The sequence below is a fragment of the Cajanus cajan genome, chromosome 4 (assembly GCF_000230855.2).
Source record: "Cajanus cajan strain Asha chromosome 4, NIPB_CcT2T_4, whole genome shotgun sequence".
In the NCBI taxonomy this organism is placed as follows: Eukaryota; Viridiplantae; Streptophyta; class Magnoliopsida; order Fabales; family Fabaceae; genus Cajanus; species Cajanus cajan.
In genome coordinates this window covers 13,606,707-13,678,795 of record NC_138520.1, presented here as the reverse complement: position 1 = coordinate 13,678,795, position 72,089 = coordinate 13,606,707, and the positions used below count along the sequence as shown (strand labels likewise).

General features: G+C 31.9%; 4 protein-coding genes and 1 long non-coding RNA gene across 7 annotated transcripts in view; 2 read left to right on the top strand and 3 right to left on the bottom strand.

Annotated features, from left to right (window-relative positions):
- LOC109802306 (zinc finger protein CONSTANS-LIKE 14) overlaps window positions 1–204 on the bottom strand; it is a 3,507-nt gene extending 3,303 nt beyond the window's left edge. The window contains exon 1 of the mRNA XM_020363617.3: window positions 1–204. This exon is cut by the window's left edge and continues 483 nt beyond it. The gene's annotated coding sequence lies outside the window, so the exon portion shown is untranslated.
- Window positions 205–15,001: 14,797 nt separating this feature from the next.
- LOC109801763 (translocon-associated protein beta (TRAPB) family protein) lies at window positions 15,002–17,795 on the top strand. 2 transcript variants are annotated; one of them, XM_020362888.3, is made up of 6 exons: window positions 15,002–15,311; window positions 16,459–16,557; window positions 16,666–16,774; window positions 16,856–16,927; window positions 17,047–17,052; window positions 17,433–17,795. In XM_020362888.3, exons 1-6 carry the CDS (start codon window positions 15,130–15,132, stop codon window positions 17,547–17,549), a joined length of 585 nt encoding a protein of 194 aa, XP_020218477.1. In that variant the 5' UTR covers window positions 15,002–15,129; the 3' UTR covers window positions 17,550–17,795. The 2 variants fall into 2 exon arrangements, 1 of the variants encoding a protein (XP_020218477.1); XR_014432957.1 differs by having other exon boundaries at window positions 15,004–15,311; window positions 16,856–17,114.
- Window positions 17,796–20,025: 2,230 nt separating this feature from the next.
- Window positions 20,026–22,520, bottom strand: LOC109803058 (GRAM domain family protein). Its single transcript, XM_020364523.3, has 3 exons — window positions 22,068–22,520; window positions 20,893–21,167; window positions 20,026–20,417 (listed from the first exon to the last, which is right to left on the bottom strand). Exons 1-3 carry the CDS (start codon window positions 22,378–22,380, stop codon window positions 20,184–20,186), a joined length of 822 nt encoding a protein of 273 aa, XP_020220112.1. The 5' UTR covers window positions 22,381–22,520; the 3' UTR covers window positions 20,026–20,183.
- Window positions 22,521–32,320: 9,800 nt separating this feature from the next.
- On the top strand, window positions 32,321–37,184 carry LOC109802600 (uncharacterized). Of its 2 annotated transcripts, none has more exons than XR_014432956.1 (3): window positions 32,321–32,480; window positions 32,577–32,741; window positions 36,855–37,184. It is a non-coding gene; the product is annotated as an uncharacterized LOC109802600 (long non-coding RNA). The 2 variants fall into 2 exon arrangements; XR_014432955.1 differs by having other exon boundaries at window positions 32,577–32,775.
- A 2,836-nt stretch (window positions 37,185–40,020) lies between these two features.
- On the bottom strand, window positions 40,021–43,184 carry LOC109808190 (protein AUXIN SIGNALING F-BOX 2). Its single transcript, XM_020371081.3, has 3 exons — window positions 42,066–43,184; window positions 40,978–41,473; window positions 40,021–40,891 (listed from the first exon to the last, which is right to left on the bottom strand). Exons 1-3 carry the CDS (start codon window positions 42,518–42,520, stop codon window positions 40,124–40,126), a joined length of 1,719 nt encoding a protein of 572 aa, XP_020226670.1. The 5' UTR covers window positions 42,521–43,184; the 3' UTR covers window positions 40,021–40,123.
- Window positions 43,185–72,089: the final 28,905 nt, after the last annotated feature.

Genomic DNA, 72,089 nt, shown 5'->3' with positions numbered 1-72,089 from the left:
GGTTTGGGGTAGAGAGTAGAGAGTAGAGAGTAGAGACTAGAGATGGGTTTAGTGTTGGAAAGTGAAAGTGAAAGAGCACATGATAAGCATGGGGAAAGGTGGAAGAGATATTTGGGGGAAGAAGAAGACACTGCCTGTGCGCTGTGCCTCTCTCTGCTTACTGCATGTGCGCTCTCTCTTTTCCTGTGCAAATTTCATGCTCTTTTGCTTACCAGGATCGGTACCTGTCAGATATTTTCCACTTGGGCCTCATCCCAACAAACCAGCCCATTTATTTTCTTTCATCAATATGCAAATCTTTTTCTGAAATATTATTTTTAAACAAAATTATAGAAATGGACCCCCATAATTTATTTACCAAAGTACAACCTTTCATTGTGCAGGTTTAGAATTTGGTCCCCGGAAAACCGAATTCTGACCTACTGGTGGTGTTCCGGTTTCGTTTTTTGACTACCTAGGAAAGTCGTATTCCGAGCAGCCTTTACCTTTTTTTCATTTTTATTAAATTGATTTTTTTAAAAAGAATTTATAGTTTTACAAATTAATTTGACTCAACATGGTCGAGAGCCTTAGAGACTTATAACTCATTTGGCGTAATATAAGAACTTGCTTACTTATTCAGCATCCCTCGCCTACTCTTTTTAGCCTCAGTCTTATATTAGACAAATTAGTCATAAATCCTAAGGATCGAAAATACTGGATCAATGGATCATAGCGTTCTGTTGTACAAGATCCTCTCAAGGAGGCGAGTACAGAGCATACTTGCTTCCAGCATAACACTGAGACCATAATGCTATCATAGATTCAAGGGCTTTCGAAAGAGAGAAAGAGAAAAGTTTAGAAATCCATGAGTAGAGAAATACACAAGGGTTTTATTGCAAACTCGACTTGGTTACAAACTGAGAAATTTCCTCCTTATATAGACTCGAAGGGGATCTCATGTGACTTACCAAACGAAAAACATTTTACACATGGGCCAATTCTAATTGGCTGACTAAAAGATAAATACAGTAAAGGACCCTCGTGGGGTGTGACTCAAACAACCAGACAAACTATTATGACTCAGTCGATAAGAACGAGTACAAACAAAGGACTATCTTACACACTTATTACAGACATGGTGGCAGACAGTACGTAAAATAAATCCCTATTATTAGCCTCTTTTGATGATGGGCTCGTGACTTGGAGAGAGATTCGGATCTGATGCATCTGAATCGGAACAGCTGTCTATCATTAATTCAGCATAGTAACGATCTTCGTCGTTTTCTCCTAGATCATCAGCTGTCTGGAACTGTTCATCAGGCATGTAGTATTCAGTCTTGCTCATAAAAGTATTGATACCCTGATGGCTTGTCTGAGAAGGGATTAGACGACTGTGTGATGAGCTGGCTACATCTTGGCTCCTTTTTTGGATCTTCACTTCCTTGAGATGGTTGATCAATTGTGTCCTATAACTTTGATCTGGAGGATATGTTTCAAAGGTTCCCCAGAAATAAGCTTCATTCTTGGACCACAGTTGTCCTGTTGGTTTCTAGAAATAAGGACGACTGATAATGGCTATGGAAGTTAAAAACTCGCACTGTTTTTTGGTCTTTCTCATTTGATTCCTTTGAAAATCAAGAACCTTTTTTAACTCACTTCTCCACCATGGGAGAGGCGAAAACCATTCTAATAAAGTCCAGAATAAAAATTCTGCCTTATCTGGATTTATCAGAATATTATAAGCTGATTGTGTCTTCAGGGAAATTGCAATTGGATTTTGGACAGTTTTACACCATATAGCCCAAAGAGTTGGTTCACACAAATCCCACCCAATTTCACAGAATAACTCAAAGATTCCAGGATGGTCTTCTGTAGGATCAAACATGGATGGAGGGACGATTTTAAACTTTAAAGTCTCATGAAGATAATAAAAATATTGGGATTTAGAAAATTGGATAATCTCTTTAGGACTTTTTGGTTCTAAACCAGGGGGGTATAGCTTTCTTGTTTTTGCAGTATCAGAAAGTGGTTTTACCATGAAGATTAGTGGAAAGTTATAGGTAGATGATATGATTAGAACTGGGTTCTGAGGTCTCGAAAGAAAATCAGGAATGAGGTTGTGCTTTCCTTTAATATGTTTAACAGTGAAATCATACCTGGAAAACCAATCTTTTAACCTTAGGATCTGAGGTTCAGGTGGTAGTTTGTTCTTGAAATCCAAGATTTTTGGAAATGAGGAATTGTCCATCTGGACTTCAAAATGATGTCCTCACAAATGAAAATCAAACTTCTTGATCCCATTTTTCACAGCCAAAGCTTCCTTGTAGGTCGTGTGATAATGCTTTTCTGCTTCTTTGAATTGTCCACTAGCATGTCCACAATAAAATTTCTTTCCTTGTACTTTTTCAATGAAGACGGCACCCCAGTAATGATCACTTGCGTCTGTTTGGAGAATTCTTTTTCCATCTCCTAGGATTTTTAATGCCAGAGGATCCTGTGCGATCTTTTTTATTTCTTTGACAGCCTGGGTTTGTTCTGGTCCCCATGGAGGGGGATCTTTCTTCAGCATTGTTGAGAGAGGACTAGTATATCTAGCAACCTTGGGAATGAAATCCCGAATGTAGTTTATGATTCCAAGGAATTGTTGAATTTGTTTGACAGTCAGATTTTCTTCAGGAAAATTGAGTAACTCTTCAGCAATGTGGGGTTGAGGCTGGTAAGTCGTTTGAGAGAACTTCATCCCCAAGAAGTCAATTTCCTATTGGGCTAGTTGTATCTTCTTTTCTGAGAACATGATTCCATATAGATTTGCTCTTTCCAGGAATTGGTTCAGAAGCTTTTCGTGGCTCTCCATATCTTTGGAAAATAAGAGAATATCATCTATGTAGATGATAGCATTGTCTAGGGGAGGTTCAAGTATTTTTGTTATTGCCTTTTGAAACAGCGAAGGTGCTACCTTCAAGCCGAAAGGTAGAACTTTCCATTGATACTGTGCATTGGGTATGCAAAAAGTTGTCTTGTGTCTTTCACTGGGTTCAACTCCTAACTGCCAGAATCCCGATTTGAGATCAAATTTAGAGAAGATTTGATGGAGTTGTTCCTTCCATGGGTGATGACAAAGGTTGAAATGAGACTCCTTGCCCTTGATCTAGGCTCACCAAAGGGTAGAGAAAAGGATGACTTTGATGGGAAGGGAAGATAGGCGTGAGGTATAGATAGTTGCCGGAAGTGTTTAGGGTTAAGGTGTTTGGTGCTCACAAGGTTGGCTCACTCCAAAGGTAAATGGAGGCCACTCTAGGGTTCTCACTCTCCAAGGGTGGAGATAGGAGAAGGTTAGCCAAAGTTAACCTAGTGACTAAGGAGAAGATTTGAGGCACAAAAAGGCTCACTCAAATTCATATATTCCAAAGTATTTACAAGTGGTGGGGTGTTGGGTATTTATAGGAGGGGAGACATCTAGGGTTTCATTTGGGACATGCATGGCCGAAATTCATAAGGCAAATGCACTCCAAATGACATGCCAAATGAACCCTAGATGCTACTTGGTGACCAAGTTTGGAATCTATGGGTCTAGATTGGCTACATCAAGGTGCATGATAAGACCATGCAACCTTTGCCCTCCACTTGGGCCTAAGCCTTTCTATCACCAAAAATAGATCCAAAGCTCACCAATAATGCGTCATCCTTCTAGTGTAATACCCTAGCCCAAATTAAAAACCTAATCATCTAAAGCACCCCATAATACAAGGGTAAAATGGGAAATACAAGAAAAATAAATCCTATGACTAAAATTCCCCAAAATATAAGGGTAAAATTGGCAACTAAAATAAACCCTATATTAATGAGGCTTAGGAGAGAACTAATACTCTATGATCATGAGGAGAGTATCCCTTGGTGTGTGAACACCCTCCTCCTCTTCAACTCTCCTAGCCATGGACCTAGTGATGGGGCCCACATGTGTCTTCAAGGATGGTCCTCCATCAAGATTTTGGACTCCTTTAGTAAGATAGGCAGGGAGGATGTCTTGGGTAGAGGAAACTTGTCATCCTTCAAGAAATGATTGAGGGGTTTGTAGTCGATGACCAATCTTTTCTTTCCTCTAAGTACTTCTGATCTTTTTTTAACATAGAAGGCTTGGCATGCCCAGTTTGATTTTGTGTGCTCTATGAGACCTTGTCTAAGCAATTCCTGGCATTCATGCCTGGCTAACCTGAGATCAGATGGAGACATTCCTAGATAGGTTTCTTTTGTAGGGTTTACATCTTCATTCAGCTTCAATGGCAATTGTATGAAGAAATCAGGATTTTTCCAGAGTGGATTTGGATGAGAGAAATTCTCATGACTATCAGAACACAAGGATCTTAACTGTATCTTGATTTCTTCCAATTCTGGTGGAACTTCTAAGAGAGAATACAGCTTGCTGGTTGGCACAAAAGGTTTAAATTCTCCTTTGAATTTGATCCCAGTTGGTTGAATTAAGAGTTTGTGCGCTTGACTGAAGACATCCATTCCAATTAGGATATCTTTGTTGGGCAACTTGGTCCCAACAACTTTGGACCAAATTATGCATTCTTTAAAGAGCCGAATACCTACTGGTGCTCGTGAAATGACTTTTGTTTTGAAGGTCTTTCCATCAGCCGCTATGAAGTAGGTATCTTCTTTTCTCCAACAATGAGGTGGCAAGATTTTTGGGTTCATCATAGTCTTATGTGCCTCTGTGTCAAGAAAACCTATGACTTTGATAGGCTTCTCATACTTGGATGGCAGGATTTCAATCTCCAAGTTGGGGTGTGAAGGAACAACAGTTGTCATATTATCAAATTGATCAACAGCGAAGATCGAAACTAGTTCTTCCTCTTGACTATCTGAATCACTACTAGAATCTTCTGAGAAAGAATCTTGTAATGCGAATGTAGTATCTTCATCTGCAGGGCTTTGTTCTGAGTAGAGGGATTCTACTTCATCCCTGTCATTTAGGTGTAGAGATGTAATCATCTTTATGTCTTTTTGAGCTTTGTTTGGACAGGATTTAGCAAAATGTCCCTTTTTGCCACAGATGTAACATCTTTGACTTGGGTTTTTCCCTCGAGTTTCTTTCTTCCTAAAAAACCTATAAGGTTTTTTATGCTTCTTCTTCTTAAAGTGAGATTTGAATTTCTTGCCTTTGAATGTTTTCTTTGAACAGTGGCATCTATCTTTGTCTTTGCATTTAATCTCCAAGAAGGGTTTTCTACAAGCTTTGGCATACTTCCCTTTATCTTTCAGCATGTTTGAGAAGTATTCATGTTGTCGGCAAAGCTTGTCTACAGCTTCTTGCGTCAACTGGTGGATTCGACCCATTGTTAAAGCTGTAAAGTCTTTATTCATGGCAGAAGCCATTATGGCTAACTCTGGCTGAATTTCTGTAGGAAGTGAGCTTACATAAGTGTTTTTCAAACTCGGATCATTAAGACCATTAAGAAGATAGAATCTTTTAAGCATCCTTAAATAATGCTTATCAAGATCCTTCATTTTAATAGAATCTGCTATTAGAACAGAGAGATATGCTAACTGTGCTTCTGATGAAGCTGTAGTAATAGAATCTTCGTTTAATAGATCTGTGAGAAGATTTTCCTCTGATCTAGAGCTTTCAGAAGATTCTGAAATGGCAAGTTGTTTATTCTTTTTTATCATCAACTAGGAATAAGGGTCTTGAGAGTCTTGGAAGTAATGACCATTTCCTGTGTCATGTCTTTTTGGAGATGACGTTGGGGTAGAATGAGAAGATTTAGAGTCTTCTTCTATTGATTTGGAGATTTTTCTCGAATTGGATTCTGCCTTTCGCCATTGCCAATTTGTTGAGGTAGTGGGTATGTTATAATATGGTTTTTCGAGTTTTGACCATGAGACAGATGGTGTTTTGAATAGAGAATGAGACACAGGTGTAGGAGGGTGCAAGAATGCGTAAGGATCAACAGAAACTGGCTGAGGCTGCAAAGCCTTCTTCTTTTGTTCTATTTGCTCTTCTAGTTGAAATAGTTGAGCTTTTAGGCTCCTTATTTCTCGATCCTTTTCGTTTATCGCTGCACCAAAAGGAGTGTTTCTTATTTCGTTCTCTAACCTGGAGATGTCAGCAGTTAACTTCTGGTAATATGTTTTCATCTTGGATGAGAGATAATCCAGCTTGCCTTCTGACTTTTGTATACTGCTTGACATTTTGGTAACGTTGTCATCAATCCTTTTCAGCAGGAAGTTCTGTGCCTGGGCGTTTTCTGTTTGCCAGTTGAGAACTTCTTCTGCTTGACTTAGTGTTTTTGGGTTTCCGTCAGTACCAATCTTCGAAGGAATGATGGTCGGTTTGGTAGAGTATCTTGTACTGGGATTTGTTTTCCTTTCCAAAGGAGGAAACTCTACATCTTTGTTTGCTTCAGAGAACATGAAGCATGGTGTTGGTCTAGGTGTTGGTGGGGAAAATCTTTTCACCTTGTCTGAACACCTAGGAGATATCATGTTGAAAGAAGATCTGTTCTGTTGACTGGGCCGTCTGTTGAAAAAAGGCCTATTTTGTGAATCTGACCTTTTATTAGGTCGAGGTGGTGACTTACAAGGTGTATCCCATCGTTCATCATCACTATCACTGTCTGATTCACTATCTTCTTCTTCACTAGTGTCTCCTGAGTGCATCTAGCAATCGCATTCAGGATCACACATTTCTGGGTTGACATCCCAGATAAAGTGGCCATTGATGCGGTCTGTATAGATTTCCCTTCCATCTGCATGTACTGCATAGATGGGAATTCTTTTTTCTTTGACAAAGGGTTCCAGCATCATGGTCTGGAAAATTGGACCTGAGGGTTTCTCAGGTTGTTGGAAGATCATTCTAACCGTTCCGTCAGTGGATCTTCTGAAGGTTGCCTGGTTAGTCTGTATTGGCTTTCCATGATGCTTATGGAGATTCTCATAATTTGTCACCCATTGTAATGGAATGAGCTCCTTCAATTGTTCCCTAGAAATATTTCTAGGAAACTGGACGATCGAAGGGCTTTCTTCTGCCTGATTTCCAAGAACAAACAAGGCACTGTCATTACTGCTGGGTAAAGCCAAGTTGACAACATGAGTCTGTAATCTGTATATGATTTGATAGTGGAGAGTAGCACAAACAACATCGGAGGTCTGGGCAGCTCCGGTTATCTGGACTTGGACCTTCAGTCTTTCTAGTACAGTGGGATCTCTTAAACTAACATTGTAATTGGGAAACAATGTTAGGACGACACTTCCAACATGAAGTGTAGTCAAGACCGTACCTATCACAGCATTCTCGTAGTGAAGGTAGCTGGTGTCTAGCAAGGAAATCCTTGCAGAGACAGGAAGTCCGCGTCTCCCGTGAAGGGTGAGCATCAACCTGATGGCCCCATAATGAAGATGGGTGTAGCCATCATTTCTCCAATGTCGGATGAGTTCTCTAGGAATCTCAATAGTAACATACTGCTTTTCAGAGGTGGCCATTAAAGAACATTGTTCCATCTTAGAAGATTGAACATATTCCTTTTCATGTGGACGAGTGGTTCGGACCAACTGCCTAATAGATCTAAGGGTGGATCTTTGGCGTTTGAAGATATTATATGGACTTAAAATGGGAGCGGTGCTCTTAGAAATCTGAGCATCCTCAGGGATATAAGAAAATTCGACTAGATTTTCAATCTTTGGTGCTAAGGTTCTAGAGACATGGTTGGGTAAAGATAAGGAGGTATTTAGGAAAGCGGGTAGAGTTTCTAAGACAGGATTTTCCATGGTAGTAAAGTCTCTCTTCTACTCACTCTTTCCTCTATAATATTATTATTTCCTCTATAATAATACCATTGAATTCATCGATATGAAAACTATTGAAATAAGTTAATTTCGTAAAAAAATTCAACATTTTTTTACATAGAATATCGTCCCGAAAGTGGTACATTGTTAAGATTTAGGGTAAACCTTTTTAGTTTAAGCCTAACTAACTTATTTTTAGGGGTTAGGGTTACACGTGTGGTTAGGGTTATGTCAAGTGTTATTGGTAGGGGTATGTGGAGGGTTAGTGTTAGGGTTAGGGTTATTGTGGCAATGATGTGTGGGGCCCAGGGAATCAATTCCCTCTTTGCACATCGTGCATTGACGCGTCGAGCCCATGGAATCAATTCCCTCTAATGCGTGGGACTCGGGGAATCAATTCTCTCTGCGAGCGCGCACATACACACACACACACACACATATATATATATATATATATATATATATATATATATATATATATATATTTCATACATACCAACTTATTAAACTTATAATTTATATTACTAACTTATTATATATTTAATTTATTATAATTATAACATATTAAACTAATTTTATTTAAATATTACATTTATTCTTAATTTTTTAAATATTTTAAATTTTTATTTAAAAAATTAATTTAATACAAACGAAAAACATAAGAAATAAAAAACAGGGCTGCCCGAAATTCGGTTCCCTAGAAACCGAATTCCGGCAACCACTAACATGCACCAGAGGAGCACCAACAGGTCAGAATTCGATTCTTCGGGGACTGAATTCTGAACCTGAACAGGAAACAGTTCTATTCGGGTAAATAATGTGCAAGGGGATCCATTTCTATAAAAAAAAATTTAAAAAAATAATATTCCAGTAAAAAAAAATTTCAATATGGAACTCTTTCTTTAAACTTCTTTCGTGCCTTCGATTGAAAACAAAATCAAACCTCTTGCACGAATTTCTCTCCTCTCAACCATTACTATCTTGTATTCGAATGAGGCTTTCCGTGTTCTTATATATTTAATTTTAAAAATTTTGAAATTTGAAAAACTAAAATAAAATGGAGAAAAAGAAATTACGTAAAATATTACTTCTCTCATCCTTATTTTTTTTAAGATACAATTTAGAAGAAAATTGTAATTTTTTTAAAGACATTTCATGATTTCTATAAAACATTAATTTTTTTTAATCTTTTACTCCTATTAAAAATTAGAAAAATATATGTTTTTATTTTTGTTGGATAATGAGAAGAGAATTTGATAAATAAAAAAAATTAACTTGTAAATTCTCTAATTGTCATTTATCTAATATTAATGTATAAGTTTTGATATAGAATAATATCTTTATATTTTATGAAATTTAATAATAAATAAGAAAAGTATTTTGAATTGTTTACACTTTTTTTTTCATTTTTTCCTTAAACTCATACATCTGAGAAAGGGGAATTTTATATAAGTAAAGGACAAAAAACATAAGAAATAATGAAAAAAAAATCAAAACCAAGAAAAAGTATCTTTTTGTCTATCGTTTATACATTCTTTTTAGAGATATACAAATGCTTTCTATGAATGTATAACAAAGTATATCACTTTTTCATGTACTTATTTTATGTCTAATTTTACTATTGTAATTAGTCTTTTCCAAAAAAATTATTTAATTATTTATTTACTGTAATTTTATTTCAAAAATTATTCAACTCTTTAATTAGTTATATTATATAATTTTTAACATGTTTTTATTAAAAAAAAATCACATAATAAATACTCGCCCCAAAAACCTATCTCTACAGTAAAATCCTTCTCTATTGCATAACACAAAATCAAAAGTTCCTAAACATTTTCCACTTTTGTTGTTGACACTCAAAGCAGCCTTGGTTGGCTCCCATGCTTATATTTGTAGAACCTATGTATTTTCTACAACATAAGCATGTTAAAGAATTCTTAGAGGAAGAAAAAAAGTTATGGGGATCATAAATTTGATCTTTCTTAGATGAGGAATATGTGAAACTAGCTCAATTTTTTTTAGCATATTCTATGATTGACACACTATTTTTTTAAAAAAATTCACAAGCACAAAAGTACATTTGTTGCATATGATGGTATTTCATAAATTACATCCTATAATTGTATGACAATGAATGCAATTGTTTATATAATTTTTCAAAGGTAACAATAAGAAGTAACCATTTGATAGTATTAATGACAATACTACCATATGCATGGTGGTAATCATTCAAATGACAAATGTGTCCAAAAATCAATGGAGGATACTAAAGAATAGGTAACTAAATTTGAGCAATAAAATCGTCAAGAAACAATGAAAAAACAACCACGAAGTTGCAATTAAAGTGAAAATGCTAAAAGGAAAACATAAACATGTGCAAACCTTCTCATTTTTACTACGTACTATGTTGTCGAGTTCCTTATCCACGTAAAGCCTCTTTTGGTCCTTGTTTTGGCAATTGTAGATATTACTTTGTTCACTTATAAATATTAAGAGTCCTCTTATACTCGACATTGCCATCGCTTGTGACACTCGCATATCCATCTATTCTCTTTAGATCCCCAAACACAATTGGATTGTGAATTCAAATCCAAAGAGAATTTGAATGGACAATGATCTTCAATTTTGAATTGTAATAACTCAAATGAAAACAATAAAGGAAAATCTAGTTGCGTTATGGTTGATGTGGAGTGAAAAATAATGAAAACCAAACTTCTAGTGTCAACAACAAAAACAAAGAGCATTTGAGGAACAAGTTTAGGTTTAACATTTTGTAGTGAGACAGTAAAGGAGGATGCTTCCACTATAGAGATAAGATTTTGAGACCATGAGCTTCCATTTTGCAATTCTAGATCCATACCATGAATTTTGCCTTTTATTTTAATTAACAACTAACACATGGCTTTAATTAGTAATGACAATCATGATTTGAACAATTCATAACACACCAGAATTTATGCTGGAAAGAAAGATACACACTAGAAAAGGGGGTTGAATAAAATATATCAAAAACTCGCATTTTTGCAGTAAGGCAATGAAAACACAAACAGATGAAATACTAGAAGGTGATCAATTGATGTACTAAAAATAGATGAAATGGCACAAGTGTTTTATACTGGTTCGTCTCTAACCTAGAGACTATGTCTAATTCTCAATCCAATCAGATTGAGTTTCATTATTTTCAACAAGATACAAGTATTCTTTCACAAGCCACTTCTGGCTCAAACCGAGTATTCTTTCAACAAGTCTCTCTAAGCTTAAACCCAAGTATTCTTCCAAATAAACCTCTTCAAGTTTAACTACTAAGTATTCTTTTTACACAAGCCTCTCCAAGCTCAAACACTAAGTATTCTTTGCACCAGCCTTTCCAAGCTCAACCCTTACAAATACAATGGATAAGAGTTACAAATATAGATTTGTCTCTTCTAAACGTGATGCTATACAAATTAGGTACAAGTAGTTTACAAAGAACTCTATACAAGATTTGCTATGAAGATCTTCTTCGTAGAGCTTCAACTTTGTATTTCTCATGGTGTGAGTTTTTCTCTATATATGATGCTTTTTTATTTTCAACGCTTTCTTTTGTTTTGCTTGCACACTCTTCTTATTTCATCATTCATATTATGCTCATCCTTATTCATATTGTGCATTCTCTCTATTTTTGTTTGAGGGCTTGACCCTTATACAATAACTTCAAAGAAGATGATCGTTGCAACAACGTTTAAATTTAAACATTCATATTTCTTCATGTGTTATTTTGTTTGTATTCTTGGCTGATCATAGGGATTATTGTTGATGCTTAGGGTTTAGGGTTTAGGATTTAGGATTTAAGGTTTTAGGGATTATTGTTAAACGCTTATCAGAGATGCATGTATCTCTTATCTGATCTAGACAACTACTTATCATCTTTTTCTCTTTATTTTGAGTGTGGCAGAGTGTTAATGTAGAGTAGTTGAGCTAGTGCAAAGCAGTCTCTTTTAGGTCTTATCCATGATATCTAGGATTTTCTCTTTCTATCCTAACACAATGATTTGACATCCCCTTTTTGAAAGCTTTCATTTTCTTCAAGGAAGCTTTCTAGTCGATCTATTAATGAATAAAATATTAATACTTCTTAAAGTATAATCTAACTCTTTAACGAGAAATAAATATAACATTAATCCAAATCATGCACTTCATCTAGTATACTTCGTCTTATAGACGAAATATAACATCTACTTCATCTGATTGTTTCTTTCACAGAAACTTATGACTTCTTGTTGTTGTCATAAAAGGTGTTTTATAAAACTCTAATCTATATAAAAAATTTGTTTATTATCATAAAAACCTATAACACCTCAAGGGATTTAAAAATTGTCTTTTGATTCTTCAGACTTTCTTTTGATCTTACACTTTACATGATCTTTTATTGGTATCGATCATTCATTTTTTTTTATGAAGCTTAATTTTGTATCAAACGATCCTTAAAATTTATCAATTTACAAATAAACACTTTAATGGCAATTTCATCTCCATTATTCTTTATTTGTTTGTTTGGGTAAGAAGAGAAGTAAGAGAGAAAAAAGTATAATAGAAAAAAGTAGGAGAAAAGAGAGAATGAGTGGAAAATAAATACAATTTTAAGGTGTTTGGATTAAAAAAAGTAGGAGAGATATTAAGGAAAAAAGGTTAAAAACCTCTTTTGTCCCTGATAATACTTTTTTGTTTCAATTTAGTCCCACTTTAATTTTAGGTCTCAATTTGGTCCCAAATAATTTAAATCATTGCAATTTGGGACTTCCGTCCAAATGATTTAAACGGGGTTAACTCCTGCTGATGTGGATGCTAGGTGGATGCCACGTAGATGCATAGGTGGATGCCAAATGACACGAATACACCTGGAACCAGAACGGGCCGTTCTGAAACCAGAACGGCCCGTTCTGCATGCACATTTATGTGTTAATTTTGCAACTAGAATGGGTCGTTCCAAATACAAATTTAACACAACATGAGTGAAGCAGAACAGGCCGTTCTGAAACCAGAACGGGCCGTTCTGAATTTAGAACGGCCTGTTCTAGAACGCCAACTTCATGCTTTTTATTGTATTTTTTATATCTATATTAATAAAAATATAATAAATAAAAAATACAATAAACTAATATTCATTTATGAATAAAACTATAAAAAAATCAAATAAAATAAGACCTTTCAAAATCCTTCTTTGATTTGAACTTATCCAGTTCAAAATCTTGACTGAAATGCTGCAATGTGATTCAAATTGAAAATAAAAATTCATAATATATCATAAATTCAAAGACAAAAACATGGTTCAGAAACTGAAAATAAAAATTCAGAACATAACATATACTAAAAAGTTAAAAGAAATTATTGAGAAAGGAAATCATCTGGGTAACGCTGAAGAGATTATTAGATGACATTTTATGGTCCTAGTTTAGTAATGGTGGTAGACATTACAATCTGGTGATTGCCTTTTGTATGGATTACGTTGGATTTTGTTTAAGTAACTTTGTATTTTTTAATGGGTTTGGGTACCCCTTGTACTCTCGTTAATTTATTTTGCTTATAAAAAAACGCTGAAGGGAAACCCTAAACCACAAAAATTCAGGTTGTACCTCCTCAAGAACAGGTTGTTATTGTTGGGGTACATCGTCAATGACTTCAAGGGAAAACACCGTTTCTTGACTGTATAGTGTCAATTTGGTAGTAAGTGGTTCACTCTAGTTTGACTAACAATGAAATAAAACTTGTTACCGTTGTTCTTAGTGATACACTGCATCGTCCTTAATGGTACACTATATAGCCCAAATGTTTAGCAATTGAAGTTATCAATCCCCATTAACAATATTACCAAATCTAGTGTTTGAAATACTTTGCACTTGGATTTTTTTGCATGAAATTCTAGAACCAGAACGGGCCGTTCTGGTTACACTGTTGGTGTGTTAATTTTGCATCTGGAACGACCCGTTCCAGGTACAAAATTTACACACCAATAGTGTAACTAGAATGGACCGTTCTGGTTCCAGGTGTATTCAAGTATTTTGGGATCCACCTACGTGGCATCTACGTGGCATCTACGTGGCATCCACCTGGCATCCACGTGGCTACCAATTAACTCTGTTTAAATCATTTAGACGAAAGTCCCAAATTGCAATGATTTAAATTATTGAGGACCAAATTGACACCTAAAATTAAAGTGAGATTAAATTGAAACAAAAAATATTATAAGGGATCAAAAGAGGGTTTTAACCAAGAAAAAAAAAACATAAACATTCTTTGCATTTTTTTTAGTTTATTAAAGAGGTATAATTCATCAAGTGTATGTGCAATTCCATGTCTAAGCCAAGAAACGAATCTCAATCCTCGATTAAGAATTATAAGTGTCGTATTACTTGAACAAATAACTTTTGATATTCTTTCTACTTATTTGACTTAAAAAAAGTGAAGAAAAGTAAAATATATTTTTAAAAACATATTTATCTTTAATATATAATATAATGCAATTAAAATATTTGTAATATAATATTTTTTTAGAAAAGCCAAAACAAATAAAATATTTACCCAAAAACTATAAACCATCACGATGGAACAAATTTCTTTTCTCAACAATTATTAAGTTTGCAAAGTAAAAAATAAGAGGTCAATTTTGTAACTTCATGCAATATTTCCTTCTTTGGCCTCTTTTCTCTCCATAAAAAAAGAAGATTTTGTTTTTAAGCGGGATCGACAATTAATTTTCTTTATTTTCTAATTTTTTTTCTCTATCCAAACAATATCAAATTACTACTCTTCTTATACTTCCTCTTTTCCTAAAACTTGTCAAACCAAACAATGCGTGAAATCTACCTCTTTTATAATGGTCTTTTATATCAATTTTGGATTAAACTACAGAAAAATCTCAGAAATTTTAACGAATAAATGAAAAATTAATAAATAATTGTTATTTAAAATAAACAAGTTAATTCCATTCTAATAGAAAAACTATTTATAAAACAGAAAACTTTTAAGAATTAATTAAAATCCAACGTGTATATTTTCACTAATAAAATAATTTAAAAATTAATTAAAACAAAATTAGAGTGATACATGTATTTGTTACCGCGATAAAGTTAAAAGATGAATTAAGATAAAATTAAAATTTAAGATTTTATTAGCAAAAATTGGAAAATGTAAAGTTTAAAGGATTAGGTATTTTTCATCCCTAGTTTAAAAGAATGACAAAAAATAAGATGGGGAGTATTTGTTTGCATCGAACCCTAGTGTTGGGAATTGGCACAGATCACAAAACCACATAAACAAAGAGTCCCACGTTCTCTTCGCATTGACTCTCTCTCTCTCTCTCTCTTCCTCTTCACAGTGCCAATGGCGGATCCAATCTTGAAGGCTCTGATTGCGTTTGCGCTCTTAGCTTCTCTCTTCCTTTCCTCGCACGCTTCCTCCGATGTTCCTTTCATCGTCGTTCACAAGAAGGCCACCCTCAACAGGATCAAGTCCGGTGCTGAAAGGGTTTCCGTCACCGTCGACATCTACAACCAAGGAACCTCGTACGCTTCGATCTACCTTCTAAAGTTTCGTTTTTTATTTGTTGGTTTTGGTTTGCTTTGGCTGAGATCCCAATTCCCCTTTGCATGCATGCATGCCCTCCTTCCACTTGTTTAATTTAAATGCTTCAATTTGGGCTTTTGGGTGTTTTTGATTTCGTGAATGTTTGTACTGTTGTGTCTGTGTGTGCTATAGATGAAGAAATTGAATCTGGATCTCGTTTTTTTTTTCCCGGATTTTATCGAGTGGTATGGGAAATTAAAGAAAAGAGTGATTTTTAATTAGCTTAGATGAAGATAGGGATTAGAATAATCAACTTTATGGAGCCTCCAGTGGAGGATACTTGTTGTGGTCTATAAAAAAAAAAAAAACTTTTTAAGCATGTGGGGCATGTTCCTTTTGGTTTTTAGGAGTTTGGTGAGTTGAAGGAAAAGTGATTTTGCTCTATTGGTTTTGATCTGATTGTTGGGTAATGCAGAGTTTCTGTCCTGTATGGTCTGATGATGCTTAATTTGATGTGAAAAGATTGAATTTGGTGGTGTGCTTGGGGTTTTGAGGGTGTTTTACTGGTGCCACTTGTAACATGTGAGTTACTGTTTTCAAAGAATGGATAAGTGGATTGCAAGTTGTATTGTTTGATGTGTGTTTGGAGATGCGTTAGATATGCATGTTGTTACCATTCAATTTCATGCTGAAACGGAAAAATAGTTGCTTTTGATCTGACACACGTCTTCTAAGAAATACGTGAAACCAAATATGCTAGTAGTTTGCTGCCTTACTTGTTAAGGATTGGTCGGAGGGCAGTACCAAAATGCATGATATCTTACTGTATTTTTATAGGATTGGGTTTAATGTCTGTCATGAACGATGATAGGGTAGTAGAAGAGGGTGTCAATCAATAAAACAAGACTTTGTGTGCTTTTACTGCTGTTGAATCATGGTTTCATTTTCAAATCTTACCTTTGAGTTCCTGTTATAAATGAGCCTCAAATATTGTAATTCGTTGTCCACTTGAAACTTGTTGAATTGTTCAATTTTGAATTTTCTGTTATCCTTAAAAGAACTTCATATTGTATCTATTTCTGTTTTGTAGCATATGCTAGTATGCTTGCTACTATTTTTTACTTATCCATTTTCTTGTTTTTTAAGGACGGCTTATGATGTAAGTTTAGCAGACGATAACTGGCCAAGTGATGCTTTTGATGTAATCAGTGGAAGCACTTCTAAGTCATGGGAAAGGCTTGATGCGTGAGTTTCCTGTTATAACCTTTTTGCTACTTTGGGTTACCTCATCTTGTTTCTGCCCTGCTGCATTTTAGTTCATCTCTTTTTACAAATAAATCATTCTGTTTTCAGTGGTGGCATCCTTTCTCACACATTTGAGCTGGATGCAAAAACCAAAGGGGTATTTTCTAGTGATCCAGCTGTTGTAAAGTTCCGTGTTCCCACAAAGTCTGCTTTACAGGTTAGTATTTGTTGGAATTGTTGTCGATTTTATTTTTTGGTGAACAACTTGTTTCTTATTTAAATAGTATTTTGCTATTAGGAAGCATATTCAACTCCCATAATTCCTTTGGATGTTCTTGCTGATAGACCTCCTGAGAAGAAGTTTGAATGGGTATGTCTCCCGTATGCTTGAACATGACAGTTAGATGAATAAAAATCAATTGCTTGTGTCAACTGACGAGTTGCTTTTTGTTTTCATGTATTCTTACTTGGTTGGACCCGATATCTCAGGCTAAGGTATGGACAACTATTTTATGTTCTCTGTAGTTGCAAATTTCAAAATTATGAAAATGGCTTAAGTATGAATTAGCATGAGCGTTGTATATTTTGGTAGTTTATTTTGCATGTCATTGGTTAAGCATGATGATATGGACTAAGTGGGTCTCATTGACCCATTCTTAATAAATGGATGATTTCATAAGTTGTGTATGGCGACTAAACAGAAAATAAAGTTTATCTGTTTTGGCTTAGTTTTGTACTTTTCTCCCTAGACACGTGATTCATCAAGATAATAATGCTGTCTTTAGTATCTTTTCAATGAAATTCTTTGCAACAACTTTTTAGATGTATCATGGTGTAAACTCATTACCTTAATTTCAAACTATTCTTATCCACAGAGGTTGCTGGCTAAGTACGGATCTCTAATCTCAGTGATCTCCATTGTGGTCCTGTTCGTTTACTTGGTAGCCACACCATCAAAATCCAGTGCAAAAGGAAGCAAGAAGAAGCGTTAATCATCAGCAAATTAGTGCATTTGCATTCAGGGGCATTTTGGAGGCTAGATGGTGATATTCTGTCGACTGTCGTTGGTCAGTTTTTACCTGGTTGTTGGACTTTTTTGAATGAATGGTTAAATGAGTTAGTGAGAGAACAAATTAATTTCTTTACGGCGTAGCCTGAACAGTTGTTTTCAGTTCTCACTGGACCCATGTATCTTAGTTAGTGAAAGTATATTTAATGGTTACATGATTTCATAGCTACTTTAGATTCAATAGCATATATTATGATGATCTTTAAGTTCGATTCCATGGTAATTATTGGCCACGTTATCAAATCAGTTATTTCCGAGCATGTACCATGGCCATGGTAAAACTTCAGGGGCCTTCATCCTTCCTCTGTCTGTTTTCACAGTTCATTACCATTTTCTTCCTTTTGAAGCATTATTTAGAAGTACCTTTTTGCCATAAGAACTAAGAATTACCTGAAGTGAATTCAAAATGTGTGTTGTGCATCGCATGTGACATTTAATCAATATATTAAATTCAATAAAGTATGTTTAGATGATGGGCAGGAATAAGTCAACGTAGTCAATATCTCAACAAATTTGTTGAAATTATGAATGAAACTAGATTGGTGGTATTCAAGAAAAATAATTAAAGTGTTTTTTTTTTAACATATGATATATGATATCTATAAAGAACAGATAATCTCAATACAAAGATCAATAGCAATAGCATTTGGAAAAAAATTTGCTAATGACATTGAAAAAAAAAAGGACTAAAGACCAATAAATAATCTTTCAAAGGGATTAACAAATGACCAACACCGTTGTTCATTAAAGAAACTCCTCGAGTATTCCAGTTCCCGAAGGCTCATTGATAGAAGAAATTCATGCCTAAAATTTATGATGGGAAATTCTTTATAATTATTCAAAAGATCAAATAGTTGGGTATATTTTCTGAGTTTTTAACATAAGACTCAACAAAAGCTTTATACTATAAAAATGTTATCAATACTTTTTGTATGACCACATTATAATTATTTATTCAACATATATTTTTTTTAATTAAAAACAGGTTGTAAAGCAATTCCCAACTATCCTAAAATAGATGTTAAAACTATGGTTTCAATTGTACCGTTTTGCAAAATGGAAAGCTTTATTTTCCTACTTTGATTTTGATATAATACATATGAAAGGAGAGAAAAATTTATCACCAAATTTTTTAACGAGTTTTTGCAAGAAAAAATGAATTACAAATCAAGAGTAAAGACAAAAGATCCATATGCTCTATAACAACAAATAAACAATTCTCAATAATGTAAAGAAAATAACACCTAAACTCAACTTGTTACAACGTAAGGCCACTCATTCCTATTCAAAATCCTTTAATCACAACTCCCAATAAATATACAACTCCACAATAACTCAATATCTTTATTAAATTATTTATATTATTCTTTATTAAATTATATGGTATTATTAAGGAAGTTTAACTCAGTCGATTGAATGTGTAAGCCAACTCAACATGTAAGTGTTATACATTTGTTTTTAAATGGTGTTTGAAACCCATAGGAAGAAAAAACTTAATTTCGGGACTTGTTTCAACACCTTATGAGTTAGAAGAAATTCCTTAGCAATAAACATTAGACTATCTTACGATTTTCATCATAGAAAAATATAATGAATCGGAAGATACTATTAGACGAATTGCTCATAATATTCTACCTTTGAAATGATAAAATCCGTGTCAAGACCAGTTAAGAATAAGAACCAATGAACCATGTCACATGGCCAAAACAGTTAGTGTATAAAAAAAAAGAAGACCAAGACAGTTATTCAAGATCATACATGCAAGATAATCCGTGCAATGAAGGACAATATTAACTGGATAGCCCACATCCAATGATGAGGACAATAATACTCTAAAAAGGACAACGTGTGACCTCCATGTCTTCCTTGAATGTATATATTCTGAAGTATAGAGCTTGGTGAAACTCTTTAAGAAAAGCATTAAATTCCAAAAATTGTTTTCAAGCTTGTATCAGTATTTTCCTCAATGTTAAATGTGCAATTCATTATCTTATAATATCAACTAATGATGAATTTGATAGCCTCATCATTAAAAGCAAACTGTTATATGACATAATCCTACAATTATACTTCATGTAGGTAAAACTTTACAACGATTTAAGTCTCACTGTCAGCACCTTGAGACTAGGGTCAGGACAACCATATTTAAATTACTTTATCATAGGAGCAATCAAATTTTATGCCCACACAATAAGGGAAACTCTAGATGAAATACGATGGAAACGGAAAAAGTGGTCATAATCGATGATTGAGGTCAATTTAAGTAAAAATCACAAAATTGAAAAAATCAGCCTTTTACGATTATTAGAATGATGAAACCTTGGAAAGAAAACTGGCTACTCCGTCCCAAATAAGAGCGTATTTAACTAAAATTGCAAGAACATATCAGAGGAAAAAAAGATGCACAACAGACATGACATTTTATTTATGTATTACGAAATTTAACATCCACTCCTCAAAATTTTGACAATAAAGTAATGATCCGATGCACAAACCATAAAGTAAAAATATTAACAAAATTATACATAGAACAGCATAATAATCCAAAAACTAGAAATCACTGGAGTTTCTGGTCATTAGCTCCGGAACTAGTGGATGGCACAGCTATTCCTGGTGCTACGAAGTGTGAGATACCTTCTGAGAGGTTCTTAACTGCTTTGTCAAAATTGACAAAACCCATGAACCAAAAATCATGTCCTTCCACTGTTACAATTTGAATGTACTTTTCTGATGGGTTTTCCCTCATGATCACTGGGTTGACCACTCCAACCTTCCCCAAAGGCACCATTACCTGTTGCACAACACAATTTCCAAGTCATTTTTTTTTTCACACACCAAATTTAACTAACTAATATCTTCTCTAATAATTCATAAGAGAGTAAATGTTTCAAGTCTCTTGGTCAAAATTGGTTTTAGTCTACATTATTTTATTTTTGGCATAAACCATAAATAGGTATCCTTTGTTGGAGGCAATCCTATTCGAACAAAGATATACCAACATAAGCAACAAAACTTTTCTTTTGAATATTTAAAATTACTGTATATTCAAGACAACTCGAAACTTTTTTTCTGAGTATTTAAGATCACTGCATATTCAAGACTTGAATTCGATACCATTAGTTAAGCTAGAACAACTCAACATACAAGTTGATCCTCATCAAGTTTTGGTTCTTGAATTTTTTAAAATGTGATGGATTTTGTCGCTCGTCAAGTCTATGCAAAAAAGGAACTAAACTTTAATACGGTATTTTTACTAAAATAAGTACCTTGTAGTAGCTCCAAGTTTCCTGGCCAGAGGGTGCAGTGAAACACAATGGGCGATCACTGCAAAACGCTACATGAATATTGGACAGGTAAAGGGTTCCTGCAACTGGACCTGTTGATGTTGAAAGGTAACAAGCAAAGCTCTTCTTGAGCTTCTCGTTTGGATAGGTTGTGAATGTTTGCTTGTAAAGGGACTCAAATCCACCCTCTGATATCGCTTTTGCCGTTAGATTCATCTTCCCAAACGCAGCTGAAGATACTGAAGGACCTGTTTTAACTGCAAATAACAGTAAAAACTAACAATCAAAACATTTGAAAACAAAAATACTAGGAAAACATAGCTAACTTTTCTTAAGGCCAAGTTCTCTATATAGTTTCCTAAAACATTAAGTTAGGTTTGTTCTATTTTAAAGTTAGATAACATTAAGTTTGAAATATTAATCTCAATCACAAATTTATACTAGAACGTCTACTATTTTTTTTTATTTATTGGAAGATGTGATTATTGATTTTCTAGTTTCTTATAAAACAAAACTTACAGGACAGTTATCATTAGTGTTGTTCTGTTCTCAAGTTAAAATTCAAATTTTACTTTGATAATCAGCATTTACATTTAATGAATTTTTTTTATGTAACTGATGTGAAACTAAAATTTGAAACTCTAATTGTTAATGAAGAACAACACTCATAGTACTTATCAAAATTCACAACATGACATTTATACTATCAAAATTGGTGTTTTGTATAAAGGTTAGTACAAGTAGCTGAAATAAAACTCTAATTTGAATTGAATAACACTAAAATACTTTAACAAACTACAACTAAATTGGTCTTTCTTGAAAACATTAAAGAGTATGTGATGTACAATTGACTCATATTATCTAATTTATATCGATGAGTTGTTGGTTTGAGTAATTTAAATAAAGGTAATCAACCAGATTACTTTTTAAGTGAGAATTAGTCATCAACAAATTCATTAAACCAATTACATCATTACCAAAACAAAAAGAAAAATCTAATTCATGATATTATTCGAAAAACGAAGATCCAAGTTCAAATTCTCATATTTAAGAATTTTTTGCTGAGATACTAAATTTGAAGAGCAAATTAAATTGATGTTTCATTGGCAGTTTGAACTTGGAAATTTGAAACATTTAGAAAAGGGGTAGGAACTTACGGTTGTGCCAAACGTTGTGAGCGGTGGCTTCAGCTTTCTTGGTCCAAGAATCAAACATGTTGAGGATTGACTCCATGGGACTGTTGCTTGGTTTCTCAACGGGGCTGTGTTGGACATAAGGGTGTTGGAAGTACTGCACTTGCTGAGGTTGTTCGCTTTGTAAAGCTGCTTTTTTGTTATCTGGGTGGCTGCTTGGAACAGCAGGGGTACCCATCATGTGAGTTCCCCAATTAACGTTGTTTGATGATGAAGGACAAGGTGCTGCATCTTGTGCTTCAGAAGGTGATTGGTTCTTTTGGGTGTTGGTGTTCATCTTGAGAGCAAGAGAAAGAGATTGAGGTAAAAGTTATGAGAAATGAGGTGTTTTGATTGTTTGGTTTGGCTGAGATTGATGCAAGTTATAAGTAGTTGAATTTGGAAGGAAAAGTTGTACGCGCTTACAGGCCAAAATGTCCCACACCGACTACCGTTTTGCTTAACCGTGTATTGGGAAAAAGAAAGCTTAAGAAGTAAGATGTTGAATTTGGAATATATCATCATCCAAATTTATTTTAATTATTTTTTTCAAAAAATTTAAAATAGGACACGACATGTGTTATGTAAGAATCAACCACCAACATTTTCTTTGAAAATTTTTAATGAGAATATAAACCACTATTTCATTCTTAAGAAAACTCTGCATAAAAAGCATAAAAAATATAAAATATCAGAGAAATTAAATTTATTTCTAATTTTAATTAATAAAAACAAATAGAATTAATCAATTATATTCTATGTTTAAGGAAGGTCAGGAAGTTCGAATTTGAATCCTGTCTCGTATATAGTAGCCGCGTTAAATTTCTTGGGTAAAATGGAAAAGATGTGTAAGTCAAAGGTTGAGGGTGGACTAGGAATCAAAGATGTCAAATTGTTCAATTGGGCACTACTAGGGAAATGGATGTGGAGGTGCATGCTCTCTCCGGGTATGTTGTGGGCTAAAGTTCTTCATGATAGGTATGGTCGTATTGAGTCCTTTTCAAATTGCTCAAATGTGGATAGGAGGGCCTCTTGGTGGTGGAAGGATATAGTGGGGGTGCTACAACAAGGGAATTTTTGGTTGGACGAAAAGACTGAGCGTTGTATTGGTGATGGCACTATGACCCGATTTTGGGAGGATAAGTGGATAGGTGGTGTGTGCTTGTTGGATGTCTTTCCTCGTTTGTACTCCTTTGCCTTGGACCCGTTGTCAGTGGTGGCAGATAATGGAACTTGGGAGGGATCTACGTGGGTGTGGCATGTTAATTGGAGAAGAGAACCTTTTGTTCATGAAGGTAGGAGTGTGAATACCTTGTTGGATATGCTTCAGGGCTTGCAGGTTATCTCTTCAAGGCAAGACTATTGGAGATGGATTTATGATAAGGACGGTGTATTCTGGTGAAAAGTGCGTACCTTTGGCTACAACGCTTGGTAGGTGGAGAACTCAGATACTCTTCGAATTTTCAACTAGTTATAAAAAGTCTTTGGAAATGTAAGGCTCCGATCAAGTGCTTGGTGTTTTGTTGGCAGGTGTTATTGAATGCGTTCCCGTGCAAATCATTGTTACAAGTACGTGGTGTGGGTTTGGATAACAATTTTTGTTCTTTTTGCTCTCTGTTTGTTGAAGACCCTCTTCATCTTTTCTAATGTGCCCGATGACATTTAATACTTGGTTAGCTGTTGCTAATTGGTTGGAGGTTGCGGTGGTCTTTCCCAATTCTTTAATTTCTCTTTATTTATATTGAACGAATCTTGGTATATATAAAAAACATTCTCACTTTTTGCGGGTAGTTTGGGTTTCTATTATCTGGTCACTATGGCTTCATCGAAATGTCATTATCTTTCAGCAAGGTACTACAAATTGCAAGGAAGTGTTGGATAATATTAAATTGCGTTCATGGAAGTGGATTAATAGTTCTGTCCGTGGTTGTTCTTTTAGTTACACAAGTTGGTATTATAACCCGAGTTTGTATTTCTCATAGTTTCTTTCTAGCTTTGATTCTAATTATGTCTATGTGTCTCTTGTAACGGGTTGGAGTACCTCTTGTACTCCCTTTAATTTAAATTTCTTTTGTTTATCAAAAAAAAAAAAAGTAGCCACGTTAAATCTTGGGACTAGCTTTTCCACCCTTTAAAATACCTCCAATATAGTGAAGAGATTAGTTACTATTGTCGATAGTAGATACCCCAAAAATGAACAAAAAAAATACTTCACTTTGAGAGTCAAATTTATTTGAATTGAATACTTGTTATAAGACGTAATTAATGTTGTGCATGCCAAATGTAAAAATTATAAAGTAATTTTAAATTACATGATTTTTATTTTATTTTTATATAATAAGTAATTAAAGATGTTAATAAATTTTTGGTAAATGTCATGTAATAATTAATTAAAAACATAATTTCTATAGTATAAGAGTTTTAAGTTCTTTTTGATTAATATTATATATAACTAAAATTTAAAATAAATTATGCATATAAATAAATATTATGTTTGAATATATAAATTATGTTTAAATTTTTTTAAAAAATATTTTAAATATATGTATATATATTTATAATAAATTTTATATTTTATTACAAATTTTAATTTTTTAATAATTTATTTTAAAATATTAAAATTTAATTTACAAATAATTATTATAAAAAAAATTAAAATAGTCTTTAAAAATCTTCTCGTAAAAATATTCTTGCATAAAATATCTGGTTTTCTTTACATATAAAGATGGATAATTTTATATTGCTCATTATAATTTCTTTTTTAAAGTTATTTTTTATACTAATTTTGAATATTATTTTATATTTTTTTAATTCTTACAGTTAAAAACATTCTATTTAATTCATGTATATATTTTTTATTTTTTTTATTCATTGTCATTTATTATGATAAAAATTATAAAGAAAGTTTATAAAAAAATGTATAGAATTAAAATAAAATATTTTTAATTACAAAATTAAAAGATAAAATTTATAAAATTATAAAGTATAAAATATTGTAATTAAATTCATTTTTAAATATTTAATTGTTACTGCGGTCAAAAAAAGTATTAATTTTCACTTTTTAATAGTTAATGGTATACTAGTATTTTTAACATGGATGACATATTTATTTCACCCAGATTTCCTCAGCACTTACGAAACGGTGAGAGCGGTTCTGACTATGTGCGATCGAGATTCTTCTACGCTAAAATGGTGTAATACTTTTATATTAATAATTTAATGTCTTCTACAATGAATTAGGTGACATCTGAAGAATTTTTTTTTTTTTTTTATTGTTTCTAGAATAATTAAATGAATTAAGTTTAAGAAATGTCAATACAATTTTTATTAATTGATTGAAATAAAATAAAAATTATACTTGTTCAGTAGGAAGTGAGATTTATGTAGTATTGGTTTAGAAATTCCAATAGATTAATATTAGGGATGACAAAGTGGGCCATGGCTCGCGGGCTGGCCCGTTGGTCCGCCAAAAATTGGCGGGCCGGGCCAATCATTTCAATCCGCCAAGTCCGTCCAACCAAGCCCGTTAACCTGCCGGGTCAAATAGCGGGCCGGGTCGCCACAACCCGCCGGCCCGCATATTTTTTTCTTTAATTTAATTATTTTTATGTTTATTTTATTTTGATGTAGAAGATGAGGATGAAGATGATTAGGAAAAAAAGTAGAGATAACTTCTTTCAAGAGAGCTTCTAATATTCTTAAAATAAAAATTTAAAGTTAATTAATTGTATTTAAATTTGTTTTGTGGACTATCAAAAAATTTAGTTTATAAATAATTTGTAAGTTTATAATTTAGTTTTGATTTTGGTGTAAATGGATTAATTTCTATTTGATTTTGTTTTAAGTTTGTAATTTGTTTTTGTTGAACATATATTAAGTACAATATGTATGCATTTTTAATTTCATATGATTATATTTATTTATTTGTAGCAATTTTTTTTTATTTGACCATAAAATATTTTTTTTTCCATTTTTTTTATTTTTTATTTTTATAAGCGGGCTGGCCCGCCAGCCCGCCCTTAGGCGGGGCGGGCCAGCATCTCCAGCCTGTTTTACATTGGCGGGCCGGGCCGGCCCGCCCCGTTTTTGGCGAGCCAATGGCGGGCCAAGCCAAAACGGGCCGAGCTGGCCCGTTTTGCCATCCCTAATTAATATTACTTAGTGTTGACAAGTATATCAACTTTATCATGGTTACAATTCAACGAGAAAAATTGAGTCAATCCCATTAGGATAAAAGGAAGAGATAAATATGGAGAAAAAATAATAGATTGTGAAATGGATAAGTGCTATTTTGCACGGAGATAGCATAGGAGGATGGTGTTTTTGAGTTTGACACTCTTTAAAAACAGTTATATTGTGGACGTATCTTAGATATTTTAATAGATCGTGTCTATATAAATTGGATATGTCTCCATAACAGATATCTACAAAATTGACGTGTTTCTATTCTGAACATTTATAAAATTGACGTGTTTTTATCATGGACACTTTTAAATGAACATGTCTCTATTTTGATGACCTGTTTGATATGTGGATTCGAGTTTTTTTTTATATATATAAATAAATCTTGATAAAAACATAAACAAAGAAAGAATTTTTTTTTTAAATGATGAAGAATAAATCTCAATAAAAAAATAAATAAATAAGGGAAATTTTGAGATTTAAAAAAATAATTTTTTTTGATAAAAATAGAAACAAAGAAGATAAGATTTGAGATTTTAAAAAGAGAAAAAAAAATTGATAAAAATATAAACAACGAAGATAATTGTTTTGTTTATCCTTACTTAACTTTCACGTAATAAATTTTCTTTTTTAATAAAAATAAAAATAATGAAGGAGGATTCGAGATTTTTTTTAAAAAAAATATTGTAAAATATGATGTCTCTTAATAATTTATTTTTAAGCCTTACTAGGTTATTGTTATATTAATATATGATATTTTTATCATATTATTTATATTATATATTATATATGTCATGTCCACGTCTCTTATGTTTTTTGATTTTGTCGTATCTTCATATCTTTATCTGTGTCGTGTCTATATATCATGTCCGAATTCGTGCTACATAATATATGTGACATATAATATAAATAAAAAATATAGAGAGATAAAAAAAGACAGAATAAGAGTAATAAGTTTTAAATATGTAACATATATGTTCATAAAAAAATCTTTTAGCAACATGAAACATTACCGTGAGAAGAAACTTAAGTACCATTACTAACTACTACAATAAGATGATAGGATACCTTAATAATTTACGTATTCTAAAATGAAATAGGTGACTTCTACGAAAAATCTATTCATTATTTTTAAATTAAAAGGAATTAAGTGTAGGAAATGTTAATACATTTTAACATATATATTTTATTATATTAAAAAATATATACTTATATAGGAAGTAAGATCTATTTTAATTTATAAATTCCAATAATTTAACCTAATAACTAAAAAAAATATCCTTCACCCACGAATGATGTTTGGAGCTATTGAGTTTGCTTATAGAAAGATTGAACTTTCCACTCCTGAAGAGAAAATTAGTGCTTTAAGAAAAAAAATTTATAAATTATTTGAAGAGTATGAGAAACTAAAATCAAATGAGTCAAATGCTTTTTAACTTCTCATGTGTCTCTTCCACCACAACAAATTTCATATACTGATGATGAGCAAGTCCTTGATACCTTTGATGTAAGTTAATAAAATTTGTTTAAAGTACTTTACTTAATTTTATTTTTGTTTAGTAATTATTATTAACTATTGAATTTCTTTTTCTATATAATATCTTATGAATGTGTTGAATATTTGAGCCAAAATGCTTATGCTAATGGAAAATCTGAATTTGATCTATATTTGGAGGAAGGAAATTTTGATTCAAAGTTACATAAAAATTTGGATGTATTAGCTTATTGGAGGGATCGTCGTGATCGTTATCCAAATCTCTCTAAAATGGCTTGTGATGTGTTGAACATTCCAATCACTATAGTTGCTAGTGAGTCCGCCTTTAGCCTTGGGTCTCGTGTGCTAACTATGTACCTTTCTACCATTCTTTCTGAAAATGTGAAGTTACTCATTTTAACTCAAAATTGGTTGCATGATTTTGAAGAACTAGGTAATTTTTATAATTTATTATCACTAATGAAAAATTTCTTATTTATTTTTTACAATAGCTCATCCTAACACTTTTTTTTTTCTTCTTATTGTAGATGGAGATAAAGTGGATATTAAAAGAGAAGAATTGGTTATTGATATTTCTGTTCAAGACTCTAATTAAGTTTAATGTTGATGAATATTTTGCTCATCGTTTGATGTAATTAATTACTTAATTTCATGACTATTATTGTAGTTTTGTATGATGAAACATAAAAACTTTTATTACTTATTTACTTATAAGTTATGACTATGATGTTAATTTTATGACTATTTTGTTTATATATATTGTCTCTCTTTATTTAATTTAAATATTTTCAATTTTTAATATATAGGAGAGGAGGATGCATATGATTAGAAGTTGGTAAAAAAAATTATTTTTTAAAAACTCTTTTATGGGTTGATGGGCTGAACCATATAACCCACCAACCCGTGGTGGGATGGGCTGGGCAAAAAAAAACTAAGTAAACATAAAGTGGGTCAGGTTGGGTTAACCCATTTTTGAGGTGATGGGTCAAGGTGGGTCAACTCATATGGGTCGGACTGACCCATTTTGACAGCTCTAGTCATAGGTACTTTTTTTTATTGTTGTGGATGACAACACTAGACACATTTGGCTTTTCTACATGAAAATGAAATCTGAAACTGGAAATCTGGTCAAGTCTTTCATCAACTTAGTTAAAAACCAATTTGATAAGAAAGTTAAATGTGTTAGAACTAATAATGGATCAAAGTTCATGTTAAAAGAATTTTATGGTTCTAAGGGTATTGAACATCAAAGAAGATGTGTTGAGTGCCCTCAACAGAATGGTCGTGTTGAGAGAAGACACAAACACATTCTTAATGTTGGTAGAGCCATTATGATTCATTCTAACATACCTAAGATTTTTTGGTGCTTTGGTATAAGTCATGTTGTTCACATCATAAATAGGATGCCTACTGAAATCCTTAAAAATAGATCATCACATGAATTGTTGTTTAACAAAGTTCCTAAAATTGATCATCTTAAATGTTTTGGTTGTCTTTGCTATGCTTCTACCTTGTCTATGCACAGAAAAAAGCTAGATAAAAGAGCAAGAAAATGCATCTTCGTAGGATATAAGATAGGAGTAAAAGATTACATCTTGTATGATCTTAACAACAGAGAAACTTTTATAAGCAGGAATGTGGTCTTTCATGAAAAGGTTTTTCCCTACAAAATTATCACTAAAGAAAGTGTTTACATAATTGTTACTGTTAACAAAGATAATGATTTCCTTTTAGAACCTATTATGTTTAACAAATCTAGATATAATGAGTTTCCTTGCATACAGGGTTCTGACAATGTTGACCAAGGCATCACAGTAGCAGAATTTGTTGAAGAAGTTAACCAAAACCAGCAACATGAAGGGAAAAATATTGAATATCAGGGAATTACTAATGAAGAGGAAGTTGAAGCTTAATAGAGCCAAAATATGGAAGTCAAAAGATCTACAAGAGAGAGAAATGAACCTACATATCTTAAAGACTATGAATATTCACTTCCTAAAATGAATATCATTAGTTCTACTTCCAAAACTATACCCTTTTCTAACATTAAAACTTTCAAACACATCATGTGTAACTTTATTTCTTATGATAAATGTTCATCTAACTACAAAAATTTTTGTCTTTCAGTTTGTTCAAACAAGGACTCTGAAAGCTATGAAGAAGCTATACAACAAAGTTGCTAGATAGATGTAATCAATTCATAACTAAAGGCTCTCAAGCAAAACAAGACTTGGAAACTTTGCCATCTGCCTCCCAATAAGAGAGTTGTTGGATGCAAATGGGTTTTCAAAACTAAAAGAAAGAGTGATGGTTTAATAGAAAGATACAAGACCATATTAGTGGCCAAAGGATTCACTTAAACTGTTGGCCTTGATTACATTGAAACCTTCTGTCTGATGGTCAAGATGACAACTATAAGAATTTTATTATCTATCACTACTACTTTTAGGTGATATTTACATCAATTAGACGTAAATACGACCTTCTTGCATGGAGACCTCAAAGAAAAAGTCTACATGAAGGCTCCTAATAGGTTAAATGTCAATGATACTTCTCTAGTTTGTAGGCTGACCACCAAATCTATATATGGTCTGAAACAAGCTAGTAGAGATGGCACAACAAGTTTACCTTTTTTCTTGTGAAAAATGACTATAAAAAGTCCTTTGCTGACCATTCTTTATTTATAAAATCAACAACCATGGACTTTACTGCCTTACTAATATATGTGGATGACATTTTACTAGTAGGAAATAGCTTAAATGAAATAGAGGAAATTAAAAGAAGACTTGATAAAGAGTTCTCTATTAAAGACTTGGGAAATGCCAGATATTTTCTAGGAATGGAAATAGCAAGATCCAACGAAGGAATACAACTCTACCAAAGAAAGTACACTATTGATCTACTAAAGGGATGAGACTTGGTAGATGCCAAACCAGTTTCAACTCTTATGGACTATCATGTCTAGCATCATGTAGAGAATGGAAATATTCTAGCAGAACCAAATTGCTGCAAAAAATTGACAGGGAAGCTTCTATACCTTACTCAAACTAGACCTGAAATTTGTTATAGTGTACATAAATTGAGTCAATTTATTCAATCACCTTCTGAAAATCATTTTTTAGTAGCAAAAAGGATCTTTAGATTCATTAAAGCATAACCATGAAAATGACTATTTTTTCCTAAACAAACAGATTTGATTTTGAGAGGGTTTGTGGATGCAAATTGGGCTGGATGTCAAGAGACTAGGAAGTCCATCACTGGATTTTGCTTTTACATATGATCAAGCCTTATATCCTAGAGAAGCAAGAAGCAAGCAACCGTGTCAAAATCCTCATCAGAATCAGAGTATAGAGCCCTTAGTCAAATAGTTGCTAAAGCTTAATGGACTCACTACATCTTAATGGATCTAAAAGTTAATCAGTCATAGTAATCTATTTTGTGACAATCTATCTACTATATATATTACTATATTGTTCCTCTTAATTTCTTTAATGTTTGAGAAAAGAAATGAAAAATATACATGTTGTAACACAAAAACGTCTTCAAACTAATAAAAATGATACATATATATTAATTGTTAACCAAATAATAAATAAATATAATATATAAATTAATTAATTTGTCTCAAGTTGATTCAAATTTTAAATGTGTAAATTCAACATTCGAATTAGTTCAGTTTATATTGTCAGATTTATTGGATTGCTTCGGGAAAAAAAACACTCCTAATTTTTGTACTAAGGTACAAATTACATAAATTTGATAAAAAGAGAGCAACACAATCGTATGCACTATTTTTTCAAGGGATTTTCACTAGAGTGAAGCTCTTACACTAGTTGTCCAGCGGTGTCTCAGTTGTTCAGTGAGAGTAGCTACACATAATGCTTGTTTATGCCAAAAGAAAAGAAGAAAAACGCAATATCCACTATAACTTGAACAAAAGGTATAGGAAAAAAAAAAAAAAGACTTTTTTAAGTTGTAATATCTTTTTGTCTATAATGCCACTGAAATTCGAACACCGAGATCCAATCTAGTAACATTGCAATTGTGCAATAGTAGTTACTCACTGTCACTTGAATTTGACTCAATGGGACACAAATCTTCAACAATTTTGGCATTACTTTCAAAATCAAGCAAAATGGTCATTGCTTTGTTCTTTCTTTTAGCGCTACCATTTCAGTCCAGTTAGATCCTATGAGTGATTTAATATCGACTTCGGTGAGGGATTTTGGGCTGTCATTTATGAACACTGATTTGAAGGTGTTGCTGATACTGCAATCATTCGTCTTTTATGAACACTGACTTGAAGCAAATTTGTAAACTTAGAAATAGTGTAAAGTTGCCAATTATAGGCAAATACAAGTTGTAATAAATATTTACATTCGAATTTTCTATTAATAAATCTAAGGATAAAAATATAATGAGCTTTGTTTTCAATGAATAAACAGATCAGACCAATTACTAGCGTGTTTGTTTAAACAAAAACAAACATGACTTACATCATGTGCAGCAGCAGCAGCAGCGTTGACATATACGTGGCATGTGATGATTGGATAACTGTGAGGAACAAAAGAACTGAACAAGGGTGTCCCTCCCACACGACACCTAAGTTTTTGTTTTCTGTTATCCTGGTCTTACAAATAACCTTGCCACCAAAAACATCTCAATTCCGAACACAATGAGTAATTACCAGAGAGCACCACAAGAGTCATATCCTCCTCCAGGTAAATCAAACGAAACCCTTTTCTTCATTTAAAATTTTTGCACTTTTTTCTTTCTTCTTAGTTCTTAACACATCTTTGTTTTGAATTTCAACCTAGGCTACGCTCCTCCTTATCCCCCACCACAGGCTTACCCGCCGCCGCCGGGGTATTCGCCGTACCCGCCACCGCCGCCGCAGCCGCAGTACGAAGGTTACCAGGGATATTTCAATCAAGGCTATCCTCCGCCACCTCCCCATTACCACGTTCAGCATCACTACAATGGTAACTCCGGTTTTGCTTCCTTCTTCCAAGGGTGGTACGTTTTTTTTTTTTTTTTTTTTTTTTTTTAAATTTAATTTTAAATTATGATTTGATTTAGATGAGGATTTGTCTATGGCTTCTAAAAAAAATCAAAATATACCTTTCTAGAGCCCTCTATGCATATAAGGGTTTGAATTCACATTTTTATACCAATTTCTTTCCATTTTTAAATTTTAATCTAATGGTTTAGGACCACGTAATTTTGTTGTGGAAAACTAGTGTAGAAATGAGTTAATATACTAAGGACATGAGTTCGATTTTTGATGTCGATCTTAGAACCTTGTTGGTGGATAATCTCTAAGGCTGTTTGAAGTTTAAGGTGTGCTAACTCGAGTGAGCTCTCAGAATCCAACTCATATAACTTTTAGTCACCAAAATGAAAAGAAAAACTAATGTAGAAACTAGAAAATGAATGTTGAAATCTGAGTTTCAACGAAAAACAAAATTTTGACTTTACTATTACGCATGTTGGTTTAGTTGGTAAGCAATGAGTTAATATACTAAGGACATGAGTTCGATTTTTGCTGTGGATGTTAAAATCTTGTTGGTGGATAATCTGGAAGGCTCTTTGAACTTTAAGGTGTGCTAACTTTGATGAGCTCTCAGAATCCAACTCACATAAATTTTAGTCACCAAAATGAAAAAAAAAAACTATTGTAGAAACTAGAAAATGAATGTTGAAATCTGAGTTTCAAAGAAAAACAAAATATTGACTTTACTATTACATAATGAAATAGTGCTTCTGGTGAGTTTGTGTAAATGAAATATTTGCTCGAGGACATACCATAAATAGAAACTACGTACCCTATTGAGGATATCGCTAACAGTTAGGAACTTACAGAATGTAACATTGCTGAACCAAGCAAAACTTCCCTCTCTTCCCACCCTCCCATCACATTATATCCAAGGAGAAGCTATATATATTAGCTTCTGATTATGTTATGAGGTTTTAACGCAGAACCAAACACAGGGATTGTCTCAAAGTAAATCACTTTTGCTACTTACAACATTTCTCAAAGGAAAGCCCTGTATAGTCTCTAAATTGTAAGCGTATAGGATTTCCTGCAATACAAACAGATAGATGGCGCAAGTGCCCCTGTATTTTACCACAATAAGTAGAAAACCGTATAAATAAACACCTTACGGAAATCGATTATTGTTATTGGATCACCTTTCAATTGTTATCTTTGTGTCTTCCATTTTTTTAATCTTTATGCACAATGAGTTAAATTGGCGCAGAAGTAGAAATAAATTATCATCGCTATTTGATCAATGATAACCTTTTGGGCTGAGTATTCCTCTAAGGTTTCAGTTTCAGATACTTTCTGAAGAAAAGGAAACCTCCATATTATAAGTATACAGAAAAGGAGACAAATGTTTACACTGATTGTCTATTTATAGACTCAGCAGAGAAAAATATTTAATAGTTAAGAATTTGTTTGGATACAAACTTACAAGTGCTTCTTAGAGTTTTTCTACTAAAAATAAAGAACATTTTTTAATGGAAAAACTCTTAAAAGCATATCTAACTTTTATTTAAACAGGTTTTAACTATATTCTATTACTGGAGTAACCGATTAAGTTAATCCAATCCAATATAGGATAAACTCTCTAAATAGAAAATAATCACAAATAAAAAAACCATAATTTCAAAATCAAATTCTAAATTAAAATGGTAAAACTACTTGCTCATTTTACATCATTCCCCGGGGTGAGAAACTTTCTCCTCCGTAGATCCAAGAAGGCACGGTTACAGCTGACAAAAGACATCTTTTATCCACGTAGCATTCATAGGAGGACGGCTCTTCCACTCACATGGTAGTGGGGAAAAAGGGTAGTGGAACAGCTGATGTGTTCATCATCCAAATCCCAAATGAATCTCTATCTCATAAATTGACAACCGAGGAACAAGAGGGCTGTTGGCATTCTAAAGAGACCTAGGACCTGCATAAACAATTGAAGAAGTATGGATAAAATAATCCTCGATATGGTGTTAAATCCTCCTCATTGTTAACAAGATTGATATTTATATCACTAGGCACTTCAAGTAAATATGCATTAGACATATATTTGTCTAAAATGAAAAAAGGCCCACTAACTCTAGCATACAAGTTTTTAAACAGATTAGGTGTCTTTTGGTATAAGGAATGTTTTGGCATTCCTGTGAAAGTGGCATGAGAATAAAAGTTTCCCATGTTTAGTAAAAGAGAACAAAAATATTTTTTCTGAAAATAAAAGATACGCAGGAATGCTAATTTATGAATAAGTGGGTGAAAAGCTTTCCCACCTTCATAGATAAGAGTAAAACTTTCTCATAGTAATCGAGTGTAAAGTTATTAAACTTTCCCATGGTAATTGATGGTATATATTATTATTAGGGAAATTGAATAATAACTGAATTTATAAGCTTTTTCAGGAATCCTATTCCTAGAAATCTCGTGGGAACGTAGTTTAGTTGGGAATGAAAGATGAAAAATTCCTTGTACCAAACACCACCTTAGGCTTTTAGATTGAAGGCAAATCATAACATAGTTAATCACTCGCAATTAAAACTGAGTCCTGAAGATGCACATTAAGAGTAATTTCACAATTGTTTCTACTCAATGCAAACTATGTCTAACATTGGCATGATAATCATATATATTATGAGTAGCTAAAGACTTGGTAGAAAATGCAGGAACAAAACCCTGCAGGCTAAGGCTAATGGAAGTAATATTTAATATATATGGAGAGTGTACAGTAGGAGATACACACACTTGGAATTAGAAAGTTAGGATATTACAGTTAGAGTATCTATTTGTGGTTAGAGGTGCGAAGGGAATAAATGACATAAAATGTAGTAGAGGCCATATTCTTCTGTGGTTTGAACAGATAACTGAGCACAATGCTCAGTTGTAATGGCCTAAGGGGAAACCTTTGGAGGAGGCTTCTCTTTGTTCTGATATTTCAATAACAGATATCTTTTCTCACTTCTCTTGGTTCTCTCGTTTCCTACAACCCATTTACACTGTCTCCCTGATGTTCTATTAGGTGCCCCAAAGTATATACCATTAAAAGGAATCTGCATTGGCAAGACAAAAACACGTCCTTGATCTATATTCTGATTTCTGACTGGCAAACTCAAGTTAATCTAACTTTATAGTTAATAAGTAAATGTATGCATTCATCATAAAACTCTGACGCTTTATCTGGACCAAGGACACCTGTACTGTACTTCTCCAAAGAATCCATGGATATATCCATCACTTCACATCGCCAAGGAATAACTTTTTAGATGTCCACATGTGACGAAGCCTTTGTTGTGTAAAATTTTATAAAACTGGGTAACATTACTTGAGACCAAAAGTATTCTGGACAACTAAAACAAAATCCTTTTGACAACTGTGCCCCCTCTTTTGATTACATCTCCTGTTGCTCGGAATGATTAACCTGGTATCAAGTATCAACCCTGTAGTTCTAGGAATTCATCAAGCAAATATTGAATTTCTGAAAGAAAATTGATAACGAATAGAGTTAAATTCTCTTTATTCATTTGAGTCAGTTTTCACTATTGCATTACTTCCATTAATTTCATATTACACTATAAGATTGGGTGACCTAGAAACATTAGATTAAAACATAATCTAAGGGTCAAAGTTAACTCAGAATTTACATTTCACTGATGAGCTTAACTCTTTTTTTAATTGCAAATCTCGTACGTTTTTTGGTTCAATAATGCATTCATATTCAAGTCATTTGTTTAAATATATTAAGCCAAAGCCAAGCTTTGATTTGGCAACGTGGACAAGTAATCGGTTTAACAAACTTTCAACGACAGTCTAGGGTCTATGGAAAAATATTTCATGTCTCTACAAGCTTTCCTTAATGTGCAGAAATATCAATTTGCTTTTCTTACATATCATTGAACAAAAGGAAATTCTATACAATTGTTATCTTTCAGCTTTAGAAATCAACTTTTTCAACTAAAAAAATCATATGAAATCCTATTTTACTTTCAGTGTTATATTGCTTGTCCTTTTAAAAGGATTTTTTTTTGGTGTTGGAAGACTAAGATTTCTTTGTTTACATGTGCAGCTTGTCAGCGTTTTGTTGCTGTTGTTTGCTAGAGGAGTGTTGCTTTTTCTGATAATCATATTAAAGTTGCAACTGCAGTTTGGTGTACTTGGTTGGTTATAACTCTCTGGATAAATGTTTCCTCTAATGTCTTGATATGTGCGGGACCTGACAAGTACTAGTCATTGTTGTAACTCTTGGTCTTTACCATTGCCCTCGCTCATTTCTGGGTTGTTCACAGATTTTATGATGTGATCTTTGTGAATTTCTTTGTATGAGTGCTTAATGTATATTGGAAATAGTAAACAACAGTCTCTTTATGTGGAATAACAGACTAATATATTATGGTTATACCTTGCTACCATCGTTAATCACCATTCATTCTTGCATACTTGGTAGCAATGGATTTAAAATCGGTAGTAAAATTTAATTTACGGTTCATTGGTTTAATTGTTGTATTGTAAGTCGTGGTTGAAGCAATGTGTGTATTGATATATAGATTTAAATATATATTTTATCCCACAAAATTATGCTTTATTTTTTTAATCTTTATATAAAAAAAACTATTCATTTATAGTCTTTACATTAAACAAAAATAATGAAGTTTTATTCCTCTACCAAGAACTAAAAACACATGCGTTTCATTTATAATTTTCACCGTGTGTTTGAACATGCGTTGAAACGTGAATTTTCACGTTTCACGTTTAATTGGAAGGAGAAAATAGCAGCTTCTCCGTAAATTAGTAAGTGGACGTGGAAAGAGAAGAAGAATTTACGTTTCAAAATTGAAACCAAACACGCACTCAAAAACTAAACACAATTTAAGCGAAGACTAATTTCAGAAAAAATGATATATTTTCGACAACATTACATTTAAGCCTATAAACAATTGTAAGTTTGTTTTTTATAAATGAAACGTGTATCCTAAAATCGTTTATGTACTGGAAAAGGTAGGTTGACAGCATTTCAACATAGGAGGAACCTGAGTTTGAAAAAGGCAACTTCAAGCATTTTTCAACATTAAAGCATTGAACCGGATTGACAAAAAGGCGTGTACAATGATTCTTAAAATTGCCTTTTAAATCGTGTTATATGAGTTGGTTAGATTAGTGAAAACTGAAATGTCCGATCACAGTTAAGCCAGTCAATTCAGTTTGATTTATAAACACTGCTCGGCACAAGCTAAGCCAGAATAGAGATTAATAGTGTTTGGTTTGGAGTTAGAAAATTATAACGGGTAAAAAATCATGGAGTTAACTACAAAGGTAACTATTTGTTGCTTATAAAAATCATGATGAGTTTAACTCACCACCAATCCCAATACACTAAGATCTTTTTGCAATATAGGTTTCCCACTCTTCCTAAATCCTGCTTAGGGAGGGATGTTTAATTTTTTTTCTTAGAGATAGATGTTTAAATAGCCATGGCTCCAAATTTTAGTTAGTGAATATGCTCTATTGCATTTTTGGCTTCTTTTTTTTAAGTTCATTACCAAAAAATATTTTTATTTAGCACAAAAATTATTTTATTAAAAAATTTAACATGCATTGAATAAGTTTTTCAAGAATCAATATTTAAACTCTTTACTTATTTAATTAAGCGAGGTAAGTCTCTTATCACTTATGTCAATCCAAATTAATACATTCTAGTATTTTGTAACTTCCGAAATGATTACCAGTTGTACAAATGCTCTAAAAATTTACTCGAGACAATGATTGATGATAATAATGCGATGATGACATATTCATGTGAGATTTTAAATACCGGACTCGTAAACGTCCCGCAAAATGCGTTCAAGGACTGAAAAAGAGACTTGGTAAGAAACGCAAGATCATATTTAGATGGATCACTTAAAAGCAAATTTGGTCTTAAAAACAAGTTTAGAAGTTAAAAATGTAACTTGTGTTAAATCTCATAGTAAGATAAAGTTTCAAACTGCCAATTTATGATGATAGATGGCCATGCATCAAGACTATAAGAGTATGTTTGGATGGAGAATTTTAATGGAGTAATTCATTTGTTTGAAGAATTTCAAATTCTTTGAGGTGAAATACTTTGTTTGGATGGAGAATTTACAAAGAATTTGAAATCCAAGCATTTGTAAAATTCTTTGAAATAATAGAATTTCAAATTCTCCCAAAAAGGTAAGAATTTGAAATTCTTCATATTTTTCCCCCTTATTTCACTTATATATTTTATCTTATATCTTCATATTTTTAATTATTGAATATTCAAAAATATTTTAAAAAAATATTAAATATTATTTAATATTAAATTTTAAAATTATTAAATATTTAAAAATTGGTTAATATTTATTTTTATAAAATTTTATTTAAAAATCTTAACATATAAATATATTTTTAAAATTAATTTTATCATGATAAAATCAAATTATCATATCCAAATTAACAATTTAAAAGTTTAAAAAAATTGAATTGACTTATCCAAACAAAATATTTTAAGAATGATAGAAATTGAAATCAAAGTAATTCAAATACCAAGAATTTTAAATTCCTTGAATTTGTAAAATTTCTCATCCAAACACACTATAAGCGTATTATCAATTATACTTGTCCTCGAGTAAAGGCAATTGGAAAAAACAAATTTGGACAATAAACATAATATATACTTATAGTTGGGCATTGAAAAGTGCTAAGTAGCTCAAATTATTTGCCTGGAATGAGCCAACAGAGTTTATGTTCATACCAATGCCAAATTTTTGTAATGGTGTTGCAGAAAATGAAATCAGGACAGATTCTATAGCTGTTCCACTGGGTCCTTGAGCTGTGTCCACCTAAGCTGGGTTCATCGATTTAACCATTCTCCAACAAATGAATTCTTGCTAAGAACTTGCTTTAATCTAAGTTTAAAAGTGTTTTTAAGAATTTCTATACTTAAAATATACTCTATTTTCAATAAAGAAACTTTCAAAAAGTGTATACAAACAGACTAAATTATGTTTCACCTTAGCACATGAACATAAAAGAAGAAAAATGCTTCATCTAAGACGAGAAAACGAACAAGCTCAAGTACAAGCTTAACTTCAGTTATAGTGAAAACTAATTCAAGTAGAGAAAAGCATAATACTCAGTCTAATAATGTACGTAAGAAAAAGTGGCATTATGGAACAATAATAACTAGGAGAAAAAGCAATCTAGCATGTATAAAACTAGAAAATGCAAGGAAATGACAAAACACTACACCACCCGGCTAAAATTGCATTAATCAGTCAGCCTAAAAGCAAGTACAAACTTCTGAATAACAAGAAATTAAATGACCTAAAAATGCACCTACAAGGTCCATACATATTCTGGTGCATCTTTCCTTTTCCCAGCCAATGTACGATACAAATACATCTTCTCTACCCTCTGCCCATCTTCCAGACTACAATCCTCTTGCTCATTCTCATTGAAGATCTCCACATTCAGCCTTGGCATCTTCTTGGCCAGCAGCTTGCAGGCTCCGACGGTCACTTCGCATGACGACATCCAAAGGGATCGCATTGTTTCATACTTCCCTACGTCCGTCAGAAGTGCCATGTTGCCGAAAGGGCAGTCTCTGATCTCAAGCTTCCTAAGCTTCTTGCATCCATTCAACACATACAGCATTCCCTTGTCACTCTCCCCAGCAAACGCAATTGACAGCATCTCAAGCTGCTCAGCATACATTCCTATGTAGAGGAACACCTGGTCAGTCAATTGGCCGGAGAGCGATAGGCGCCTGAGCCGCCTGCAAGACTGCACGATTGCGCCGAAACCTTCATCCAGCGGCTCCAATGTATCAGGGTCAGGTTTCAATGCTTCAAGGATACACAGCCTAAAGCGGATAAAATTTGGACAGTTCTTTGCCACGGTTATGAGGGCAGCATTTGTCATCTGGTGGCAGAAGTAGAGCAATGAATGAAGCTTGGGGCAACCCATTGATATTGCAACCAACCCTTTTTCTGTCACAGCTGCTGGATTCCCATAGGGTGCAGATGGAAAAACTCTCAATTCTTGCAAGTCTTTACATGTCATAGCTACAACACCTAGTCCTTTGTCTCCAATGCAATCCATTATCTGCACAAGTCTAGCAATTATTGACATTCACCAACAACATAAGACTCACAAATGAAATGAACAGGTTTAGGTTTCGATGTATTTACCCATAAACGCTGAAGTTTCCCACAGTGGCGAATTAGTTTTATCAGCTCGCTGCCCTGAATGCCTGCTGCATAGCTCAAGTTCAAGGACGTTAGGTTGGGGCAAATAGGATAGATAGCTGCAAGACAGTGAGGAGCAACTTCCAAAAACCCTGACAAACTGGTTATGGACTTGCACTTGAGAATGGTATTCTTGAGCCTTATGTAGGCCTCTGAATCTGGATCATGAACAAATGATCCGATTCCCAAATCCGCTAGTTGAGGTGCTCGCATCATTATCCTTTGCAGTGCGTCGAGGGGCACTGAACGATTCAGCTTTAAGCTCTTCAGGTTAGGAGATCTGGCCACTAGTCTCTCTAGAGCTCCCAAACTAACCTCTCCTTTAAGGCAAGCAAAATTCAGAGAGACAAGTGAAGTACAGCTATCAGGAAAACAACTTAGCCACTGCCCTTTGTGATCTTCAACTTCATTTTCTTGCAGATCCAGCTCCCTAAGAAACCTACATTTTAAACAAATAAAACACAAGCAACATAGGAGTCAATAACACACTCCCTGCACAAAATTCTCAACCACATGTGATACATTAATCAACATTATTCAACCTTAACCCCACACCTAAACATACAAACAAGATTATTTTTCAGGAAGAACGGATCAAGATTATTCTTAATCATGAACAATTCACAAGTTAACAATTAACTTAAGAAAGAACGGATCAATCAAGCTTTCAAAACGCTCTTGGGCACTAGTTTGTCCACAAATCTTGACATGTACCAAAAGCCAAGTTCAAAGCCATTCATTCAACCACTTTGCTCAACAAATTAAACTACTTTCCCCAACTGGTAGCCACAGAGAATACAAGCCAATAATCAACTAAACTAACAAGTATCCAAAACAGCATGGAACTTTGACAGCACAAGACGACAAAGACAAAACCAATCAGAATATACCTTCAACCATACAGCCTCCAAAACACCAAAAACAACAGGGAAAAAAGGCCATAAACCAAGTAAAAAACAAAGACAGACAAAAAAACAAAAGCTCTGTAACAAAAACTAACAGCCATACATCAACAACAGAAGATTTCTCACCTGCAATTTGCAGCTATAGCAGCAAGGCCATCGGTGGTGAACCCTTCACAGCTAACAAGAACCAAAGACTTAAAGTGTGTGAAAGAACGAGAAAGTAGCTCCAGGCTCTCATCCGAGACCACCATCCTCTTGAGCCTAAGCTCCTCCAAACCAACCCTGCTCTTGGCCAGTGCCTCAATCCACGGACACAGAAAACCACCCCAATCATAAGGAACCAAACTAAAGTCAGCAAAATGAGGCTTTCCCTTCAAAGTTAAAGACTTGAGACCAGGAAACCTCTGGATCAACCTCTCCGGAGTGATGGAGTAACAGTTCCCTATGAACACTCTCTGCCTCGTAAACCTCTCTATCCTGTACCAGCTCTTGCACACCAAAGACAAAGCGTTCCGGTCACGGTGTGACACCACATAGTCAAAGATGTGCTCTATTACCTCGTCCGGGAAATAATTCATCATTTGTAGTTTTTAGTTCTCTTCTTTCTCTCACTCAGTGATCCAAACTCCCCAACTTTTCATGAAAATTTTCATACTCCAAAGGGGGAAAAAACAACCCCAGAAAGGTGAAATGTAAAGCTCTCAAATTTGAAGTCCTACTACATCATGAAGAAAACCAGGATCTAAAATCAGAAAAGGGGGAACAGATCTTGGTCCAGACAAGAGTGAGACAATAACAAGATCTTCAAATCTAGAACATGGGGCGAGGCCCGAAAAGAGAATACCGATAAAAACTGAAATTTTACACTTGCTAAGTTGGATCTGCTTAAAAGGGTAACAAAAAAAAGAACTCACTTTCTCACAACCGGAGAAAAAAAAAATGAAAAATGATGGGGAAGAGAGGAAAACCAAAGCATAAAAATTATGATCTCGCAAATGAAATGGTGATGATGACGATTTGCAAAGAGATTAAAAGGGCGAAGTTGGATAGATCTGAGAAAATCCAAGTTTTGCACAAACCGTAATTTACATTATAGAGCACACCACCCAGCCCAGCTTAGACCTGAGAGTGAGAGAAAGAGTGAAAGCAAGGGTTTTTGTGAGTCACATGTTAAGAGAAAAAACTGAAGAATGAATGAGAGAAGAAGGGTGGTGGTGGTGAAAGGAAAGCAAGTAACCCAAATGGTTGAGTGTAGATTTATTTAACCATGGTTACCTTATCCTCCTAACCATGATGGATGGTTGGTTGGCGATGGAAACGAAAGGCGTGGATTTTGATGATGGGATATTGAGAGAATCTTGACCGTTGAGTGCGTGAACATGCATCAGTCCCTGTCACTGCTTTCCAAGTGAGCCTCACCCTCTGCTAAAGTCTCACACTCTCTCTGCTACGGTGCTTGCTACCCTAGAAAAAAAAAAAAAAAAAAGTGTTTTTTTTCTGAGAGAGAGAGAAAACGGCATCGACAAATTGAAAACGACTGTCGGATTAATGACACCTGCTTTCGGGGAAAACTACGAAAATGCCACACCTAGGTCTTAGATAACTATGTAGATAAGATCGAATTGAGATTTGACACGAACCTAAGACGCGTCCAACACAATCGCGCGCTTTCAACATTTTCACAATGCTGCACTCTAGTAGCGTGTTTTTATGAGACGTGATTTTTCACGTTTAAGCCAAACTAGAAAATAGTTACTTCTTTGCAAATTTAGAATTGGACATAAAAAGAGAAGGAAAACTTGAGTTTAATAATCCAAACAAAACATACACTAAAACGTCTATTTCTAATTAACGCATTAATTAAACTTCCTCTTCCAATTACGAGTACTAAGAAAAATAATATTGTCTTTAATTTCGGATAACTAAATTTAGAATCTAAGGGGGGTGTATTGGTTTAGAATTTTGTAGGATTTTAAAAGACTTTTTTTGAGTAAAAAAATCCATTGGTATTCAATCAGGATTTTATGTCACTTAAAAATAATTCAGTGGTATTCAATCTGGATTTTCAAGATTTTTTAAAGAGTCCATTAAAATCCATTGGTATTCATTTGAGATTTTTTACAACTTAAAAACAATCCATTGGTATTAAAAAATATAAGGATTTTAAAGGATTGTTGTGTGAGAGGGATTTTGAAGGACTTTCTAGTGTTATCTATAAATACCAAATTCATAAAACAATCTCATCCAAACCCATCGAATTTTGAAGGATTGTTTGAAGTGACTTTTTAAGAATTTTCAAGTGAATTTTTCATCTTTTTTTTTCTATGCTTCTGTCTTCTCCATTTTTTCTCTGCTAATAATACTGTACTATTGTTCATTGCTCATATATAATATTGTAGTACTGTTCTCATCCCATTCCCCTATTTTGTGAAACTCCGATATGTAAATGATAGTGTCATTGATTAGCTCTATTTTTCTATTCGTTCTCTTTAATTGACTTGCTTTATTTTATTCTATATAGTTGAATTTGTTCCTTTATATAACACAAAAAAATGCTTGAAATTTCAACTTTTAAGTGATAATTTTTTTTATAATACACGTCAAGAAAAGAAAAAGGTGAAAGATGAAATTGATATCATAATCTCTACAATACAATATATATATATATATATATATATATATATATATATATATAAGATGAATTTGTTAGGGTTTCTATGAGTAGAATGAGATGAAAATGGATCTTAGTTGGAGGAAAAACCCTCTCAGCATAAAAATTGCGATTTCTCTCCTTCCTTAAGTTTGTTACTCTTATCCCCCTCCTTTTACGACTCAACAATTATTTTATCTTTTTTACTATGAATTTTTCCTTTTATTTTTATATTGTGAAATTAGGACTTTTTATATTTTAAAAAAAGAAAATTAACATAAGACATTACAATATCTAAATTTTTAGGGTTTAGGATTTATGTCTTCATTAGCTTATTTTTTAAAAGAGTAAATATTGTTAAAATATTTGTTAGAATAATTTACATTTATAAATATCATTAAAAATTATCATATAATATATAACTAAAATAATATATATATATATATATATATATCTAAATGCTTATTCTTTAAATAATAATAATAATAATATATAATAATAATTATTATTATACTAATATTATATATATTGCATATGTAATTAGGTAAATATTTTTTTGGTGGATTGTGGATTTCCTAATCGACGCCAATTTTTAGCTCCATTTCGAGGTGTAAGAAATCATCTACAAAATTTTGCAGGTCAGGGTAATGATCCTGAAAATAAGAAAGAATTGTTCAATCTTCGTCATGCGTTTTTAAGGAATGTGATCAAGAAAATATTTGGTATTTTTAAATCAAGGTTCACAATTTTTAAGTCAGCACCTTCATTTTTATTTAAGACACAAGTAGAACTTGTGTTAGTATGTGCAACACTACATAACTTTCTACGTAAAGAATGTCGTTCTGATGAATTTCCAATTGAAGTGGTGGATGAACTTTCATCTTCAACGTTACCAGTTAATGAAGATCATACTTTTGAACCTATTATTCAAACCCAGGAGCAAGAGCGAAAAGACGCTAATGTTTGGAGGACTAGTATAGCTATGAATATGTGGGTGAATGCTATTTAAGAGGATAAGATATTATGAATAATTATTATTACTATTATTTATCTAGACATTATTATTTTTTATTATTTTTGTCTTTGACTCTTTTTAAATTTGAATATATGAAATTATTTTTGAAATCTTATCAAATGTAAAAAATCCACGAAAATTCTACAAAATCCCACAAAATCCATTAAAATCCTTATTTAAAAGTCTTGCAGAATCCATTAAAATCCTGATTTTAAGTCTTGTAGAATCCTGCAAAGTCTTTTAAAATCCGCAAGATTTTTTTTAACTAAAAAAGTCCTTTAAAATCCTAATCCAATACACCCCCTAATATTATGAACAAATAAGTTAATCTTTATTTTAATACGTACTTATTAATTAATTTAACTTAATTTTTGTATACATAGAATAATTGAATGAAGATGGACAATTTGTTCCGATAATGGATAAAGTTTTATAAGTTTAAAAGTATAAAAAAAAATTGAAAAAAAAATCTTTCTAATACTGTATCTAAATATGTTCTATAAATAATTATATATATGTATATCAAATTCAGTATTTCTAATCAATAAGATTGATCTGAGGATAAAAATTGGAATAATATATACATGTCTTAAATTTAAAGTTTGTTGTTATTATTATAATTTTTATTAAAAAAAATCAGTATTTCTCTTTACTATTTTACTTCCTATCATGTAGTAACATAACCTACTTTTCTATTATGACCTACTATTCTATTATTATACTTGTAGCATAGTCTCCTATTCTATTGTCGTTTCATAAATTATTTATGAGAGTTAGACATGGTAACGGGACGGGATCGGGCATGAGTAAATTTCCTTCTTCTTTTATTTTTTTCCTTTTTTTTTTTTTAAATAAATATGAATAAATTTAAAAAAATAAAAGAAAAATAAAATAATATAAATTTTTACATATAAATATTTTTAATTTTAGTTTATATACATATAAAAATATTTTTTAAATTATATTATTAAGCGGGGTAGGAGTGGGAGCGGGTATGTGGGCGGGGCGAGTATTAATATTCCCGTCCCCGATTTTATCAAGCGGAAAAATCTGAACCCAAACCGATAAATACGCGTTTTTCTTGTCTAAATCGAGGCGGGTTCGGGCGGATACTCACATGAGCGAATTAAATTATCATGCCTAATAAGAGTACTTTAATCTCTAACATTAAGAATAAAATTAATTAATTTGATAAATTAAAATGATGATAGTAAATAATTATCAAAATAAATATTGTATTTTTATAATATCAAATGAATTATATTGTGGACTATTATTTGACGATAATTGAAGGGTGAATTTCATGATTTTCATCTCTTATTCGTAGTATTTTAGTAACAGTAAAAATTATTATTTGACGATAATTGAAGGACGAATTTCATCTGGTATTCATAATATTTTAGTAACACAAAGAAAATGACACGTTAAAAGATTTGTTGGTGATTGTTTTCAAAAAAAAAAATCTCTTTTGAAAGCTAAGAGAAGAGGCATTTTGTGAACTTTTATATTGCATTTGTGCATATTTTTTATTCATATTTATTTTATATGGCAGTAAATAAAATAAAAGAAATATTTTAGCAAAACGATATTGAAAGCATTAATTGTTTGTGAGGAAAAAAGAAATAAAAAGAAAAAGTGATGATATTGAGAATGAGAAAATGTATGAGAGTTGGTTATTGCATGAATGGGAAGTAGTAATAAATGTTGCACATTAATTGCGAGTTAAGACTAATACTACATATGATTTTCTTGTTTTGTGCTTTTGCCTTTTGGGTCCTTTGATGATTCGGTGCGTTACGGTGCAGGTACTCCTCGCAACGTAATTGGTTACATCACTGCGTTGATCACATCAGTCCAAGTCCATGATAGGGACCGTACAGACCACCGCAGCAGATAGAAAGAGTGGTTCGAACTTGGAACCGGTTTGGAATAATAGAGCAATGATAGCGCTGGAGCGCCAAAAAATGGGAATGCTTTATATTGTTTATCATAACACCGAATACGCCGAATGGTTTTTTTTTTTTTCGATATGGGACTCGTGAGAGGATGTTTTGTTTGTGAGTTATTCATCAATAATTATTATTTTACACTATTAATTAATTATATCTTTTAATTATATTATGTTATTGTTAAAAATAAATATATTTATAATAACATGATACAATTAAAAAATATAATTAATTAGTAGTGTAAAAAAAATTTATAATATAAGTGATTAACTCCTTACATTTTACTCCTATGAATCATCATGATTGCAGATTACTACACTAACCGTAGCAAGAGTGTGAGGGAGAAAAGAAATTATTGATATTGTTATTATTTGTTTGTGATGTGAGTGAGTGAGTGAGGATGATGCACATGTGCAAATGCAAATGCAAATGCAAATGCAAATGCAAATGCAAATGTACAATTCTTGCTGACTCCTTTACTTGTGTTAAATCAATTTGAAGAGACTGTGACTACTCGAAATTTGTTGGGTCTTGAAGCAATTTGGGTTGTGTCCATGAGTTCTTTCTGTTTGTTTTCTAACATTTGTTTCTTGTGTAAAGGGCTGTTTTCAATTCAAAGAAAATCAATGCCATTGTCCAAAAAGTATAAACCAACTCTTCCTCTCTAAAATTTCATACAATGGAACATCATAGGATTATTGGATAATAGATTTAAGTTTAATATAAATCATTTTACAATAATGAATTTAAGTGTAATTCAATTGTACAACATTAATTTATAAAATAAAAATTATTTTTTATTTTTAATCGATGTGAGACTTGAGTTTTTTCAATATAGTCTCATTGTATTTTTATTTACTATCATATTTATTTTACTATGAAATTAAAAATTTAAAACTAAATATTTTAAAATTGGGAAATACAATTTAACATGTAATATAAATGTCTTAAAAGTGTTCTAATTGAACATGGAAAAGTTTATGTACGTGAAAAGAGAAAGATAAGGCATAGGGCATGGCAAGTTAAGATAAACAATTCAAACCTTATCCAACTCAAATCTTATCCTAGAGCATGTCAAACCTAATTTTTAAAACCTAATTGAATCAACATTTATATCAAATCATATCGAATTAATAGGATAAAGTGCTTCATGAACGTTTTAGTTAGTCCACACAATTGTTTTTTTTTTTTTTAAATCACAGTTGTTATTCGAATTACTCAACGATCTGAATTTTCTATATTGAATAATCATACATTTAACATTTTTTTTAATTATATGTTTTAATATATTTGGCCTTTTGCACATTTTAAAAGCTTTAAATGTAGATGGCACTAGGAAGATTAAAGTCATATATTTTTTTTTAGTAAGCAAGATTAAAGTCATATATAACAAAATAAAATTTAAATTAAATACAATCTGAAGTAAGGAGATTGTAACATAAAAAGATCTCTCAACAATTAATTGTGTTTTAATTATAGCTGGTTAAATTTTAACTTTTTAAATTTTAGTTTTATTAAAAGTGAGTTTAATCTAATTTGATTTATGTTTGGATACCTTTATTTAAAATTATCTTATCAAAATAAAAATTTATTTAGATGATAGCAATTTAAAGTATTTTTAAATTGAATAAAGAAAGTACTTTTAAATTGTAACTATTAAAACGAGATGAATTTTATAATATAAATAAAAATATTATTTATTTATTATTATTTAAGTTATATTTAAATTCAATTGTTGAAAAGAGTTATATTTGAATTCATAATAAATTATTATTAATAAAAAAATAACGGTAATATTATAAATTAAAACACATAATATTTAAATATTTTCACTGAATAACGCAATGGCTTAAAAAAAAATACATCAACATTATTATTATTAAGTAAAAATTAAAAAATAAAACAAGTAAACAATATATGTTACACACTATTCCACTAACGTAAAAGCAACAACATAGTAGCTTTGATTGAAATGTGCGTTGAAAGAAAAATATCATTCAACTTAATGGATAAAAAAGTTATCAAATAATTGGATTGATGTTCAATAACATCTAAAAGTTTGTTTAAGCATTGAAACGGTAATCCAAACATAGCTTAAAAGGACAATTTTCATGCGATAGTAAAGGAAGATGAGATGTTAATTTAATAACTCAATAATAATATTAATTAGTACAAAATTGTTTCTCTAACATGGTTAGATGATGGTATCTAAATTTATAAGGTAATGATAGATCCTTATTTATTTATTTAACAAAGTCGTATAAAATTAAAATGAGTGATAATGATGTTAGTGGTTAAAGTATCAATATGTCACATATCCCCCTTATTCGGGTGCTTTTACACTTTTAATGCTGAAAAAGATTAACATTGTTTTTTATTAATTATTTTTACAAACTAACTTATGGTAGTAATAGTTTATTACTCACAGAGTAATAAACTATTGTGTTGCACAAAATTGAATGACCCAAGTTCAGTATGTATCATTAAAAGAGAAAAACTTAGTTCAGATAGGATAGAATCTAATTATTATAGAGCTTTTATATATATATATATATATATATATATATATATATATATATATATATATATATATATATATATATATATATATATATATATATATATATATATATATGAGAATTATAAAAACAATAACGTAACATAAAATTCTATACATATTACTACAACTTCTTCTACCAGATTGACTTTAGTGACTTTATAAATGTTATCATATAATACAATTCAAAAATAATTCTATTTTACTAATTAGATAAAAAAAATTAAAAAAAAAAATAACTTCAATTGTTTTCATTAATTCTCCAGAATTTTGCTCAAATTCAAAATCAATATGAGACACTGAGTGAAAGAATATTCTTGATGTTTTGCATGTTATCCGTTATTGCTAGGCTCAGATTAATGATGCTGATTTACCCAATTTCACTAGTTTTTATTCTTTAGAATATTTCGGAAAATCAATTAAGCTTCCTCTAATTATTCAAGAAAGCAATATTAGTTATTCATGCCTGCTTTTTATTGAGTGAAAGAGTCATTATCTCCATTCATGGGCAAGAATTTTCGCACGAACTTCTAATTTTTTTTTTTTTTTACATATTTTATTAGTAGGATCGAGATATTTCTTATTTTTATATTTTATTTAACATATATATATATATATATATATATGAATTATAAATGTTTCTTGGATCAATCAATGTTGTGTTTAATTTTCAAACTTAAAATGTCAAGTTTAAATCTTTTCTTTGTAAAAGTAGTTAAATTTTAATATTATTTTTATTATTTAAAAATTAAAGAATAAATTTTTTAAAAAAATATATACATCAAATTAGATTATTTCTTTTATATATATTAATAACGTTGAGACATTTCATTCCTCTATTTTATTTAATAAAAGTATTTAAAAGTTATCAATGTTTGTTATTTCATACATAATTTGATATTAAATCGTCTAAAATATGTGTACACTAAATCAAGTATGAAGTAACGTTGATAACTTTTATATTTTTATTAAATAAAATACAAAAATACGAAGTATCTCAACCATATTAGTATATTATGAATAAAGTACATATTCATTTGTATGGGAAGAAATTAACCTAAAAGATAAGGAGAAAATATAAAGAGGGGATATACAATAATACAAGGATTATTTGATTGATTCTATTAAAGTCATATTTATTAGGAGAGGAAAAAAAAATTACTCCTATGACTAGTTAAAAAAAGAAAACTTCTACAATCAATCCTAATTATAAATAACACAAGGTTGTGTTTCGATAAATTTTTTTAGAATTTTAGAAAATTTTAAATTTTAAGAATTTCAATTATTTCGATTGAAATTTCTTCATTCTTAAATTATTGTGTTTGACTAATAAAAATAAAATTCTTTATTTTAAAATTTTGATGCTTGGATAAGATAATTATATTTCTTTATTTTTAAAAATTTTCTATTTTAATTAAAAAACTAAATTCTTTAATTACAAAATTTTATATTTGAATAAAACATTTAAATTTCTTTTATTTATTAAATAAAATAAATAAAAATTCATTTATAAATTATATTATTTAAATAAAATATATCTTATTTCAATTTTTTTACTTTATGTGATAAAGAATTTTAACATGATTGCTAACTAATTTTTACTAATATCAACAAACCTCTTTATATTTATTATAATAAATCTTAATATCAATCTTAACGCTTTACAAAATAAAATAAAGATTTTAAATTTCATTTGCAAGAGTGTTTTATGACATCTTATCCAATGAATTTAAAAGTATCACACATACATTAAAGGGAACTAAAACCAAAAGTCTACTAAAAATACATTCTCTAATCAAAGTTTCTTTTAACTTACTAACTAGCAAATATATTCATTACTAAAGTATCACAAAATCTTGTCCATTCTCCAATTGCTTTAATAGTTGTTGCTTCATCTGTGTTATTACTTCTTACTCTTTCAATTTCTTGATTGGTTAACTCGTAATCAACAATAGATAAAAATTTCAAGTCTTAGGCTTCCAAAATTGGATCACTTTGTTGCTCAACTAAAGCCCACAACTCTATACTTAAGGTTGTGAGCAAGAATATGTGGAAACATTGTCACAACTTCTATTGTTGGAGGTTTGGAAACTAAGTTGGAGTGATTGCTCAATTATAAAGCCTCTTGGCCCCTCTAAAATGACTCTAGCTCCACTACTCTTATTGCTTGATGACCCATCAACATATAATGTCCATGTATGGTTGAGTTGGGGCTCAGTAGTCATTTTGTTAATGAAATTTGCTAGATTCTGTGCTTATATAGGGCCTCTTGGTTGGTAGGCTAAGCCAAATTTTGACAACTCCACGGACCAAGCGATCATTCTCCCAACAAGCTCTAGTGTTCTTAGGATCTTGGCGATGGGATAGTCAGTCTTGACTATTACTTGGTGGCTTAAGAAATAAGGTCTCAATTTCCTTATTGTCGTTGTCAAAGCTAGCGCCAAAATTTCTTCTTCTTGATACCTTTGCTTGACTCCTTATAATACTTAACTGATATAGTAAATTGGGTTCTACCTTGTTATTTCTCTTGGGAAATAATTATGTTGATAAACACATCTGACAAAGATTAGTAAAGAAGGAGAGGTAGGCCTTAGTCAAGCTTGGCCATAATAGGTGGTGCCTGTTAAGTCAAAAGACGATTTTGGATCCCTCAAATTTTTAAGTTTTAATGATAACAAACAAAACGTTTTTCTAAGAGAAAATATTTTTGTAAAATACAAATTAGACAAAGTATAAGATGCAAAACGTTAGATAGACAATGTGTCATCAAACAAAGCATACAGTCTGACTTCATAAAGTCTTATATGTATAACATTTATAATGAATAACGACTACTTGTTACATGTCTTAATTGACTCCTTAATAGATCAAACTAATAAAGCTCATTGGAACTTACAAATGTATTAAAATGAATGAAGTCATGTTTTACACCAGAAGCAAGAACAAATGGATCCTTGAAATCATAGCGAAAGTTAGCAAAAGTCGATGTATAGAACTTGCACCTCGATGACACACGCCATAGATAGTCTGTTTGGTATCCTAAATCTGATAAGTAGCCTCCTTGATCAAATAAGAAATATCAATTTGGTGAAATGTAATTAATACAAGCATTTAATGTATCAATAGACACTTCTCACCTCAAGAAACTTGTAACAAAGATAGATGAAGCAAGCTTGTGAGGAACCCTCAAAATTTTGTAACGGTCATCTTCATCTAGGCTACTATATAAAAAGCTTCATAATAATAAAAAAAGAGACCTCTTGATGAACTTTTGAAGAAATATTTTTTTTATCATTCTTTATGTAAAAGCTTTTTGTACTTAAACTTTTGTATTACATCTTGATAGGAAGATGAAACAACTTGTAAACCTTAGTAACCATAAAAATACACAGTGTTTCATCTACCTCTTATTCAACATTTTTTATTGTTAGTGTTACTACTTCATTGCTTGAAAAAGTGAGTTTTTTTATTGATACCATTCAACCCCCTTCTGGTATCTATCTTTGTGTGAAATGCAGGTATATATAAGAGAAGAAATGTTACTGTTAGTCGAAGAAACATTAAAACGCATTCAAAATCTTTTATTGTCGTGTAACAGTCAGGTGCTACCATCACAAAGTGATGATCCTCAACGTGTCGAGGACTATCACAATTGGGAGAGATCTCTTCCAAGAAGGTCAACTATTGTTTAGACTTATCCAATATGTAATAACAATGATACCAACCTTATGGAGTTGTGGTTATAGCCAACATGTCTTCAATAAGATGATCCAGGACCTATCCATTGCAATTCCTATAATATCGTCAATTTCTTCTGATCCAAAAATTCCATTTATATTTCAGCATAAACAATTTTTTTGCAATGACTATAAACAAAAGTCATGGGCAATCTCTCAAGCATGTTACATTTATCTTTTATGATTAGTGTTTTCATATGGTTAATTGTATGTTGCAATATCAAAGATTACATCATATTCTAGATTAAAATTTTTCATATGAAATGAGGCTCATGCTACAACTACAACTTCAAATGTAGTTTATAGAAAGGTTTTTATGAATTTGATTTAGGTATTTGTTTATTTTTGTAGTTTAACAAAAAAAATTAAGCTTTAATTATACTACATTTCTTCTTGTAAATAAGACTTGGTTACCTAATTCACAAAAATCAAGAAAAGTAGTTAATTTAGTTGATAACAATAAATTTATCCTATTTATACTTTTTTCTTCTTCTAAAACTACCATTATACTACTTTTTCCTTCTTCTAATTAAGAGTCATTTATTTTTTTAACCAATTAGAGTGTGTCTTATACCATTTTCCCCTCTTCTAATTAACCACCATTATAATTAGAATAATGTCTACTTTTTAAGAAGTTTATAATTAATGCATTTTATTAAATTGAGAGGATATACTTTAATTAAAAATACTTTAGTATAAAAATAATTAATATATAAAATAATATGAATTAGATCTTATATAAAGGAACAAATAATTATTTTAAGTATAATTTTATATAAAAAATAAAAAATTATTCTAATTAAATTAGCTCTTATAAATAAGAATGTAGATAATAATTCTTTAATCTCATCTTTTTAATTGTTATTTTTTTTGTGGGCTTATTATTATAACCAATGACAAGTGGGACAACTATTTTCTTCCTTTACTATCTATATGAATGTTGAAAATTATAATAAATGAACTTTTATATACTAAAATATGTTTTATATATATATATATATATATATATATATATATATGTACTATCCGTACCGTCTTACCGAGCTCGAGCTCGACATCACAGCGCGAGACGACCTCGGATACGCGCTGGGCGACCTCGGCCAAGACGAGGTCTGCTATCCAATTAGGTCATAACTGATCTCGGGCCAAAGGCCCAGAAAAACCCTAATTCACACCCAGGTACGTGCATTATTTATACGAGACTCACACTCATACAAACGCTAACTTTAGCATCGAAGTCTCTTTTGCAGGTACCACCCCCATATTGGAGCATCAAGCGTACCAGTGAAAGAGGCTCACCGATCTTACTTGGAGGATCAGCTCTACAGCAAATTTCTGGTAAGAACATTTGGCGCCCACCGTGGGGCCGATCAAGACAGCTCTTATCGGCCACGCTTATGGTATTCACCAGAAGCCATAGCAGACGCGCAACAGACGACGCAAACCACTCAACTACCATGGACAACGAAGCCACATTGAGGAGACTGATCGACTAGGTCGAACAGATGCGGCAGCAACACGACGCCGATCTGCGAAACATGCGTGCCCAGCACGAAACCGACCTAGCTGCGATGCGGACCGCCAATGAAGCAGATCTGGCGGTGCTACGTGCTGAAAACGAGCAGATTTGCGCCCAGCTCCCTCGGCGCTCCTCTGATCATCCTCCTAAGGCGAGCAACCTCCACGAGGAAGAAGGGCACTCGGTCTCTCAGCCCCGAACTGCGACTAGGGCACCGACTCCACGACCTGTCACGCATCGGTCTCATGTTCCGACGAACAAATCGGTCCATGAAGTCAGCAAAGCCCCAACTCATGTCACAGGGGGTCAAGAAACCTTCCGCCGTCATCCCTTTGTGGACGGTATCATGGAGACACCACTCCCTCAGGGGTGGAAGCCTCTCCACCTCGATCGCTATGATGGCACGACGGACCCCGATGAGCACATCAACCTATATACCACACAGGTAAACCTCTACACCAATAACGATGCTATTCTGTGTAGGGTTTTTTCGACCTCGCTCAAAGGAGCCGCGCTCAACTGGTACACCCAGTTACCTGCCGAGTCAATCGACAGCTTCAGCACTCTGGTCAGGCGATTCACAACGCAGTATGCAACGAGCCGACCTCACCACATCACTTCGGCCGACCTGGCCAGCCTCAGACAGAACGACGACGAGCCACTTCGGGCGTTCATGGAGCGATTTGCAGCCACCTCGCTTAAGATCAAAAATCTGAACCCCGAGGTCGCCCTACATGCCATGCTCATGGCACTCAAGCCCGGGCCCTTCGTCGACAGCCTATGCCGTGAGGCCCCTCACGATATGGACGAGCTCCGAGCTCGCGCTGCTGGGTACATCTAGATGGAGGATCATGCCGAGTTTCGCAAGGCAATTCGCGACAAACCACAAGGAAAGCAAAACCAAGGTCAGGCCACTAACATTTAAAGTTGGCGACCTTGTTTGGCGATTACGGGGAGAAGCAAGAACAGACCCCTCCAAAGGAAAATTTGGAACTTGGAATTCCACCCACCTCAAATTTTATTTCTCTTAACTTGTAAATTCAGGGGATGTACCCTTTTTCCTCCTCAGCCTTTTTTCCCACTAAAGAAAAGGGTTTTTGGCCAAGGAAGGTTTTAGCGAGGCACCCCTCAGAAATAAATCAACAAAACAACTCCATCCCATACATTATCGGTATTGGCACATTAACCATGACGACTAACCAAGGTCGAATCCGAACCTTGATGCCAAGGTCGAGTTCGAACCTTGAGATCACATTTTCTTAACCAAGATTGAGTTCGAACCTTGATATGCCAAGGTCGAGTCCGAACCTTGAAATCACATTTTCTTAACCAAGGTCGAGTTCAAACCTTGATATGCCAAGGTCGAGTCCGAACCTTGAGATCACATTTTCTTAACCAAGGTCGAGTTCGAACCTTGATATGCCAAGGTCGAGTCCGAACCTTGATATGCCAAGGTCGAGTCCGAACCTTGAGATCACATTTTCTTAACCAAGGTCGAGTTCGAACCTTGATATGCCAAGGTCGAATCCGAACCTTGATGCCAAGGTCGAGTTCGAACCTTGAGATCACATTTTCTTAACCAAGGTCGAGTTCGAACCTTGATATGCCAAGGTCGAGTCCGAACCTTGAGATCACATTTTCTTAACCAAGGTCGAGTTCGAACCTTGATATGCCAAGGTCGAGTCCGAACCTTGAGATCACATTTTCTTAACAAAGGTCGAGTTCGAACCTTGATATGCCAAGGTCGAATCCGAACCTTGATGCCAAGGTCGAGTTCCAACCTTGAGATCACATTTTCTTAACCAAGGTCGAGTCCGAACCTTGATATGCCAAGGTCGAGTCCGAACCTTGAGATCACATTTTCTTAACCAAGGTCGAGTTCGAACCTTGATATGCCAAGGTCGAGTCCGAACCTTGATATGCCAAGGTCGAGTCCGAACCTTGAGATTTGCATTTTCTTAACCAAGGTCGAGTTCGAACCTTGATATGCCAAGGTCGAATTCGAACCTTGATGCCAAGGTCGAGTTCGAACCTTGAGATCACATTTTCTTAACCAAGATTGAGTCCGAACCTTGATATGCCAAGGTCGAATCCGAACCTTGAGATCACATTTTCTTAACCAAGGTCGAGTTTGAACCTTGATATGCCAAGGTCAAGTCCGAACCTTGATATGCCAAGGTCGAGTCCGAACCTTGAGATCACATTTTCTTAACCAAGGTCGAGTTCGAACCTTGATATGCCAAGGTCGAGTTCGAACCTTGATATGCCAAGGTCAAATCTGAACCCTGATGCCAAGGTCGAGTTCGAACCTTGAGATCACATTTTCTTAACCAAGGTCGAGTCCGAACCTTGATATGCCAAGGTCGAGTCCGAACCTTGAGATCACATTTTCTTAACCAAGGTCGAGTCTGAACCTTGATATGCCAAGGTCGAGTCCGAACCTTGAGATCACATTTTCTTAACCAAGGTCGAGTTCGAACCTTGATATGCCAAGGTCGAATCCGAACCTTGATGTCAAGGTCGAGTTCGAACCTTGAGATCACATTTTCTTAACCAAGGTCGAGTCTGAACCTTGATATGCCAAGGTCGAATCCAAACCTTGAGATCACATTTTCTTAACCAAGGTCGAGTTCGAACCTTGATATGCCAAGGTCGAGTCCGAACCTTGAGATCACATTTTCTTAACCAAGGTCGAGTTCGAACCTTGATATGCCAAGGTCGAATCTGAACCCTGATGCCAAGGTCGAGTTCGAACCTTGAAATCACATTTTCTTAACCAAGGTCGAGTCCGAACCTTGAGATCACATTTTCTTAACCAAGGTCGAGTTCGAACCTTGATATGCCAAGGTCGAGTCTGAACCTTGATATGCCAAGGTCGAGTCCGAACCTTGAGATCACATTTTCTTAACCAAGGTCGAGTTCGAACCTTGATATGCCAAGGTCGAATCCGAACCTTGATGCCAAGGTCAAGTTTGAACCTTGAGATCACATTTTCTTAACCAAGGTCGAGTCCGAACCTTGATATGCCAAGGTCGAATCCGAACCTTGAGATCACATTTTCTTAACCAAGGTCGAGTTCGAACCTTGATATGCCAAGGTCGAGTCCGAACCTTGAGATCACATTTTCTTAACCAAGGTCGAGTTCGAACCTTGATATGCCAAGGTCGAGTCCGAACCTTGATATGCCAAGGTCGAGTCCGAACCTTGAGATCACATTTTCTTAACCAAGGTCGAGTTCGAACCTTGATATATCAAGGTCGAGTCCGAATCTTGAGATCACATTTTCTTAACCAAGGTCGAGTTCGAACCTTGATATGCCAAGGTCTAGTCCGAACCTTGATATGTCAAGGTCGAGTCCGAACCTTGAGATCACATTTTCTTAACCAAGGTCGAGTTCGAACCTTGTTATGCCAAGGTCGGGCCCGAACCTTGAGATTACATTTCCTTAACCAAGGTCTAGTTCGAACCTTGTTATGCCAAGGTCGAGTCCGAACCTTGAGATCATATTTTCTTAACCAAGGTCAAGCTCGACCCTTGAAGATCACATCTACTTAACAAGGTCAAATTTGAACCTTCAAACAACAAATTTGGGAGCTCCTCAAAAGCCCCTTCGCTCTTACATCACTCGGTGCTTGGAGGGAAAGTGTACTGGCCAGCCGAGTTGCCGATTTGTTCCTCACCAATCGATTGACTCGGTCAAAGGTTTACCAGTCTGACCAAGTAGTAAACTCATTATTGTCGATTTTCTCAACTCGGCCATGAAACATGGACATCAGAATACCACATCGGCCAAAGAGGCCACGTCATCAAACAGCTAAAAATACAATCTTGTCACCGCGCCGCAATCACAAGGCAGGCGTACGCGAAAGGTCATGGCCCCTTGACGAGCTCGGTCTCAATTCCTCGACCTACGGTCTTCGGAGCTCGGGGGGCTAGTGTACTATCCGTACCGTCTTACCGAGCTCGAGCTCGGCATCACAGCGCAAGACGACCTCGGATACGCGCTGGGCGACCTCGGCCAAGACGAGGTCCGCTATCCAATTAGGTCATAACTGATCTCGGGCCCAAGGCCCAGAAAAACCCTAATTCACACCCAGGTACGTGCATTATTTATACGAGACTCACACTCATACAAACGCTAACTTTAGCATAGGAGTCTCTTTTACTGGTACCACCCCCATATTGGAGCATCAAGTGTACCAGTGAAAGAGGCTCACCGATCTTACCTGGAGGATCAGCTCTACAACAGATTTCCGGTAAGAACAATATATATAAAGATAGTTTTGTGTTATTTTTTAATTATAATTTTAACCTTTAACTTCAAGTATTATTTATTAAAGTGAATTTGTGTTGCAAAGTTGTAATATGAATAAAAATATTTTTTTATTAAAATATTTCACTTTGTTAATTTATGTTTATGTATTATTAAAAAATAATTAACAAATATAACGTGTTAGATGCAAGTCTAGAGTTCCATAATTTATGAAATTATAAACGTCATACTAAGAAACTTTAACATAACTTATTATTTATGTAAAGTTAAAACTAATTATATTATATATTATATATATAATTAAAAATGATTAAAAATAAATTAGTTTTATACTCACATATTTTATTTAACCTGTAGATCACACATATCAAAATCCTAGTAATATAGTAAAGAGAAAAGTAATGTGTGCAAGAGATTTAAATATGAGTGCCATTCAAATTAAGCATACATGTTGTGTGAAAGCAAGTGGCTTAGTGAGTACTAATGATTTTCAAAAGATTAAGTTTTCATATATTTTAACGTATAGTCAAACTTTTTCTTATTCAATTTCATAAGCCCTTTCTTTACATCAAACTTAATATGCATTTATAAAAATCGACTGATTTACTGTACATGTTTGAATTTTCCCTTCTAACAGCAATTTCTGACCTTCTAAGATAAAGGAGGTGCCCTAAGGAAAAAAAATTTGCTAGATTATCAATTAAACTTGTGATGACTTCTGAATATAATTTTACTATATATAATCAACCAACCCCAACGAAGTCAAACTACAAGGAAGAACCAAATTTTGATGAAAGAAAATATCGTTCAGTTTAGCCTTAATTTAGAAGAATAAAAAGAAAAAAAAATTACTTTTAAAATATACAATTTTAAAAATATCATCAAATTTTTAAAATCGTATATTTTGCTACTAATTTCTTAAAGTATACATATTTTATCACCTTACAAATATTTTAGTCTGTGCAGACATATTTATTATAGATAATTAAAATTAATAAAAAATTATATATAAATAAATATTGTGTTTGAATTGTATAAATAAATATTTTAAAATATAAATTATATTTTAAATTGATGATAAATAATTTATCTTGTAACATATAAAATTATTTTATTATTGATAATTTATTTTAAAATATTAATATTGAATTTATAAATAATTATAATAAATAAAAATTGAATTATATAAAGTCTTAAAAAAATCCGTATAAATCCCATCATGCATAAAATAAATGTTCATGTTTAATATATATAAATTGATTAGTTGACTATTTAATGTCATTAATTTATTGTCAATTAACGTATATAAATGATGATATAATATAATATGTGATGTTGATTGATAATGTCAATATATTAGTAGTCAATGTAACATATCAAAAATGGATGTGTCATATTAATAATTAATTGAGAACATTGATGTTTAATTAACAATAAAAGAATATGCAAAATTTTTAAAATTGGATGACAAAATTTGTAAAATTGTGAAATGTAGAGTATGTTTGACAAAATTTTTGAAAAGTTTATAAATTCTTTTGATTAGTTTATAAATTAGTTTGATTAAAACAAATTTGTTTAGTATGGAAGCTTATCTTACAATCTTAGAATTTATTTTCATAAACTAATTGATGTAGGTTATAGTTTATGAATTCTTAACTTTTTCCTCCATTTTTATCATCATTAAATTACTTGAAATAATTGTTTATTACATTTTTTTTTAGTTTTGAAATCATTTTTTCTACATGTTATTGTCTAACTCTCATTATCAAGTAAATAAATATATTCTTTTACATTAATTAACTAATATTATCAAATACTTCTAATTCAATCAATTTAATTTATATAAAGTTATAATTTTTAACCCTTAACTTGTAGGTTATAAGTTTTGAACTAATTTATAAACTTTGTACCAACTTAAAAGTTAATTTTATGAAACACATCATTAATGAATGGAGAAAAAAAAAGAAGAAGAAAGGAAAGTAGAGTTGATTGTGGAGCATAGTTTGTTGTGGTGGTTTGAGCTGCCTATTGCACCCAAAACTTTAGGGATTTTATGGTTGAAAATTAGCTTTTCTGTTCAACCACCTTCCTATCCATACATAGCAGCTTCACCTAAACTAAACCCATTTCATCATTCACACCCAATGACCCTTTCATTACTTACTATTTTCTTCTAATCATTTCTCATTTTGACTATCTCCCACAAACTCATTTCCCCATTTTCATTTCTTTCTTTTAACTCCATTCATTTTCCCAAACTGCCACTAATCTATCATTACCTTTTTACTTCATCCAAATTATAATTAACTTAATCATTCCTCGGTTAAGTAAATCTGTACTTGTGAGGTTACCAACTTATCGTATATGTGTATAATGAATGATATTCATGGACCAAACAAAACAACATTAATTTTGCCTAAATGTATAATAACATTGCTCCCCTTCCCTTTTAATTAATCTCAACGCCACGTCAAATTGCATGTATATATTATCTTGCTTTTACGCCACCATGATTTCCTTCTACTATTTAACCTCTCTTTTATTATAGCATAGATATTTATCTTCTGATTTGGGAATTTAATTGTGGGGTGTCACAATCAGAATTCAGAAATGAGAATTGAGGAACATTGAGCCTTGGAATGAAGAAGCATTTCGAAGATCCAAGAGAGCATGGGTTGTGAAAAATGACCAGTCTCTAGCATTTTGCTGGCATAATGTCAATTTTTATAAGTAATAAATAATAAATAATAATATTAAAAAAATTGTGGGAAGTCAAAGATTCTGTGTGGAGAAGGTTTCACCCCTTTGGAAGAAGACGAGTGGCACCCTGCAATCTGTGAAGCCAGGCATTTCCCAAAAGGTCTGTGAAACTGCTTCTAAAACGACAACTCCACAATTCACTCTCAGCAACATTTCAGAGACATAGACAGACACACATGAGGGATATATATATATATATATATATATATATATATATATATATATATATATATATATATATATATATATATATATATATATATATATATATATTTTAAGTAAAATCAATTTTGATTCTGAATTTGTAAATTCTCATTGATTCTTAGAATTGACTATGAATTTACAAGGATATTAGTTCAAAATTTAAAAATATGTATAATTCACAAATTGTTATTTGCATATTGTATGGTTAAGTGATAATATTAATATATATACATTCAGGAAAAAAAATGACAATAAATAATTAAATTTAATGACTTATTGGATACTTTATAAATCTATTTTACAATTTGTTTTATTCAATGACTAATATGAAAATATTTTACAAATTCAAAGACTAAAGTGGGTCCTAGAAAAAAAAAAAAAAAAAGAGACTAAAGTGAGTGTTTATTTATTTTTTTAGGGGTAAAGTTTGTGAAAAAGTGCTACCTTAGACATAATTATATACACAATTTTTTTGTAAAAAGAAAATAAATTTAGGATTTTTTTATATCAAGGGTTTCTTAATTTACATTATCGTAAACTAATTCATTCAGTAAAAAGTTAGCGGTATTTACTATTTACAGTTTTAATTAATATATTTATCAAGAGAAAAATAATAAATATAATTTTTGCCTATACCGAAATTTAAAACTTCTTCATTTATAACTATATATAATAAAAAGACACATTGCTGAAGAGGATGTTGCGTGTTGTTTTTTCTTTTTTGGGTAGGCCTAACTTTTTCTTTGGGTACAAATAATGAGTCTTTCATATATATTATTTTTCATTCTGAGTCTTTCATTTAACCAAAAGGTTGAGATAGAATCAGGAATTTCAAAATTTCAATAAATCTTAAAACTTAAATTACTATAATTTAAATTAATTTTTATTTGAAATCATTTTTAATAAATCAATTTAAATTTCTTAACATTGATAGAAGAGACAAGAGAAAAAGAAAATAGCAAAAGTTGGGAGAAAGGTAGAGGAGAGAGGCAGAAGAAAGAGATAGAGAGAGAGAGGAAAGAGAAAGAGAACCGACAGAGGGAGAAAGGGAGGATATAGATGAGAGAGACAAGATGGGAAGAGAGAGAGGAGAAAGTGAGCATATAAGAGTGGAGAGATAGGAAAAAAAAATATGAAAGATAGGCAATATATGTGTGAGACAAGAGAAAGAATACTAATAAGTATCAAAAGTTTCAAATTCTTAACTTTTTTCTTTTAAGGAATTTAAAATTTTATAATTTTTTTTAGTAATCATAATATTTCGTTATTTTTTCATTTTCCTTCTAAAATCTCGATTAAAACTAAATATTTCATCATGAAACATTTCAAATTTATATATAAAAAATGAATTATTCATTTAATATTTTCTATGCAAATATTGTGACACTTTTTTATTCTAAAGTGTTTTAATATAATATAATAATAAAATAAGACTTGGGTAAATTTTGAACTCATAGATAAAATGATTTACATCAAATAATTTTTTTTTTATAAAACTCCACACTAGATAATAAAATAAGTTCCAAAGTAAAAGATGTTTAGGCATTAAAATAGTCTTTATAAATTCTAAGGTAAAAGTGGAAAGGTAAAATAAAACTATAAAAAAGATTATCCAAAAGAAATAAAATGAAATTACGGATTTGTTTGGATAAACTCCTCTAAAACCACTTTTAGGAGTTTCTATAAGTTAAAATTATGGAGAAGCTTATTTTGATTTTTTTTTCTATTTTTATCTTCTAGAAATACTTTTAAGATAAGCTTATTCAATCAGATTCTAAACATGATAATTACTCCTTTAAACTATGATGTTACATTAAACAAAGTAGTTCCATCAAAATGAAATTGAAGCCTAAGTTTCACCTTCCATAGGCTCAAAACCATCTACCTAATTCACACCTAAAATTGGCATTTAGCACAAACAAGAAATAAAACACAAATATAATAAAAAAAAGTTAGAATACATTTTACACATGTACAAAAAGCATATAAAGAAGACAAGACTAAACACAAATAGTAACCATTCAAACTCATACACAATCACATCACAAAACACAACCCCTAAAACAAACATCACTTAGCTAGTCAGACTTTTTGCCTTAGCCAGATAGAGATCAAAGCTCACTTAGTCACTAAGCATGGTTGAGCAAGCACCACAACATGCTATTCTAGACACCATTCCAATTAAGTGACATTTCTCATCATTGAGCAAGAGCTATGATTCTTCAAAGCCAGAGGCTCACTCTCGCTTGGCAATGATTTCTTATTGAGTGACCTTAACATGTCCCAAATCTAAAGGCCAATAATCGTTGAGTGAGACCGCCTTACTTAACGACGCAAACTTATCCCTTCTATGGACCAATTTTCGCTGAGTGAGTCTTTTTCGCTCAACAGAGCTTCATCGTGTTTAGAGATGACAAAAATGCTCATACTTATGGGTATTTGTTGATAAAATTTGCCACATATAATAAATTGGTAGACTAAATGGATACCTACAAATAATGATTATGAGTAGTTTTCTACCCATTTATAAACAAGGTTAGGCAAGGGTGGGTATGGTAGTATCCATAGTCGCGGATACCTTCTAAGTGAAATTATTTAAGTATTCATATGTTTATTTTTCTTTTTTATATTATTTTTAATATTTCAAAAAGAAACTTTAAATACAAGTTTAAAAATTAATGTTAATTGCTTATCTTTAATATTTTAATAAAATTAATATGAGATACATGATTAAATTTATTTGTAATAGCTTTTTTTTTTATTTAATTTTTTACAAAATTTACAAATATCCATGGATATTTGCGTGTGTTTAGGAAACTTATACATATTTGCTTAACAGATAATCTTGCAAGTATGAGATGGGTATGAGAAAATTTTTATTTGACAGAGCATGGATAGGTACCCTACTTCCCACCCCATTAGCATCCTTGATCGTGTTCATCAAGTTTCCCTTAACAAAAACCCAAATTTCAATATATATACATACATATATATATTTAAATTATACAAAGGAAAATTAAAAAAAATATCAAGCCAAATATGACTAATTATATGTTTTGGGTCTAGAAATTGGTGACTTGGTTGTCTCATTAGGCCATCGATTTGGACCATTTTTTACACCTCTAATTGAGTCTAGAGGATATCATTCTAGTGTAGTGTGGTCTATATTGAAAGAAACAAATGCTAATGGATTTTTATTGATAAACATACTCCTAAATTACTTCATGAGTTAGTATTGATATCACATGCATATGGAGTAGGATTTGATGACTTAGCATTGCATTTAATGTCATCTATAATTTATTTTGATGGTTTAAAGATATGATATGTAATATGTACATGATGAGAGATGCATCACACTCTCTTATTTTTATTTTCTTATATTGTCTTATTTTGGGTTGAACGTCACTTGCAAGTGAGATCTAGTTGAACATTGACGATGATGATGAAAATGAGGATTAGGCCCAATTATATATATATATATATATATATATATATATATATATATATATATATTGTTTATGTTGTAATATTTCAATAGTCTTGACATCAAAATTAGACTTTTAATTATTTCTTTAGGATCTTATACTCGTTTAAAGTTTGACTTATTTGTTTAAATGACTTTTGGAGTGTTAGAAAAATTTTGATTTGCTCAAGTTTTAAGTTTTAATAGTTTTATTAAATTTTTATTCGTTTTGCATAAGTAATTTTTTAAATTAATTAACTTCTTTAATATTTTTGTTGTACAAAATATATTTAAGTAAAGACTTGTCGACATTAAATATATATATATATATATATATATATATATATATATATATATATATATATATATATATATATATATATACTTTTCTATACACAAATATTTAAGAGCACACTTAAGTATCAAATAAATCCAATTCCCATCCGGTAGTCAAACATTCGAAAACAAACCAACTAAAGTATTAACACTAATTTATTCATCCGTTTCTTTAATTTTTTTTTCTTCTACTCATTAAATCTTTCACATATTTGGTGTTGTTAGTAATTTTATTCAAGAAATTACAAGATACTTTCAACTCTTCCTCTTAAAATATGTATAGAACAACAAGTAAAATAATTGTTCATTACATAACAATCAATTTCGTAAGGTAAGTTGGCCAGTTGGGTTTTCATGTGTTCTTGCTTAATATTATATATTGTCAAATGAATTAATTATCCGGTGAGAAAAAAAAAATCCATTCAAATATACTTTATTTAACTTTTAATCTTCCTATACTCAACAGATTTATAGAGCAAAACATGAAATCATGCTCAACGTAATACACATCTCACAAGATATTATCATACTTTATTTTTCCTCATATCATTCAACCAATGCTTTAAGTTAATTTTTTTTTTTTTTTTTTACATTTTGTGCTATGTAAATATTTTGTATATACTTTTTTATTTTTTTAAAATGATATTTTTCATACAAATTTATAGCACACTTATATATTACGATTAACACTTCTTTTTTATGGGTAGGGTTTATAAAGTTCAATTTAAATTTGATTTTACAAAATTAATTTCAATTTAAAATAAGTTTAAATAAATTGATTTTATATTTGAAAGCTTTTATTTTTAAAATTAATAAATTTATAATAAAAATTTGTATAAAATTCTGAAATCAATACAAAAATTATTCAAAGTTGTTTCAATTTAAAATTTATTTTTAGTTAAAAGAATTTTTCATAGCATTGAGAAAATTGAGAAAGAAGAGATGGGAGAAGCTTTTGGAGAACGCAATTAGGGGTGTGCTTATATATAAAACTCCTTTTTAACATATTAGTCCTTTTAAGAGTGAAATAATATATATATATATATATATATATATATATATATATATATATATATATATATATTTGTGACTTCGTGTTTAAAGAGAACCAAATCTTGATTTACAATTAAAAAATAAAAATATTAAACTACTTGTATTAACAACTTTGGGTTTTTTTTTTCTTCTATCCCCGTTAGATTTCGGGTCTATAGTTCAGGATGATTTAATGGAGACTGTTTTCCCCAGCTAGCTTTGTTTATTTTCCTCTGTTAGAAAAAAAAAATAATAAAAACAAAGGAGTGAGTTAATTTAGTAGTAAAAAGTAAAATAGGATGTATAAGATATTATATTCAAATTATTTTCATACTTATCGATTAAAAAAATCTTCATTCCAAAATAAGTTTACAAAATCAATTTCATAAAACAATTAACCAACCCACTTAATGGATGCTTATTGTTTAAAGAAACATATATTGAATAGCAGTTAACAAAACTAGAGAGAATGAAAATGCAAGTCTTATAGTACCAAACTAATTTTTATAAACCACGGAATTATACCTAATTCTAATCTGCTTACTCTGTTTACATCTTTTAGCATAGTCAGTTTTTTTGGTAGTGTATTTGTTGGAAGGTAAATAAGCATATCTAAGCTAAAATATTATAATCTCATGGATCTTTGACTTACTTTACTACCTAGTTCTTAGATCATGAATCAGTAGCCGCTGACATCCTCAAAGTGGCATTTGTCATCATTATGAAGCGAATATAAGTGTTTCCCACTTATCCCCACGTTATAAATTCCTATACCTATGAATTGTGTCTCAATCAAGACGAAGAAAAATGGGAAAGCTAAGTAGGATAAAGAGAAAACCCTTAATATATATATTGGGTATGTATGTATCTATATAAGCTACAAGGTACAACTCTCATCAAATTCATCTATTTTAAGAATAAAGTTATACTTATTAGAAAATAAATTATAAATCTAACACAATCTTATAAAATTAATTTGTAAAATGAGGATTATCCCATACTTTTCTCTAACACTAAGTATTGAACTCAAGTAGACATGTCAAATAGGTTAAGTTGGCTTGACCTAACCTAACATATACGAGCCAAATGTTATTTTAGTTTAGATTGGTTTGATCAATATTTTCTTTCGATTGCCATTTTTTGGTCTAGCTTAATCTATATCGAGTCATCAAATCAAATTAGTCTAATTAAAAAAATATATTTTAAAAAATTAAATTTATTTTTACAACAAAAAATAAAAATTATAACATGATTAATTGATATATGTTGTCATGAAATACCTAATAATTTTAAAAGTATACAATTTTTCAAAATCATTGCATTCACATTTATTCACTCGTCAACTAGACCAATCTTTTCATAATAATTTCATACCTTAAAGGTATTGGACTTAATTTTCTTAGTCTTTTAAGTATCTTGGTTTTCATCATTAATTATCCCTAGTTACTCTTACTTTTATCATGAGTCTATGAGTATAGACACAAGTTTGACTCTCTCTTCGTCTTCTTCTTCGACAAACAAAACAAAGATAATAAGTTACAAGTCAAGTCATCAAGGACACATTGGGAGCAATGAAACTCTCATAGCAGCTAACCCTAACTTTAAGTTTGTAATCAAAACTCTGTAAAGGAACACAAAAACTGAAAGATTATTAGTATTATTATATTATATTTTATTATATTATTTTATAATAAATTATAGAATTACATATTGATGGTAATTCAAATTATTCCACTCATTAGTTTACTAGGTCAGTTCATATGCCTGCGAATCAACTCAATGTGGACATATTTGATCTGTTAGACTTAATGAATTAGGCTAAAATAATCTGATTTTATCTTTTTAAGACTTAGTTTAATTAACCTTATTTATAGTTTGACCGAGATGGTCAGGTCAATCCATCATGTCAAACTCAAATCGATAACTCTAAACTTGAACATGAAATTTACAAGATTGGACATTTGTGAGTGTTTTGATAATAATTCAATAGTGGGTGACCTAATAAAAAGGCCTACAATAAATATAAAAAATACTTATAATAACAATTTTGATAGAGTTTCCTATTTATACATCAAATATCACATAATAAGCATTTATACATCCAATTAATTTGTATTCAACTTTCATGAACCATCTTAGTTGAAATTTAAACAATGACTAACTTCAAATTTGAACAAGCAGACACGCTAGCTGTAAGTTTGCAAAAAGAAACAAGTTCCCTTTGATCCAACAATATAAAAGTATAAAATTTTGACTTTCAACAAGCTTCATAAATTATTTCAATCCAATTGAAAATTTTTGGGTAATCAATCCAATTGAAATTTAACACAACATATGAAAAAGGACATGTAGCAAATTTCAAACTGTTCCTAGCTGCGACATGTAACAATTGGGATTGCAGGTGTATATTTATGTCTGTTTCCCGTTCTTGGTATGAGAGATTCACTTCCCTGAGTGCGCAGAAGATATTTGTAACATCCTTTTCTCCATGGTTTTGTTTCCCTTCTGTTTCCTTCTGTGTACGTTTTTGCTTCCTCGTTTTGCTCTCGTTTGTTAAATTCTCAACCTGCACTAATGTCTTGTGGACCATTCCATTGAGGATCTCATCCTTCCCATGTGATGGTGGGTCACCCTCACTACCCACCACCACTTGTTTTTTACTCCCAAGAATATATGCCATCCAATGCTACCTATTGCACCCATGCCATTAGAGATTCTAGCAACAAGACTATGAAAAAAAACTAATCCATCCAAATCAAATTATAAAATTTATGTTTTTTTTTTTTTTTGAGGAAAATAAGTTAAACCAAATTACTTTGTAAAAATATATAGTTAATTGAACTGTTTTATAAAACATTCAGTTTGATTTTTAAAATTGAATCATATATCTATACTTATTATAAAGGGAATACATTTTAGTAACTACTCTTTTAGTCTTTACTTTTTAGTAAACTTTTGTATCATTAAATGTAAAAAAAATATTCTTATATCTTTTACGATTTTTAATACTTGTCTATGTATAATTATTCGGCCTCTCTAGTAAATATAAAATGAATAATCCAACTATTATTACCAAAAAAATCCCAAACTACTTTTTGAAAAAAGTGGATGCAGTTTACTATAAAATTTGTTCTAATTAACCAAATTATTTTTATAAAATAGTCTAATTTTCTTGTCAAAATCACACTGTGTACAGCCCTACCAGCACATAATAACAGAAATTGGGTTTAACATAACGTGACAAATTAAGGTTTGAATTCTCTTTTTAAAAAAATGTCCACATTTATAGCCATATAGTGTTTCAAACAAGATTTTTGAAAAACAATGTTCACAACAACACGTGGAAGGTGCTAATTTGCATGGCATGCTTGGTCACAACACAACCTTGGCTGTTTCACCTAGTTTTCTTTCTTTCTTTCTAACCCATGTTGGGAGTTTTAAATTTTAAGGGTTTGTTACCTTCACTGTGGCAAATGCCAATCATTCAACAAAAGTCCTGTTATAGCAACCCTACCCAATACCCATTCTTAAATAAGCTTATCTTGTTGACTCCATTTCTTAATAATGTTAGAGCTCGTAAAGTGTCTAAATCTGACACAGAAAGTTCCTTTCCACTTGATGATAATGTGTAACAAGAAGTTATCAACGTGACTTTTGTATTTTTCTAATGGTAAAGGGTGTAGAAAGTGTTCATAAGCTGGCAAGTTTTGTCTTCAACTTGCACAATTCAACAACGAATACGTAGCGATTTGACGTTTATATACTAGCACACTAATTGTCCAATTAGAGAATTGTAATTTGCATCTAAAAAGAATGGTTAGGCCAAAAGGTTTTTTTAATCAAACAATAGTTGTAGTTCCACTTACGTATCGTTAGGAGAAGGACAAAATTAATTAGAAAAAAGAAAAAAGAAAAAACAAAGGTAATGATCGTTTCCATTTTCATATTGCGCCTTCAATGATTGACTAGAATTGCAGCCATGTGAAGTACATGAGGACTACAAGCACTGCAAGATTATCCAACCACTATGTCTATGCAAAAACTCTATTTTATTCAAAGCTTGCAAAATGATATCCAATGATCAACGTTTAAGGGGGTTTCATTTTTGTGGGATAGTGGAAGAAAATAAAAAATATATAAAAAAAATTTGATTTTTTAAGCTTTGCTTATTAATTTATTTTGTTTTCTTTAAAATAGTCTTTCTCTTTATATATTATTTGGTGTGTGGCATGTGATTTGAACATAATTGATTAGTACTAATTCCCCCGCCGTAAAACTTACATCCATTACTTTCCTTTTTATTTATTTTGAATTTCACTTCCATCAATTAGGTTTTATTTGATCCAAAATGGGCTCCTATTTTTCAAAACGTAATAATTAGTGTTCATAACTTTGTTTAGCTCACTTGTGTAAGAACATTATTTGGATACTTTTTAATTTGTTAAATTTTAAAATATTTAAAATAGCAAGAAAAACATGTATAATTAATTTAAATAAAAATTAAACACCTTGATAATTAGGCTTAATGAGGTGGTGATAATGCCACGGATGAAAGTTGCTGCCAAAAACATCATTTGTTAGAGCTCTATTTTCTGCCATAGTTGATGATAGAAAAACAATAAACTACATCACATCACATTCCCTAAATTGCT

What these genes read in the sequence shown, in the direction of transcription:
- LOC109803058 (XM_020364523.3), bottom strand. Translation starts at nt 22,380, where the DNA reads ATGAACACCAACACCCAAAAGAACCAATCACCTTCTGAAGCACAAGAT. An exon ending in TCACAACGTTTGGCACAACC is followed by an intron (nt 21,168 to 22,067) that starts GTAAGTTCCTAC and finishes TGTTATTTGCAG; the next exon opens with TTAAAACAGGTCCTTCAGTA. An exon ending in AAACTTGGAGCTACTACAAG is followed by an intron (nt 20,418 to 20,892) that starts GTACTTATTTTA and finishes GTTGTGCAACAG; the next exon opens with GTAATGGTGCCTTTGGGGAA.
- LOC109808190 (XM_020371081.3), bottom strand. Translation starts at nt 42,520, where the DNA reads ATGATGAATTATTTCCCGGACGAGGTAATAGAGCACATCTTTGACTAT. An exon ending in GCTATAGCTGCAAATTGCAG is followed by an intron (nt 41,474 to 42,065) that starts GTGAGAAATCTT and finishes TTTAAAATGTAG; the next exon opens with GTTTCTTAGGGAGCTGGATC. An exon ending in GGAAACTTCAGCGTTTATGG is followed by an intron (nt 40,892 to 40,977) that starts GTAAATACATCG and finishes AGACTTGTGCAG; the next exon opens with ATAATGGATTGCATTGGAGA.
- LOC109801763 (XM_020362888.3), top strand. Translation starts at nt 15,130, where the DNA reads ATGGCGGATCCAATCTTGAAGGCTCTGATTGCGTTTGCGCTCTTAGCT. An exon ending in TCATGGGAAAGGCTTGATGC is followed by an intron (nt 16,558 to 16,665) that starts GTGAGTTTCCTG and finishes TTCTGTTTTCAG; the next exon opens with TGGTGGCATCCTTTCTCACA. An exon ending in CCACAAAGTCTGCTTTACAG is followed by an intron (nt 16,775 to 16,855) that starts GTTAGTATTTGT and finishes TTTTGCTATTAG; the next exon opens with GAAGCATATTCAACTCCCAT.